At 41.4% G+C, this 70,967-nt stretch overlaps 1 long non-coding RNA gene across 1 annotated transcript; it reads left to right on the top strand.

Moving 5' to 3' along the window:
• The first annotated feature begins 14,701 nt into the window (after positions 1–14,701).
• LOC122541050 lies at positions 14,702–60,135 on the top strand. The gene is made up of 3 exons (XR_006309500.1): positions 14,702–14,876; positions 16,299–16,398; positions 59,854–60,135. It is a non-coding gene; the product is annotated as an uncharacterized LOC122541050 (long non-coding RNA).
• Positions 60,136–70,967: the final 10,832 nt, after the last annotated feature.

Genomic DNA, 70,967 nt, shown 5'->3' with positions numbered 1-70,967 from the left:
GGGGTGCCCTTATAGAGGTTTACAAAATTATGAGGGGCATGGATAGGATAAATAGACAAAGTCTTTTCCCTGGGGTTGGGGAGTCTAGAACTAGAGGGCATAGGTTTAGGGTGAAAGGAGAAAAATATAAAAGAGACCTAAGGGGCAACTTTTTCATGCAGAGGGTGGTACGTGTATGAAATGAGCTGCCAGAGGAAGTGGTGGAGGCTGGTACAATTGTAACATTTAAGAGGCGTTTGGATGGGTATATGAATAGGAAGGGTTTGGAGGGATATGGGCCGGGTGTTGGCAGGTTGGACTAGATTGGGTTGGGATATCTGGTCGACATGGACAGGTTGGACTGGAGGGTCTATTTCCATGCTGTACATCTCTATGACTCTATGACTCTAAATAATTGCATCATCTATTACTACGGGTCAGGTGCCTGATGACTGGGGGAGGGTGGCTAATGTTGTACCTTTGTTTAAGAAAGGTTGTAAGGGGAAACCAGAGACTATAGACCTGAGAGTCTGAGTGTGGGTAAGTTGTTGGAAGTGATTATAAAAGATAGGACTTATGGACATTTAGAAAAGACATTGATTCGGAATAGTCAGCATGGTTTTGTGTGAGGAAACAGTGTCTCACAAACCTAATTGAGTTTTTTGAGGAAGTTACCAAAAAGGTTGATGATGGCAGAGCAGTAGATATTGTTTACTTGGATTTTAGTTTGGAACCTTTGATAAGATTCTGTGTGGTAGACTAATTAGTAAAGTTAGGTCACATGGAATTCAGGGTGAGCTTGCAAATTGGATACATAATTGGCTTAATGGCAGGAGACAGGGAGTAATGGTGGAGGGTTACTTTTCAGACTGGAGGCCTGTCACCAGGGATTAGTTCTGGGTCCTCTTTTGTTTGTCATTTCTATAAATGACTTGGATGAGAATACAGAAGGCATGGTTAGTAAGTTTGCGGATCACACCAAAATTGGTGGCATAATGGACAGTGAAGAAGGTTTTTTAAGGTCACAAACGGATCTTGATCAAATAGGCCAATGGGCTGAAAAATGGCAAATGGACTTCAATCTTATAAATGTGAGGTATTGCATTTTGGTACAACAAACAAGGGTAGGACTTATACAATTAATGGTAGGGCTTTGGGTAGTGCTGTAGAATGGAGGGACCCAAGGGGTTCAGGAACATAATTCTTTAAAGTTTGTGTCACACATTGACTGACGCGTTGAATGCACACTTGCCTTCATTGTTCAGTCCTTTGAGCATTGGAGGTTATGTTGAGGTTATACAGGGCATTGGTGAGGTCTTTTCTGGAGTACTGTATGTAGTTCTGGTCACTCCATTATAGGAAGTGTATTATTCAGCTGGAGAGAGTTCAGAAGAGATTTACCAGGACGTTGCCAAGTATGGAAAATTTGAGTTGTAAAGAAAGGCTAGATAGGCTGGGACATTTTTCACTGGAGTTTAGGAAATTGAGAGGTGACCTGGTCGAAGTTTATAAAATAATGAGAGGTATAAATAGAGTTGATGTTAGTTATCTTTCCCCTAAGATCGGGAATTTCAAAACTAGGGAGCACATTTTTAAGGTGAGAGAAGGGAGATTTAAAAAAGACATGAGAGGCAAATGTTTACACAGAGGATGGTCAAGTGTGGCATGAGCTTCCTGAGGAAGTGATGGGTATGGTTACAATTGCAATGTTTGAAAGACATACCTGAATAGGAAAAGTCTGGAGGGATATGGGCCAGGAGCAGGCAGGTGGGACTAGTTTAGTTTGGGATTATGTTCGGCATGGATTGGTTGGACGAAAGGGTGTGTTTCCGTGCTGTATGACTCCATGACTCTTATCTGTTATAGACTTTACCACATAAAAGCTCATTTAATACATTTTAACCCCTGAAGTACTTAATCACTTAATAAAATAAATATTTGTATTTGTAACTCCACATCAAACAGCTAATCCTTTAATAACCTTTTGGAGTTGTGTGTCAAACTGTGAATTTACAGCTACCCCACTTTTGATAATGACATGCCTTGGAAGCAGTTAAGTAGTAAAAATGCTAGAATTATAGCCCTTTGGGGTTACCTCAACAATCAACTATTGAAACTGTAAGCATTTATCATTTTTAACTCTGAGGCAAAGGTAGGGTTTATATTTTTTTTCATAAAACCTTAAAGGATAGAGGATTTAAATGACTTTTAATTTTTTTTTTCATTTACAGATGAGTGTGTCATTGGCTAGGGCAACATTTATTGACTGTTCCTAATTGTTAAGTGTCAATCACATTGCTGTGTGTCTGGAGTCACATATAGGCCAGACCAGGTAAGGATGGCAGATTTTCTCTCCTAAACGGTATTAGTAAATCAGTTGTTTTTTTCCCCTGACAATTGTCAATGATGGCATTGTCACCATTAGACTCTTAATTCCAGATTTACTTTTCTGAAATTAAATTCCACTATCTGCTGTAGCAAGATTCGAACCCAGGGTCTCTGGATTAATTGTCGAGCAATGATACTACGTGGGTTTCCCCTCCCCTTTAAATACCTTCACAGCTTGACAGTTGCACAGACTTTTTTGTTGAACATTTATGCCTTCTCTAAAATCATAAATCATGCACATCAGGATAAGACTGTTGTTCCACTGGAAGAAAGAGCCTGTCTATATTCAATACTGAGTTCAAAATGGACTTGCTGGGTTTGGGTTTCCCAAGTAAGTTAAATTCTGCTGCCACTATTTCCATATGGTGAAAGTAGGAGCTGTCAGGAAATGGAGGTAGTTCTTTCAGATATGGAGTCCCAGTGCCATTTTCAATATGGCATGGACTACTGAGGACTCCATGAAAATCTAGGCACGACTCCAAAACATTTCCAAGTGCGGGCTTTTTATTATCAAATTTTTGAACTTATGTGTTTCATTTTCATTCACTGCTTCAGCTTGTTGAAGATGGGGTGCAATGGGCACTGAACATGTCTGTAGATTTGGTCTTTGATTTGTCTGAACGCTTTCATTTCTCCAGATCATTGGTTTTCACCTTCACCAGTTATCTTCAAGGCAGAAATATAAGACTTGGATTCCTCCATAGTTAATGCATATTTTTAAATACTGTTCATGAAACAGACCAGTATTTTGTACTCATTGTTAATCACCCACAGAGCAGTTAGGAGTCAACCACATTGCTGAGGGCACTACCCGGTAAGGATATCAGAATACCGTCTCTAAAAGGCATTGATGAATGATTTGGTTGTATGAAACAATTGACAATGGTAACTTGGTTGCTATTAAGCTAGATTTTTATTTCAGATTTTTATCAAATTAAAGTTTCACCATCAGGCTTGGTCGGAGGTGGGCCATAACAGGAAGTTAAACAGGGAAACTCCTAAGTTAGATTAGATTTCCTACACTGTGCGTGGAAACAGGCCCTTCTGCCCAACAAGTCCACACTGACCCACCCCCCTACCCTATATTTATCACTGACTAATGTACCTAACACTACGGGCAATTTAGCGTGGCCAGTTCACCTGACTTGCACATCTTTGGATTGTGGGAGGAAACCAGCACAGACACAGGGAGAATGTGCAAACTCCACACAGGCAGTTGCCCGACGTGGGAATTGAACCTGGGTCCCTGGCGTTGTGAAGCACACCCCCATTTATCTCTCAGCCCCCTTCCCCCCACCACATTCCAGATGAATGACTTATGCCCGAAACGTCGACTCTCCTACTCCTCGGCTGCTACCTAACCTGTTGTGCTTTTCCAGCACCACACTCGCAACTATTGCTTCACTGCTCACAGTCTCTCCATCATCATTTGATTTACTTACATCTATACTGACATAGTTCCGTGTTTATACATTCAAGTGTTTTCCCCTCCAGGTCGGAGAGCTAAATGTACTGGGCCACCTCTTGTTTAGCATAAATCAATGGTCACAGTCAAGTTAGAGATATCTCCTTTACCGTGGAAGAAACAGTGATTCACTTCTTATTGAATATCCATGTTAGTGTCCAGTGTGTCCTTGTCACTCTATGGGACATGGTTGAGCTTATAAACTGAGCTGGCCTTTGTTTCTATGAAATGTAAAGGACATTGCCTGAGATCACACTCAGTCAGAATAACTGGAGTGTTGAAGGTGGACTCAAAGCCCTGTCAGGACCCTACTGACCAACACCTTGAGATGGGTGCACTTTCAGATAGTACTTAGATTGCCCTTTAGGCGCCATCATTCTCTTACCTTGGTGACTGACCCACCCACAGCCAGGATGCCAAGCCCTTTGGAATTTACTCATCCATGCCACCAATCCCTTTTCACCAGCCCCTGACTCTGTCTTACTGATGCTGAGCCTCCATGTCAGATGTCATTCTCCTTCTCCTCTTCCCTGTGCCATCATGATTAATGAGGAAAACACATAGCAGCCAATTTATGCCAGACTATGAACTGGGTGCCACAAGATTCCTGTGCCTTGCTGGCTTTGTGGTGAGGGTAGGAGTTTATGAAAATGCAGTGTTTGAGCCCATGCAGAAGATAAAATACCGTCATTAAAGCTGACCATTGTTATCCATCCACACATGCAAGTTTTAACTCATTATTATGCACTTTCAGACATTATTATGCATTTTCAGACAGTTGCAAACCTCAAGTTGTCTTTGTTGCAGCTCAAAGCCATTGTCTTTGAACAGGTGAAGAGCTATATGCAAGAAGGTGGTAAGGTTGGATACATACAGGATGCAAATAACACCTCCTCAGATGGAGACCAAAGTTGGATAAATGATAGTAAAGTATAAGGATTTTAATTAAAATAGGGAAAAAGAGCTATACAAAATTCCAAACACAGTCAGGACTTTAAGGCTGATCTCAAGGGTTGATTGCAAAGGTACTTTCACTTATATTTCTTGAAAAGACATGGTATATTGCACTGGACGCCAAGTTTATATAAAAACCACAATCCATGTTTGTGTGTGAGTGTGCACTGCTTTCCCGATGGTGACATGGGCCATCAATGATGGCTCTTGAAAGGGTGTTCATGGCATGTAAACATATTGCAACATAATCTATCTAACATGCCATTGACTTCGGGTTGAACATTAAAGTCTTAGAGTCATAGAGTCATACAGCATGGAAATAAACTCTTCAGGCCAACTCATCCAGCTGACCAGATATCCGAAATTAATCTATTTCCATTTGCCAGCACTTGGCTCATATTCCTCTAAACTTTCCTATTCATGTACCCATCCAGAGGCCTTTTAAATGTTGTAATTACACCAGCCTCCATCACTTCCTCTGCCAGCTCATTCCATAAACACACCACTCTCGGCGTGAAAAAGTTGCCCCTGAGGTCCCTTTTGTATCTTTTCCCTCTCACCTTAAACCAGTGCTGTCTAGTTTTGGACTCCCCTACCCTGGAAAAGACCTTGGCTGTTCACCCTATCCATGCCCCTCATGATATTATGAACTTCTATAAGGTCACCCCATAGCCTCTGATTCTCCAGGGCAAACAGTCCCAGATATCAGCCTCTCCCTATAGCTCAAACCTTCCAATCCTGGCAACATTCTTGTAAATCCTTTCTGAACCCTTTCAGGTTTCATAACATTCTCAAGCTGTTTCCGGATCTCATCAGCCACTGGAGAGGTGCTGAAGAGATTCTGCTGTCCCTTTTAGGAAGGTCTGCAGAGCACAAGCATTCAGGCTGTATTCAGGCCACTTTCAAAGAGCTATGAACCTGCACTCCAAGGTCTCTTTGTTCAGCAACACTCCCTAGGACCTTACCATTAAGTGTATATGTCCTGCTAAGATTTGCTTTTCCAAAATGCAGCACCTTGCGTTTATCTGAATTAAACTCCATCTGCCACTTCTCAGCCCATTGGCCTATCTGATCAAGATCCTGTTGTAATCTGAGGTAACCCTCTTCGCTGTCCACTATACCTCAAATTTTGGTGTCATCTGTAAACTTACTAACTATACCTCTTATGATCACATCCAAATCATTTATATAAATGATGAAAAGTAGTGAACCTAGCACCGATCCTTGTGGCACTCCACTGGTCACAGGCCTCCAGTCTGAAAAACAACCCTCCACCACCACCCTCTGTCTTCTGCAGAATACAGTTCTGTATCCAAATGGTAGTTCTCCCTGTATTGCATGAGATCTAACCTTGCTAACCAGTCTCCCATGGGGAACCTTATCGAATGCCTTACTGAAGACCATATAGATCACATCTACCGCTCTGCCCTCATCAATCCTTTTTGTTACTTATTCAAAAAACTCAATCAAGTTTGTGAGACATGATTTCCCATGCACAAAACCATGTTGACTATCCCTAATCAGTCTTTGCCTTTCCAAATATATGCACATCCTTTCCCTCAGGATTCCCTTCAACAACTTGCCCACCACCGACATCAGGCTCACTGGTCTATAGTTCCCTGGCTTGTCCTTACCACCCTTCTTGAACAGTAGCACCACGTTAGCCATCCTCCAGTCTTCCGGAACCTCACCTATGACTATCAATGATACAAATATTTCAGTAAGAGGTCCAACAATCACTTCCGTAGCCTCCCACAGAGCTCGAGGGTCCTGGGGATTGATCCACCTTTATGCGTTTCAAGACATTCAGCGCTTCCTCCTGTGTAATATGGACATTTTTCAAGATGTCACCATCTATTTCCCTACATTCTATATCTTCCATGTCCTTTTCCACAGTAAATACTGATGCAAAATACTCGTTCAGGATCTCCCCATTTTCTGCGGCTCCACACAAAGGCCGCCTTGCTGATCTTTGAGGGACCCAGTTTTCTCCCTAGTTACCCTTTTGTCCTTAATACATTTGTAAAATCCCTTTGGATTCTCTTTACCTCTATTTGCCAAAGCTATCTCATGTCCCATTTGTGCCCTCCTGATTTCCCACATAAGTATACTCCTACTGCCTTTATACTTTTCTTAGGATTCATTCGATCTATCCCGTCTACCTGACATATGTTTCCTTCTTTTTCTTAACCAAATCCTCAATTTCTTTAGTCATCCAGCATTCCCTACACCTACCAGCCTTCCCTTTCACCCAAACAGGAATATACTTTCTCTGGATTCTCGTTATCTCATTTCTGAAGGCTTCCCATTTTCCAGCCGTCCCTTTACCTGCAAACATTTGCCCCAAACAGCTTTTGAAAGTTCTTGCCTCATACCGTCAAAACTGGCCTTTCTCCAATTTAGAACTTCAACTTTTAGATCTGGTCTATCCTTTTCCATCACTATTTTAAAACTAATAGAATCATGGTCCCCCTTGTGAAATTTCCATGTTGTTCAACAATTTTATATTGAGGAGTCTCTGTTTTTGAGCAAAACCAACCACGCAGGAAAATGTCTTGATTGAAGGCTGACGCTTTTCTTGAATTCTTTTCCTTACACAGAAAACTTCCCCTTCCACTGCAAGCCACTAAGAGTCAGTAACGAGGGTTATGCACTTCTGCTTTCTGCCCTGGGTCCTATTCCACTGCATTCCCACCTGTTCTGAAGTAAGTTGGAATTTGGCCTTTAACTCAATCAACATTGTTGCATTCTTTAAAGTTCCTCCTCTGTGAGTTCCCTCTCCTTACAAGTTTGGCCCGAGGCTGCAGGAATAGGCCCTGTCGAAATGTAGTCGGAGCCTTGAAGACTTCACACTGTTTTGGCTCAACCTTGTTTGACAGATTCCATTGTCCTCCTTTAAGACATGTCAGGGAGGCTGTGTCTGTCAAAACACAAAACAGACCAAATTATCCACATTCCCTTCATCCCAGGAAAATGAATGCAGGTAAAAAGCATTGTGCAAATCCTTTGTTGGCCCCGTATGATTAAAAAAAAAGCAATGGTTATCTTGAAACTTCTGTGGCATTCTTATTCTTTCATTGATAATGGGTTTCCAACTGCTTACGACTGCAGATGGTGCCTATTCAGACAGACCCACTGATGGGAGTTGTCATTCATACTGCTTTCTCTCTTTCTCAATTACCCACCAGTTAGTGCATGATAGCCACAACTTTAAAAAAGCATTTGTTTTATACAAACTTTCTGCGCCTTTATATTTTAGTTGGACCTCAGAAATGCATGACAGGCAACCAGCTGGCATTCAAATGTTGTCGAGAAAACTATGACAGGAGTTCAAAACATTTTTAAAAAATGTTCTTCCAGCTGCTGAATTTTGCTTGTAATTTTAAAATCCATACGCAAGCTACAATTCTTTATTTGAAGCCCAACATCGAGCAGGATTTCAGTGAGAGTATGTGCTTTTCTATTAAATTATGGCATATTTCATTTCGCTAAGTGGGAGAATTTTGATCCTGTAATCTTTGACAGGTGTTGTGAAGAAAAAGAGTTTGTAAATAAGCTAAAATTGTACACAGTTTTCTTGCAAGTGAATTTTCAGATGAGAGCACTGATTGTACCTCTGATCATTAACTTTTATCAACCACGTTAAGGAAAAGAAGTTAATAAATGTGCTAAAAAAGCACAAGCAAGAATTTATTTTGTAAAAAGAGATGGACATGTGCTAAAACAAGCCCTGCAGAGGAGATTAAACTCACCTTCACCCATAATAATGATTTTTTTAAAACAAGTGGAGATGAACTTTTTGTTAACGAAGCAGTACACACTGTTTAACTATTATCAGTTCTGAATAAAAGCCATCAAAAAGGAATTTTCTTCATCAATTGAAACTGTTAAACACACAATCAATTAAATTGCTGGATAAGTTTCATAACTTACACACAAATGGAAATGAATGTAATTTGAGAATTTTGATTCTCGCCATTAGACTTGCTGATTTAAGAATCACTTTCAGCACAGAATTTGGCCCATCATACCTAAATTGCTATTCTCAGTTACTAATTAATTGTACCTTCCAGGTTTTTCTAAATATCTTTGCAATGTATTTTTTTATTAAACTATTTATTCAACTACTTTTTGAATCTGTGTGTGCTGCCCTAGCTGCCACCAAATGTTAAAATTCCATCCTACTGCATTATATTGTGTTGGCTGTAGATGGCACTAACGAGCCATGATGGAAGAAACCTGCCACTTGGTACTATGAACTTATTCAAGTGAAGGGCATTTACAAAATCCTGTACTTGATGCTTTTTTTTAAACATAAGATCGACTTCAAAGGTCTGATAATTCAAGCTTTGTCATACTGATTGATTCACACTGGCCACCTATCAAAGTAAGAATGTTTTTGAATATGTATGATGTGCTTTTTGATTTTATTTTACAAAAATGACAAATTAAGCATAAGAGTTGAAGTTTGTGAAGAAACAACATAAAATACGATACTTGTTCATCTCTAATGTTTTCTTTGACAAATCGTCAAAATAGCTGTCATTTAAAAGTGGGAGTGAAGTGAGGTTTGATGTTGAGTTTTTTATTATTAAGAACAGCTGCCACATCTTTAGTTCTGGAGTCTTACAAATGAGGCATTGCATAAAATTTACTGAATCCCATCGACAGGGGAGAGGGATGAACAAGTGGGTGCTCCAGAACTATCCTGAATATCAGAGTAGCATTGAGGATCTGACCCTAAGCAAAAGCTGTTGTCATGATTCTGCAGCACTGCGCCTTGCAATATGTTTAACTCACTCCAGCAGAAGAACCACAATGAAAATGTAATCAGACGAGCACGTTGCTGGCAAGTCTGATTTTAGCAATCCTTTTTTTTGTTTGGAAAGGCATTATTGAAGCTCTTCTTGCAGCATTTAGTATCCTTTCTTTTATTTTTAAAATAAAACAATGACCGGATGATTCCCTCTGTTTGTACTTCGACCCTGGACTTGCACGATGGAGATCACCTTTGGTGTGCTTTTAATGGAATGGTTTCCCTCTTCCCCTTCCCCTCCCCCTCCACCCCCCCCAACACATCGAGTGACTGTAGACTGCTCTGTCAGAGAAGCTTCTTATTAGTCCAAAGTAAAGGAGCTGATCTAGGGTCAAGCGATGCTTCTTAATGTGTATGGCTGCTTTCTGGAAGAGGTATAAAAGGATCAGAATTGAAAGAATACTGTTAATCCACCGCCTAATGAATGTCGATTACACTGTGTGACAAATGGCCTTCTCTGATTTGTAAAGAGCACCTCTCAATTTATGTTTTGTGCAGGGCACAGGATTCTCCAAAGCACATCAGAAGGTCTATATATTTCCCTGCTCCCCCATATCCCAATCTGCTCTGCAATCAGTGACACCTTGCTCACTTACAATTCTGCAGGAGATAGAGTGCTTTTTTCAGATCACGTTCAAGAGGCCACTCTGTTCCCAGCACTTGCAAGGGCTATTATAACAATGGTGGCTTGCTCTGCCTTACCACTCATAAACATAGCAGTGGCCCAAAGTATTTCAGCAAATGGAATAGTGCACCCTGAGTCAAAGAAGAAGATATTAGAAGGAGTGATTGAAAGATTACGCTAAATGGTGGCTTTTAAGAGCAGACTTTAAGAAAGTTGCCAAAGCGCAACCATTAAGCCTTCTCCATCTGGAAGGACAACTGCAGTAGATACAATGGGGCACCACTCCCTTAAACTCCCCTCTAATCCTAACTTGGAACGTAACAGTTGAATTCAGAGCTGGAGTAGACCATTCAGTCCCTTGTGTCTGCTCATCCATTCAATAAGATCATGGCTAATTTGATCCCTCTGCATCCCTGTCTATCTCTGATAACCTTTCACACCCTGCCCCACTCAACAAAAATGTGTCTACCTTGACCTGAAAAATATTCAAAGACTACTCTTCTGCTACCTTTTGAGGAAGTGAGTTCCAAAAACTAGCAACCCAATGTGAGAAACAATCTCCTCACATTGTCTGATATAGGCAAGACCTTCTCATTAAATGTTGACTATTGGTTCTAGATCTTCCCACGAGTGGGAATTTCTTTTTCACATCTGCATCTTATATGTTTCAATCAAGTTGCCTCTAACTCTTCTAAACTCCAGGAGATACATGCCTAGCCTGCACTACATTTAATCATAACACAAATAACCCATTCTAGGTGCTAGTCAGGCACGATGTCTTTTAACTGCTTCCAACATATTTGAATTTTTTCTTAAGTAAATAAAGTGACTAATACTGTACACAATACTATAGATTTAGTCTCACTGGTGTCCTGTATAATTGAAGCATGACCTTCCTACTGTAGTATTCAATCTCCGACAATGAACAATAGCATACTGTTTCTCTCCTGATTACTTGCTGTTTCTGCATACAAACTTTAGTGATTCATGCATTAGGTTATCCAACCTCTTTGTATCCCAGAGCTCTGCAATCTCTCAATGTACAGTTAAATGCTTTCTTAAACATTCATTCCACCAAACTGAACAATTCTACATTTTCCTACATGATATTCCATTTATCAGATATGTTAGCTCATCTATATCTTTTTGTAACTTCCTGGTGACCCTTTTGCAGCTTACATCACCACCTATCTTTGTGTCATGAGCAAGTTTAGAAACAGTGAGTCAAGTTTATCCAGTCATTAATATAAATTATAAAATATTGCAGCCCCAGCACTGATGCTGGCAAATGGGAATAGATCAGTTTAGAATATCTGGTTGGCATGGATGAGTTGGATTGAAGGGACTGTTTCTATGCTGTTTCACTCTATGATTCTCTGATGCCTGTGTGACAGACCACAGATTAAATCATGTCAACCAGAAAATGACTCAATTATGCCGACTCTATTTCTTGTTGGTCAGTCAATCTTTTCTGTCAATGTGCTATCCTTTTCATTAAGAGTCTTTATTTTCCACAATAACTTTTGAAATGAGATATTATCAAGTGCTTTCTCAAAATCTAATTATAATACATCCACTGGCTCCCCTTCATCAACAGCACGTTTAATTCCACAAAGAACTCCCATAAATTGATTAAAAATCATTTTACTCCCACAAAGCCTGTTGAGTCTGCCTGATTAGCTTCAGCCTATCAAAGTGCTTGGATGTTATATCTTTTTAAATAGCTTTTAAAATTTCCTCTATATTTAATTTGAGCCAACTGGGCCACTATTCCCTCAATGTCAATGTTAAAATCCTGGCGCTCTCTTCCTTAATAGTGCTGTGGTTATCCCTACACTAAACAAACTGAAACTGAACAAGAAGGCACCACCATCTCTAGAGCAATTAAGGGGTGAGAAGAAATGCTGGCCTGACATCTATGACCTGTGAAGAGTTAAAAAAAAGTTAGAAACAGAACATCCAACCCAATTTTTACCGTATAAAAATTGAAGGCCCATGTGGCATCCATCTTTCAGAACCTGGACAGTTTGAGAGGCTGCCTGGAACTGGGAAAGTATGAAACAATCAGAATCCCTCCTTACTGGAGGTTTCAGCAGGTCCCCTTGCTCACCCCCTGCTATCCAACACTACAGAGAGAGCAGTTCGTTGATGTCGATGAGAGCACGTCAGGATGTCCCGAAGCCAAAGTTCTTTATAGCCGACAAAATACTTTGGTTGAAGTGCAGTCACTGTTGTCATGTGATTGCCAACTGGCACATGGTTAGATCTTACATATGACACTGAGAGACATGGCCTGGCCATCTGTTTTACAAGTTGGTTGCAGGATAAGTGTTGGCTGTGGTATTTGCTCTTGTTTTTGTAATGCCAAGGGACACTTCATGTTCACCCAGGAAGACAGACAGAGCCTCAATTTAATGCTTCATTCACATGAAAATTCAATATTCCATCAGTACTGTGCTGAGATGTCAATCCAGATTATGTTGGTAAGTTTTTGGACAAGAATAAATCTAGAACCTTCCGATACAAAGATGAGCTGACAGGATAGCTGAAGGATAGCTGACAGCTTCTTAATTTCAGTTTGACGCCTTTCACTGGAAACATATCATTTTTAAGTGTGCCCAGCAGGAAGGATGCAGAGTTAAGGGTTTAAGTTAATTGGAAACATAACCAGAGAGGAGCTGGAATAAAATCTTTTATTTTTACATAATGATTTGCTATGATCTGGAATGCACTGCCTAATGAAGTGATGGAAGTAAATTCAATTGTAAAATGAATTGGAAAATACTTGAAGTGGAAATATTGTGCAACACCATGAAAGAGCAAGAGATTGAAACTAACTAGATAGCAAAGAATTGACCTGATGGGCTGAATGGTCTCTGTCTTTTGATTCCATGATAAAGCATTGTTCAGTGATTGTGCTCTTATCTTCGTTTTGTAATGACTCCCGTTTCCTGAAACCCAAACCATTGGGCATAGCAACTCAACACTTTGCAAAGTGAAATGTCATTTGTTTAAAGGCAGAAGTCTGACAGTCTATCGAAGGTTATTTGTTAACAATTATATGTCTATTAAGCAGCACTTGATCAGTCAATGTGCAAATAGCAAGATCTCTTGGGTTTACTTATTGACAGCTGCCTGCCAATAACCAATCCAGTATGCTTCAGGAAGCACTGCAGCCCAAGGAGAAATTAGGTGGACAGAATAATCATTAGTTTAAAGTGTCTGAAGTCTAACATTATTTTTAGTTTGCATCATTGAATATAAGTTAGCAACTGTTGAAAGCAATGTGCTTTCTGAGAATGAGCTAATTATACTTGATTTCACAGGATGAGGAGAACAGTTTGCCTACAATTTACATTGTGTTCAAATTTATAACAGACAGTGACATGTGTATAATGTATTATTAGAGTCCACTTGTGTTATGGTGCCCCACAGGTTACAAAGCCTTCCTCACTTACAGTGCACAGCTCTCCACAGTTTGGCTCCCTTGTTCTCGTGTCGCCCACACTATCTGCCATATGCTAATAGACTGGTGGGACAAATGGTCATTCTCTATTGATTTATCCCTCATTGCGAAACCAATGAGTAGCTGTACTGTGTGCTTAAAGTGCAACAATGCTAATAAATTTCAAAAAGACCACATCTTCCACATCCTGATCTTAAAGATTGTTGTGAAGCTCAGAGGACTAATGGACTGACATGTATCAGTTATCTTGTATAATTATGAATTACAGCTCATTTTCTTTGTGCTTTGTTGCAAAGATTTAAGTTAAGGCTATTCCATCCGGTTATACCTTTAAGAGAAATTTGTTATAATTTCATCCTCATTTTCAGGCCAAAATTGATCTGATCCATGACGTGACTGAAAGCCAGTGGCATTTGGCACAGATGTTTGAAGAAAAGTGGGGCTCTAAATCTCTTCATTTGATATGAGCAATCTACAAAGGAATTAAAAGGAACTCCCACAATGTGGAGGAGGAACACCTTGATATGACTGGAGCCTCCTCTTCACATTGTCATGAATCTGAATGGGAGCACTGTATGAAACGTGGAAGCAATCAGCCATTTTGAAACACTGCAGATTATTTAGCAGGGCCTTCAAGGACATCATTACCCTTGGTCACTCTTAAAAATGTTAACTATAACTCTAATGAAGGAAAATGTTTCCCAAATGTATGCTTTACTTCAGATTTTAAAATATCCTTTCTTAAATCCTTTGAAGTGAGCAAGACTAAGAGAGTGAGTGCCGACTGTTAGGCATCCCCTTTTACATTGCCTGTGCCAACAATAACATAACGTTCAACATTAAATCTGAGTACAATATTAATGATTCACTAGAGCTTTCTTTTCCAGGATATCAGTAGCAACATCTCATGCTCACAGTGTTATTACTTAAAGTAACATTCTTCCTTTCATTGCCCTAAATGGGTGACTTTTAATTGCTGCCAAATTAGTCATCCATTAGGCACTGAACAAGAATGTGGATCCTATTCGAGTTCCTATATCTCGTTTTGTGTGTATGCATATTTATATATAATATCAGATATAGTAGCTTTGTCTGAAATCCAGCCAAACTCTGCCAAAAGATTGTTGCACCTAAACAAGTGAATGCAGTTCCTCCCTCTCTGGTATCACTAGACAGTCTAACAGTGAGTACAAAACCATTTTCTGTGTAATGATTTGAGCGGCAGTTTTTTTGCTGTCAGTTTATTCGGCAGATGACAGAAACATGTGAAGAAAATACACTGCGTGTAAACACATCTGCGTCAATCACATTTATTTTTCTGTGGGCTTTGTGACAAAGTTAGTGTATGCTAATAATGATTTAGAGTGAGTCTGATGTCTTGCCTTTTAAAAATGGAATCTAAATAGTTCTCTCAGTGTGGTGTGGTATTGTCAGCGTTTACTGAGACAGCTGGACATAAAGAGAGCTAGAACAAAGCTGCCTTCACTGTCATAGACTCAAGTAATACATTGGTATTCAGATAATAAATGAGAAAAAGATGATTAATTTATTTGTAAAACACTTCTGTGCAGGAATAAATCTATTTCTGTCATTTTCAAGTTAAGTGCTATGTATTTGGAATGCACATTAACTAATTTACTCTGCATGCAATATTTTAAAATGGATGCCTCGGCTTTTGTTCTGTCAGGTGCATTGTAGATATTGTATGACAGAAAACTTCGGAATTGTAAAATACAGACAGTGACACATTAAAAAGTTTCGATGTAGCAATTCAAAACAGCCCTCAGCTCAGGCCTACTATTGTCCTTCGTATATTCAATATGGGGCAAAGGGATGTATTCAGGATAGAAATGATAGAAAAGAGTAAATCAAACCCGCTGTGTAACTATTTGAGAATATCCAATCAAACAACGTTAAAAAAAATTCAAAAGCTCCATAATGGTAAACATTGTCTTTTAGAAAATCTTATCGAATACGATCAGGGACACTTTATCATTGCTCAGACTCCGTGCAATCCATCTGCATTCATAAACCGGCAGTATTCATGCCAGCTGTCATGTGTTATCCAAAGCTCTGAAATATTTTACATCCATTAATTCGGAATTACTCCAATTACAAGCTTTCGGTGTGTCAAAGCCCCTGCACAACAGAGACGAGGTGCAGAGCACACTGACGCACCAATCACAGCGCTTCTCTGGCGTCAGGACCAGATGCAAGCAATTTACTTTTATTTCTGCATATTCAGTTCGAGGCAAGCTCAAGCTTCACCTTCGACCCTGAGCCTGCAGGATTCTAACCTCCCCAAATTAAACCTCTTTGCTCACTTATTCCTCTGCGCTCCTTCCCCTGCTAAGCATGCATTTCACTCCATAGCAACCCGAGGCGGGCGTGCTGGTTCATACGACCAACATAATCAGCAATTATTGGAGAAGGGGGAGGGATGGGGGTAGAAATACAGTACTATAATATTATTAGGTGCCGTACAGGAAGTACAATTGAGGTCTTTCCCTCGCCAGTGATTCTCTCACAGCCTGTGCTGTACCATTTTTTACGTGGCAATCTTATCTCGCTGACAACAGCTCAAAATTCCACGTTTATTTTTCAGCCACCAAACATCGAGTACGGTTTGCAACAAAACAGACCTCGTTGAAGATCTTCTCCAAAGCATATTGTTGGCATCATAAACATCTAAAAGGTCATAGCTGGTAGGCACATTTATCCGCACAATCTGCATATCATGACGATTAGACTTGCTTTTTTAATATTAATCTTTATCTGGACAATAACTGGGATTCCAAGTGATGTGTGTTTTATAATACAAAGTGCATTTATTTATTGGATGAGGTGAGATTTCTGTGTATTTTAGCAAGGAGTTAAACTGAAAATTCATTAAGCAATTAAGTCATTCAATTATTTGCCTGTGGCAGATAAAGGTTTTGCCCTGAATTCCATTGGCCTGGATTATGTTTCTTCCTTACAATGGTGCTTTATGCTGCTGATGAATATTAATTGCCAATCTCAGAATTCTGCATCATGGGTAAGAAGGGGAAGGAGTGGGTTAATGTCAGGGGGTTAGTGGAGATAGTGGAATGGGGGGGGGGGGGGGGGGGGTTCATCAGCCTAGCTTCCTTCTTCTTCTGCTCTCTACATCCCACATTCCGAAGCTAATTCCCTCTGTCAAAAGGCTCCTCCTTGCTGTTCTCTTCCATTGCCTCCTCTCCAGCTTTGTCAATTCTTCTCCTCCTCTGCTCCTCATCTCTGCTCAAGGGCCTTAACTATTTACCGGCACAGACTGCGGGGAGGGAAAAATGTCAATAACAGAGGAGGAAATGTAAAATAGGGAGGCGAAGAAGAACATATTTAAATTTCCAATTCCCGTTATGCTGGAATTTGCATTAATAAACATAAGACTATGCAACAACTGAGGAGAAATAGAGACAAGATGAAATGTCTCACTAAAGTGCTTGGCATTTGTTCTGCTTGTCTCCAATGAAGCTCATCAATTGTTGGTCTTTGTTGAATGATCCAAATTTTTCACTGTTCAATCGACCTTTTAGCCTTTCCTTTCCACATCGCCCATGACAATCAGGTTACTGAAAACTGAAGACCTCACTTGAATTTCTTCACAAGATTTAGGTCCATTTGTATCTGGAGCTTCAAGCCAATTTCTGCTTCCTCAACCTTAAAATATGTGCCCATCTTACTTAATGACTTTAACTCACACCTAGGTAATTCCAAAGTTGTATGATATTAAGTTTTATGAAATTGAGGTAAGTTGAATTTTGCTCATTTGATATCACTGTATGTACAGCACTTTTCAAAAAAATACTAGGTTAGGAAAGCTCCAAGCCTCTTTACGCTTCCCCATTCTTTTAATGACACCTTTTGATATACAACTACAATTTGTTTTTGCCTGAACAAGACAGTTCACTGTATGTGAAGCACTTTGGGGTTTCTGAGGAGTATCATAAAGTTTATTTTTTTATTCAGGCGTTTGTGAGCATCATTGCCAAGATTATAATTTTAATTCTGATCCCCAGCTTGCCTTGAGAAGGTGAGATTGGTGAGACACCTTCTTGGACCATGCTGATCACAATGTTGTCTGCCAGTTTCAATGAAGCTACATTGCTTACCTGGTCATTTCTGAGGGCAGTTACCAATCAACCACATTGCTGTGGATCTGGATCACTGATGAGGCCAGACCAGACCAGACCAAACCAGACTAGACCAGACCAGATAAGGTTGGCGGAAATTCTTCCCCAGAGGTCATTCATAAACCAGCTGTTTTTTTTTCCAGCAACAACGTATTTTCACAGATGTAATGACTTCTTATTTCATTCCACAGTCAGACTTTAAATTCCTTAACAGCCCTTGGTGAGATTTGAATTGATTTTTATGGATTGTCCACCCCAATTGGGGAACACAAGCCATAATGGCTAAACTTGCTGTATGAGTGACAAATGAAAAACCACAAATAAGATTCTACTTTTTAGAGCATTTATTTTAACATACATAAGAAACAGTATGAATAAAAATGAATTAACAGGCAAATAAAATGATCAATTTATTTTTAAATAATCTTTACATTTTTGATACCGTTTATGTAACTACAACTATTTCCCCTCAGCGGGTGTGGCATTACATCGCTACACAGTGCCACAAGGTCCTGTAATTTACTCACACAGAGTCGAATAAGAGCACTATCTGAGGACAGCTTTAACTTGCAAATTTCACAGATATAATTACGATAAGCAAGTTACACTTCTCTCAACACTCTTCCTCAGGTCATGATAGTCCTGATGGTGTAAGATTCCAGAGTTCCTTTTCAACTGACTAATTAACAATACCCTACTTCATGGTTTAGCCAATTCTGAGAAAATACTCAGCTTTTTCACAAAGCTAAACTCTTCACATATCATTCCCAGTCTCAAACTGGGTGTGATATCTTGAACCTCCAACAACCCCTGTCTCTTTTTCTGCCAAACAGAATGACAGACTTAAAGAGATCTGCTTCTTCTCCTCCAAAGAATTAGCTGTGTTCTTCTTTCTGTCTGTGTCCTCATCTTGTCTGGAGAAGAGAAGAATAAAAAAAAGGTCTTCAAAACATTATTGGTACACAATTCCGTCCAGCTGACAAACCACAAAGCTGAGTAACAGTTGTGAAGGAAGAAGCTTTGGATAGAAAACATCACTAGAGGCACTGAAGGACAATGTAAGTCACACAAAAAAATTTGCAGACAGCAATAGAGGAATATCACCTTTAAAAAAAGCAGTAAGAGCAGTAAAAGCTCATAGCAGGCAAATCAACTGACCCTGAAACAAGGCTGACTATCAGACACCCAGAGTAGATTTGATCCCTGAAGGGAAGATATGTTTTCACATGAAAAACTAGGCTGAGGAGCATTGTTAAGACTTCTAAACATAATTCCTGAATGATTTAATTGATGATAAACTTATCACCAGCAGGTTAAGACAATTTTTCAGATACAGACTCAAAGAAAATCGATTAACAAAGGAAAAAACAGATAAGAAATTTGCAATATCAGAGACTCAATAGTGGAGTTATCAAAACCTTATTATTTTGACAGAACGACTAAGTACGTTTATTGATCTTATGAATTAAAATACAAAAGATTGGTTAAAGAAAAAGAGCATGAATCTAATTATCTGGTGTTGAAGTTAGTGTAAAACTATCTTGGACACTAACATCAACTCGAATGAATTCATGGCAGCTATATTTAATACTTTAAAAAAACATCATTGAATTTTTGGATAAAGCCATTTTGGAGACATTCTAACCATAGGTCCTTGGGAAGTTCTTCAGCCAACTTGGAAAAGGTTTTTTTTATTGGTTTCTAAGAAGACCCTACAAAATTGGTAAAGGAAATATGAAATTTACATTGAAAACAGCATTTTAAAAAGTAGGAATAGTTTGCAGGTTTAATACATAACAACAAAGACTCAACCGAAACTAGATGATTAATTCCACAAGATGACAAAATTATCAACGACTTCAAGTTCCAGTCTTCAATCAAATACTGCATGACATTTGCTATACCAATCTTTCTACATAAAGAACTGTTAGCCTTCTGGTCCATTTGGTAAATCAATGAATTGGAGGACGTGGAAAACACGATTCTAAAAATTTCCTTTAGCTTCTGGTTTGGATGCCAAGTCAAGTCAATAGGTACATTCATGCCTTAGAACAGAACCTTGAAGAGCAAATCAAAACCATAAGAGATCAACCTTGATGTCAAGAGCAACAGTGCATGGATTGACTTATTCACTTCTTGTGAAACTTCACTTCTTTCGAGGGAATGTCATCTGATGTTAATAATGGAGCACAAGAAGTATAATTGTAAACATAATTCTCATAAACTCTTACAGTTACATCAATGCATGTTGCTTCAGCCTGCTCAATTGAATTTCTGAGCCAGTAGAAAACATTGAAACCACAGCTTTACCTCAAGTATTTTTATAACTTAATGTGGACTTTCCTTATGTATTTATCAGCACAGACAAATCTAGTCAAAGACTTGGAAAAGACTCTCACTGACCACATGGTCTCTACCTTTGTCTTTCTTTCTCCTTTTTAAAGTGTTGTTGTTTCGATCTTCTTTCTTCTAAGTTCCAAAGCAATGCAATAGTTTATAAAACCGTAATTTCTACTCCTTGAATTTGAGGAAATTAGCTCCAAAACTTAAAATACTTCAAAAAAGGAGCAGCTCTTACAGCCACGGTTTTATTTTTCCCATCCTCTATCTTGGATTAGAATGACAGCAGAAAGATTTAAAAGGGCAACTTTTTCACGCAGAGGGTGGTGCGTGTATGGAATGAGCTGCCAGAGGAAGTGGTGGAGGCTTTACAACATTTAGAAGGCACCTGGATGGGTACATGAATTGGAATGGTTTAGAGGGATATGGGCCAACTGCTGGCGAATGGGGCTAAATTAATTTTGGATATCTGTTTGGCATGGACGAGTTGGATTGAAGAGTATGTTTTCATGCTGTACATCTCTATGACTCTATGACCCAGAGAGATAAAGAAAGAAGTGTAAGGTAATTTTTGTCATGCAGTTATAGTCACAGAGGTCTTCAGAACAGAATGTGCTCTCAGCTTATCAAGCCGATGCTGGTCAAGAATAACCACCTAACTATTCTAATCCAATTTATCGGCACTTGGCCCTTGACCTTGTATATCTTGACATTGTAAGTGTATATCTAAATACCTCTTAAATGTTATGAGGGTTTCTGCCTCAACCACCTTTTCAGACAAGGACTTACAGATTCCCACCACCTTCTCGATGAAAAAAACATTTCTCCACATCCCCTCTAAACCTCCTGCCCCTTATGCTAAATCTATACCCTGATTGGTTGATTCCACTACCAAGGGGAAATGTTTCTTCCTGTCTGTCCCCCTCATAACTCTATACATCTAAGTCGTGTTCCCCCTCAGTCTCTTTGGCTCCAAGTGAAACAATGCCGGTCTATCCAATCTCTCTCCATAACTGAAACACTTCAGTCCAGGTGACATCCTGGTAAATCTCTTCTGCACCCTCCCCAGTGCAATGACATTCCCTCCTATAATACAGATTCCAGAACTGCATGCAATACTGTGTCTGTTACATGACCAACGTTTTTATACACTTCCCAGCACAACCTCCCTGTCCTTAAATTATATGCCTCGGCTAATAAAGGGAAGTATTCCATATGCATTGTTAACTATTGTAATGACCTGAAATGCTACTTTAAGGGATCAGTGAACATGCGCACCAAGGTACCACTGATTTTGGTTCTTTTAGGTTCTACTGTTCATCATGTATTTCCTTGCCTTGTTATAAAAAAAGTAATCTAAATCACTCACTTGAGTATATGATATATATGTTAACAAATGTTTACATTAGAAGAAAGCTTCTTGTGGATAGATATTGAGTAAGGGTTTCAGGATCCTGCACATCACTGAGTATAAATAGCACAGTATAGGCTAAGTTAGAATATCCTAGATTGGGAGATTCACGTCAGCACATTGATATGAACATACAAAGATGATGGGTTAGTCCTTACCTAACACAACTACAGGGCAGAGCCTGGTATATCTATGATGACCATATATATCAGTATTTAATATTAATGCGTAATAAATAATGCTACTTTGAAATCCAAGGCTGAAAGCAATTCTTGACTTTGCCTTCTTCTCTACAAAGTCTGTCTTAAACTCAAACTCAATGTCATTAAACCACGTGATAAAAGAGTCTGTGTGCATTTTAAGAAAGCATTTTTCATAAATGGTTAATCAAATTGAGACTCATGGAATAGAAATGACATTGTCAGCTTGGATTAAAAAAAAGATAAAAGCACAGAAACAGTTTTGGCAAATGGCTGTTCTCCAGAATGGAAGACAGTAGAAAGTGGTGCTACTTAAGACTCTGGTCTTCCTGCTATAGGAAAGAAATAAAACTTGAAAGGGTGCAGAAAAGATTTACAAGTGTATTGCCAGGTTGGAGAGTTTGAGCTATAGGGAGAAGCTGAATACATTGGGGCTGTTTTCCCTGGAGTGTCAGAGGCTGAGGGGTGACCTTGTAGAGCTTTATAAAATAATCGGGGCATGGATAGGTTAATAGACAAGGTCTTTTATTTCCCAGGGTAGGGGAGTCTAAAACTGGAGAGTAAGTTTAAGATGAGAGGGGAAAGATCCAAAAGGGTCGAGGGGCAACTTTTTCACGCAGAGGATGGTGCATGAATGGGATGAGCTGCCAGAGGAAGTGGTGGAGGCTGGTACAATTACAACATTTAGAAGGTATTTTTGTATGTGCGTACAGAAGGGTTTAAATGGATATGGGCCATGTGCTGGCAAAAAGGACTAGATTAATTTAGGATATCTGGTCGGCATGGATGAATTGAACTGAAGGGTCTGTTTCCATGCTGCGCGTCTCTATCACTCTTTGACTCTAAGAGTAAAACTTTGAATCACTGCTGCCCTCGATGTATATACATTACTTTAATATAAGAATGAGGTGTGGTGGTTAGAAATATAGAAAATAAGAGCAGGATTATGTCATTTGCCCTATTAAGCTTGTTCTGCCATTCAACACAATCATGGCTGATCCCCTATCTCCATGACATATTCCCATCCTCACCCCATCCATTTTGACAATTTTAGCTTCTAGAAGTCTATTCCTTTCTGAAATATATTAAATGACTTCTCCTCCAACACCTTATATGATAGGAAGTTCCATAGGTTCACCATCCTCTGAGTGAAGTAATTTCTCCTCATCTCTGTCCAAAATGGCCTCCTGTGTATCCTGAGACCATGACCCGTTCTTCTGGACTGCCTGACCAGGGGAAACCTCATTCCTTCATTCAGTCTATACAGACATTTTGTATGTTTAAATGAGATTCCTCACATTGTTCTGACCTCTAATGAGTGCAGGCCTAGTCAATCCAAACCATTCTCACTGGGCAAACCAGCCATCCCAGGAAACAGTCTGGAGATGTAATGTACTCCCACTATGACAAACCAGTGAGTGTGGTCTCACTAAAACCCTGCTCAGCTGAAGTAAAGCTTCTTTGGTCTTACAATAAAACCTTCTTGCAATGAAGGCCAACATGTTATTTATCTTTCTAACTGCTTTCTGCACCTGCATGCTTGCTTCCGGTGGCCAGACTGCAAGGATACTCAGGACCCTTTGTGCATCCATATTTCACAAATTGTCACCATTTAAATAGTACTCAGTCATTCTGTTCTTATCGAAGTGGACAGCTTCACAATTATACTGCATCTGCTGTGCATATGTCCACTCACTCAACTTGTCCAAATTGCCTTTGAAGGCTCTTTATTGTCTTACTCACCACTTACAATCTTACCTAATTCCGTACTATCAGTAAACTTGAAAAAATTGCATTTGATTTCCCCATCCACCTTATATATATTGTGAATAGCTGGGGCTCATGCTTTAAGTCCTGCAATGCCCCATATTTCACTCCAGAAAATACCCACTTATTCAAACTCTGTGATGCTTGTTTGCTAAACAATGACTCAACCCATGACAGTACATTACTACTAATGCCATGTGCTTTGATTTAACACTTTGACCTCTTATGTGGGAAAAAGCTTTCTGAAAATCCAAATATACCACATCTGTGGGTTCTCCCTTATCCATTCCTTCAGATACATGCTCAAAAAAACTCTAGCCAGTTTGTCAAACATTATTTCTTTTCCAGAAATCCATGTTAAGATTTGTGTAATCCAGTTGGTATATTCCAAGTGTCCTATCATCACATCTTTTGCAATAGTGTCCAGCATTTTCCCTGTTACTGATATTTAACAGATTAGATTAGATTACTTACAGTGTGGAAACAGGCCCTTCGGCCCAACAAGCCCACCCCTTGTCCACTGAAGCGCACCCACCTTACACCTAACACTATGGGCAATTTAGCGTGGCCAATTCACCTAACTTGCACATTTTTGGACTGTGGGAGGAAACCAGAGCACCTGGAGGAAACCCACACAGACACGGGGAGAATGTGCAAACTCCACATAGTAAGTCGCCTGAGGCGGGAATTGAACCCGGGTCTCTGGCGCTGTGAGGCAACAGTGCTAACCACTGTGCCACTGTGCCGCCCACATGATGTGCACTTTTCTCTCTCCTTTCTTTTTGAATCATGGTGTTACATTTGCCACCTTCTAATCTACTGGAACTGTTCCAGAATCCACAAAAATTTAGACAACAATGACCAAGGCATCCACTATTCCCATTGTTATCCTGAGATATGGTTTATCAGGCCCTGGGGATTTATCAGATTTCAGTTCCAACAATATTTTTCACAATAATTAATCTCCTTCAATTCCTCTTTCAAAATAGACCCTGGATTCACTCGCTTTATTTTTACAAGTTATTTGTGTCTTCTTCTGTGAAGACAGAACAAAAATAATTGTTGAATCACGCTTCCATTTCAGTGATCTCCATTATTAATTTTCCCATTTAGGTTGGAAGGGCTTACATTTGTCTTTACTATTTTGTACAGACAAAAGAAGCTCTTACACTCCAATATTCTTTTTCCTTGCAATTTTACTCAAACTCAATTTTACCCTCTTTGTTCTATTTGCTGAATTCTAAACTGCTCCCAGTCATCAAGTATGCTCATTTTTTCTAGCAATTTTATCAAACTCCACTTTGGATCTGATAATCTCTTCAATTTCTTTTGTCAATCATGTCTGGGTTATGTCTCTTTTAATGTTCTTTTGCCCAAAGGAATCTTTAACTGCTATAATGCCTGCGGTGTTACTGGCTCAAATGATGTGAAGATTTCAGTTTTGTGTACTTTCCACAGTGACTCCTGATCTGCTCCAGTTTGGGTAAGATGCTAAAAGAGTGCCTCTGCCTTTGGAAGCAAACTTCTGATGGAAATGTAAATAATTGAAAACAGCTCAGTTGTTTAGAAGTAGATATGTTCACAGAGGCTCAATATTGGATGAAAAAATATTAAAATGTTACCTCATTATCCAACCTCAGTTCCAGAAATAGAGAATCAAATCATGGAAAGAGCATGGGAAAGCAATGGGAGAGGGATAGGAGACAGAAAAGAATCCAAAGGCTGACAATAAGTGAAAATGTGAGACACTTTCTGTGTTAAGAATCATCGAGTCATAAAGATGTACATCTTGATCCAACTTGTCCATGCTGACCAGATATTCTACATTAATCTAGTCCTAGTTGCCAACATTTGGCCCATGTCCCTTTAAATCCTTCCTATTCATATAGCCATCCAGATACCTTCTAATTGTTGTAATTGTACCAGCCTTCACCACCACCTCTGGCAGCTCATTCCATACACACAGTACCCTCTGCATGAAAGATATGCCCCTTAAGTTCCATTTAAATCTTTGCCCTCTCACAATAAACCTATGTCCTGTAGTTTTGGACTCCCCTTTCCTGGGGAAAAGACCTTGCCTATTTACCGTATCCATGCCTCTTATGATATTATAAATCCTCTATAAGGTCACCCCTCAGCCTCCGATGCTCCAGGGATAACAGCCCTAGCCTATTCAGCCTCTCCCTATAGCTCAGACCCTCCAACCCTGGCAACATACTAGTAAATATTTTCAGATTCCTTTCAAGTTTCAGAACATCCTTCCTATAGCCGGAAGATCAGAATTGCATGCAATATTCCAAAAACGGCCTAACCAATGTCCAGTACAGCTGCAACATGACATCCCAACTCCCATACTCAATGCACTGACCAATAGAAGTGATGGACACAGCCCTTGTTACACGTTGGCAGATATTTACTAGTGCAACCGAATTATTTCAAATGAAGCATCCAATTCATTCATGAACGCTTGCTTGGAAAATTGATATTATCCCATTTGAACTGTACGGTAGCAATCTGACTGTAATCACAATTTCATAATTACTTAAACATTTCTTTTACATGAGTTTTAACAAACTGAATCAGTTTGGAGGGTTTAATTGCTCATTTAATGAATTCATCATTGGATAAGCATTGATTGTCATTCTAGAAATGAGTTGATGTGGTGAGTTTCAAATAAATTCTTTTAAAAAAGTTACTATTGTCAGAATTAAGCCTCTCTGTGCATCCTGTCTTTCAGATGATCTGATTCCAGATACAGTTTTTACGTTTAAAATGTTAATGTGACACAGACATCAAACATCATATGTCCCAATCCCTTCTAATTCCAACATAATCTGTGGCATTGATTTTCAATTTCTCAATGCATATAGCATCCAGGTAGTTGACCTCAATGTACATATGGCCTCTTCTCACTAGGAAAACCACTACTAGGTTTATACTCATGCAAATGGCCTCTGAAATTGTGATGCTCTGTGCTGGCCACGTAGAAATACTTACATCATAATGTAGTCACCGTCATTACCCTACATGACCACAAGATGGCTAGATCCTTCAAAAAACAAAGGTCCATTGACCCAACTTTTATATTCATGACAAACAAGTTTGAAGTTCATGTGTACTCATGGAAAACTGGGAAAGAGAGGAAAAGAACATTGGAGTAGGTGTAGGCCATTACTTCCCTCGAAATTGCTCTGTCAGAGGTTTGGGGTGGCATGGTGGCTCAGTGGTTAGCACTGCTGCCTCATAGCGCCAGGGACCCAGGTTGGATTCGAGCCTCAGGTAACTGTCTGTGTGGAGATTGCATGTTCTCTGAGTGGATTTCCTCTGGATACTCCAGTTTCTTCCCACAGTCCAAAGGTGTGCAGGTCCGGTGGATTGGCTGTGCTAAATTGCCCATAGCATGCAGGGCTGGCTGGATTAGCTGTGGGAAATGCAGAGGTGCAGGAATAGGGTGGGATGTTCTTTCGAGGGTTGGTTTGGACACGATGGACCAAATGGCCTGCTTCCACAGTGTAGGGGTTCTATGATCAACTACTTTAATTATATTTTTCCACACAATCTTCATTTCTGTTGGTGCAATTGGTGTCTAGGAATCTATTGATTTTGATGTTGAACATTACCAATAACTGACCTACAAGGGGAACAGAAAAAAAAGATAGAGAGGAACTGTTTCAATTCGATAGTGAACCTAGGATTAGGTAGGTAGGTAGGTACAGTAAGAGCCAGGCTTTTCAGGAGTAAAGTTAGGAATGCATAAATTCCAAACTGCAATTGTTGCGAGATAGATGATTAGATTTAAAAGTGAGATTGCTAGATTAGAAGTATTTGCAGGTCACGGCTGTTTGTTAGCTCAGATTGTTTGCAATGCCAATTCAGCAACATTGACTTCCTGTACAGGCTGCTATTACAATGAAAGACTCACCTTCTGAATTTCTCTCCTCCCCTCCCCTGAGGTCAGGTGACTCTCAGATTAAACTACCACCAGTTGTCTCTCTTTCTCTAATGGGAGAGCACCCCTGGGCTGGCTTTACCTTTTACAGGAAAGAGTGTCCTTCAAAAACAATGACTTGCTCTTGTGTAACACCTGTGATATGTCATGGTGTTTCACAGAAGAGTGGACAAAATAACATCAAGCTGAAGTCGGAGATCATAGATCCAGTCCTGATAACAATGAAAGGAATTCTTCCATTTTTAGTACAAGTGTTTTGGGATTCATGGTGCCTGGACCACCATCGGTTGGAGTGACTTTTCTCTCACAATCTTCTGCTCTTCCCCTCAATAAGGTCTCCTAGGCAAATTTCTCAGGGGGTTGTGTGAGCAGAGGGGTGATGCTGGGACCTTCCTACAGCCATGCCATTGGCACCGTATGTAAAATTCATTTGCTCATCACTTCAGACATTGCAAGCCAGGAACTACCCATCATGCTGTGGTGCTTGACCATTTCACTGAGAACATAGATCAGAGGAAAGGAAACCTCACCTTCCACTTCATGGAGAGGAAGTCTTGGTGGGCAGGGTGATGGAGGGAAGGGGGTGGGGGCAATATTTTCTCCAGGGTGCCATACCACCACCAGCCTAAGCAATTCTGGACACAAACTGCAGCTCAGTGCCATGTCCTGGGTGAAGTTGGATGCCCAGCAGTCATTGTTGGTGCTCTGCCAGGGTTACTGGTACCACCTTCTTTGCACTATCACCTCCCACTCTAACTTCGCCATTTCACAGGTCCCTCACCAATTCGGATAGACAGCGAATCTCAATTGTTGCATTATGTCCACTCAACGGTTCTTCCCCAACTCATCCACCTAAACTGTTATCCCTCCTTGCCCTTCACTTTTCCTAACTCTCACTGGGGATACCATGCCACTTCTTCGGGTTGTGCGTCACCACTGGCTGCTCTTCCATTCTGTGCCCCTTACTGCTCCCACCCCAAAACTCTGGGCTGTCGTCTCCACAGCATCCTGACTGACCTACCTGGAATCTCTGAATCTTTGGCAGTTGACCTGAAAGACTGACCATAGCTCAATCTTTGGACTGCAAGGACATGGATCCTTGTATCCATGATACTGTTAGCAGTATTTATTATAAACTGGAACTATTCACTGCACCCTCACCTCTCTGTTAGCATTCCATTTTCCTTCACTTTATCATCATCATATTCATATGATATCCTGTGAAAAGTCATTTGATTGATTTGACATAGATTGTTAGTTCAGGAAATGTTGCCCTTATTTCAGTACTCATTTGCATTAGAATGTTTGATAATCTCCTTCATGGTTTTATAGCTAATCCTAAATTTGTGGAGGTTAACATTTTGTCTGTGTGTGTGTGTGTGACTGCTTATGTTTCACTGTATGTTTGTGTGTGTGCACAGATATATGTGTGTGCTCATGTGTGTTATTTGTATGCGCATGTCACTGTGTGTATGTAGATTTGTATGCGTGCATGTCACTATGTCTGTATGTGTGTGTTGTTTGTCACTGTGTGTGAGCACATGCTTGTGTCTGTGTGTGTGTGTGTCTGCGTGTTTGTGTATGTGTGTCACTATGCATGAGTATATGTGTCTGTGTCTATGTCTGTGTATGTGGTCTGTGTTGCTTGTATATTTGTGTTTGCGTCAGTTTATGTCAATGTGCATGCGTGTCTGTATGTCACTGTGTCTGTATGTCTGTATATGTGCATGCATGTCGTGTGTATGTCTGTGTGTCACTGAATCTGTATGCCTGTGTGTGTATGCATGTTGTGTATATGTCTGTGAGATATGTGTGTGTGCGTGCGTGCGCGTGTGTATGTCTGTGTGTGCGTCTGCATATGTTTTGAAATCCAGAACATCTTTCCTCAGATAAGGAGACCAAAGCAGCCTACACAATACCCCAGGTGTGGTCTCCCCAAGATCCTCTACCACTACAACATGATGTGGGTATCCTTGACAAACTTAGCATGGGGCTTCTGCCCCTCAGCATCCTTCCCTCAAGAGCTGTCAGTCAATCTGACTGGCCAGCAACTAGTCCAACACCAACAGAACTGGAACTCAGCAGAGGGTGCTGATGGGATAGTAAAGGAATCCTGGGAGGAAGTTCATGGTGATTCAGCACGGGTAAGGATTGGGCACCTGGAGGAGGCAGGTAAAGGGTTTTGAGTTTGGATTTGGGAGATGAGAAGAGGAAGCAGAAAATGGGAGGGCTACAATACATTCTAGTATGGGGTGGTGATACAAGCGGGGCACCTTTCAATGGATGTAACCCATGTTTGTGCTTGTGTTTCACCACTTGGTTTAAAAACCAACCTTCTTCCTCCTGTCTGCCTTCAGCTGCCAGTGTATTGTAGCCATTGTGACAGCTGGAGAGCCTTTGCCATTTAATGGCATCGATAGATCTAAAGGTGTGTGGGTTTGTGCATGCTGACATACCCTTTTAATGAACCAGGAGTAAGCAGCAAGTCAGTGGGCTATGCTCTGATCGGTTTTAAGTGACCCTCCCCCCCAAAATGATAGCCAGCCTGGACATTGAGGGGTTGGATTTGTAGGTGGTGGATAATTCTGTCCCATATGTCTGTTGTTTTTGAGAACAGAAATTTCAATGTGCTGGTTCTGATTGAGGTTGGCACCATGTATGTATGGATCACCCACCCCACAGCTGAAAATGTGTTGCTGGAAAAACGCAGCAGGTCAGGCAGCATCCAAGGAGCAGGAGAATCGACGTTTCGGGCATGAGCCCTTCTTCAGGCTCATGCCCGAAATGTCGATTCTCCTGCTCCTTGGATGCTGCCTGACCTGCTGCACTTTTCCAGCAACACATTTTCAGCTCTGATCTCCAGCATCTGCAGTCCTCACTTTCTCCTCACCCACCTCACATACATGCTTGTAGCATCTGGTCATAGACGTCCGACATTACTTCCTCCTTCTGCAGAATGCCCACTTGTCTCTATGCTCAGCAGGCAGAGTTTTTCAGAAACCACATGGTGATTAATACCAGTCTGCTTTTCTTAAAGGCAAGCTGACTACCTGAAAGGGAAGCTGAATAACCTTGGTGGTATTTCAATTATAGAAGTTTGAACATCAAAATAACAAGAGGCCTCCAGGGTGACCAACGTGGGCTTGTAGACATTACTGATGCTATTACAGTAGAGAGGTGATACCATGGTTTTATGGCAATAAGGAGAGGATTTTGGTAAGGCCCACACTCAGAAGGTAATGGGAGCAGTTGGCCTGGGAGGTCAACTCCTGATAATTAGACCTAGAACCCCCAGCAGTGTCATAGAACAGATAATGAGTGATAAGTAAAGGTAATTTAATGTATCTCCAACTGTCATCTCTTACACTCTGCCAACCTTTCACTCTGTTCAGTAGACCATACCTCTATCAGTGAGATCCCACAGCTAATGCTCAATGCTCCTTGGCACTCAGGGCCTATAGCTAACATCCAGTTACGCCTCTTCAACCTCACACACTTACCAATGCTTCCAGTCTCACAACCATCTCTCACTGCATCCACATGCCTCCAGCTATTCTGCTAGAACTGGAGCAACATTCAAACACAATGGAGCTTAACCACTGCTTCTCTGTTCTCTCTATTGCAAAACAGGTAGCACGTGATTGTAAAGAAGCAGATAAAAAGGACACATATATCTCCTAATCCTTATGGAGGTGATGCACTACACCAATATGGGGCTGACAGAGAGAGACCCTGGAAGTTGCAGAGTGACCATTTTATTGGGCTGATGGGCAGGGACTGAACAGACAGAATGATAAGAATGGCCTTTTATTACTTTGAGGAGTGTATTGGAGGAGCAACCCAATGTCCCAGGGCATCATAGTGCAACACAAATAACATCATAACCCAGTCCCTCCATTATATCCTGCCTTCAATGAGTTGCTGCCAAGACATTCTTTTCATGCAACTGACATCTAACCATTTTCTTCAAACACATACGGAGACGTTTACTGCTGTACTCAGAATTGCTTTCACCTCCTGTATTCAGGATCCATCCCATCTCCTGTATTCAGGATCCCTCTCACCTCCTGTCATCTGCTGGTTACCTGGTTCTGGAGTATTCTCCGTCTCTGTAACCTGCTCCTATATTCCATCAGCTCTGCGTGAAGGTTGGTGCTGACCCTATTTATATGTATGTTCATGTGAGAGGGAGAAACAGAGTCTTAATCTGAGTCCAGTCTGCATTAACTGCTCTTTTCTAGTTGTCCATTATTGTAATGTGGGCCCAGAGAGCAGAGCTGATCATTTCACTTCCGTTCCTCATAAGTGACAGCTACCGAGTCAATAAAGTGATAATTGCCTCATTTTGAGGACAAAGATGTTCACACAAATGAAGTACAGGGGAATTTTGCCAGATTGTACTTCGATTGTGTCCATACTTCTGCCCTCAAATAAGGTGAGATACTGTGATATATGCTAAAATAAAGAGTGCATTTATCTAGCACCTTTGACAATCATTGGAGACCTCAGAACCTGTTACAGCTGACAAGGTACATTTGCAGCATAGTCATGATTGCAATGTGGGAAATTTGCACATAGTAAGCTCCCATACACAAAAATGAACAACACTACTTTCTAGTCTTATCAGCACAATGATCATTTCCCCTCTATAATTGGAGTGAGTCCACATCTACTGTCATTTATATCTTTTTGAGTTGTAGGAATTCAGCAATCTCAGTACTTGGATGCTTCTTTATAAAAGTTACATGTCGCATGTATGCGCTGAGATGGGAAAGTTGCTGTAAAATTATATGTTTTGAAGTGTGGGCAAAATGCTGTGCAATAATTGAGTTAATAATTGATCGCTTAAACAAGTACTGTATTTCCCAGTAGTCCTTGGGTTAAATCCCCTGGAGGTTTGGGTACTAACATCTGAAATGTTTAGCTTGAAAATGTGTCAGAGGAGTTGTCACCAGATCAGGCCTGCAAGCAGTTATGGATCCTTCTTTGCTTCCTAACACTCATGCCAGTGACCCCTTTCGCCTCTGGTTGTGCTGAATCCATACCAGCACTAATAGAAACAAAAGCAGCGCTCACACATACTCAGGGAAGGTCACTTAAAACAGCCAACAAGGCAGCCATCGTTATATAGCTGCATCACCTCTGCCCTTTGTCCTCTGCACTTTGCCCCTAATTTACAACAGGTCACTTTGTAACAACCGGTGTTTGCACAGGTCAGCACAAATGTCTACGGTGGAAATGACATTAAAAGAAAGGCAGCGCCATTATGAAACATTTACAAGGCCAGTTACATCTGGTTTGCCTCAAGGAAAAAAACGGCAGAACATTCACCAAAAATACACACCAGTGTTGATGAGAACAGCAGAATAAACCAACAATTTGCAATTAAGCCATCAATGTGATGTTGCTATATATAAGGTTTTTGATGTGTAAATTCCTTACTTGATATATAATACAAAAGGCTTTATTGCAAATACCTAGCAGCACAACCCTGTCTGACATTCCTGTGGACCCCATTTCTTTTCCACTCTACTATTAAATTCTTTCTTAAAGATGACTTGGAGATGCCGGTGTTGGACTAGGGTGGACAAAGTTAAAAATCACACAACACCAGGTTATAGTCCAACTGGTTTATTTGGAAGCACTGGCTTTCGGAGCCCGCTCCTCCATTAGGGGTTGAGATGAAGATGCGTGCCTTCAGCATACTGAAAAAGAACCAAAGGATTTACAAGTGAAATCTCCAGTTTTAAAGCAGCTCATTTGCAGCTCACTCCCACAGTGGGCAAACTAGAATCAGGAACTTGTGGGCCTAGAGAGGGAAGTAAAGGGTGAACAACTTTTTTGGGGAGAGTGAGGCTCTGAGCTGCAGAGATCAGGGAAGAGAAAAATCAATAAACTAGAAAGCAAAGCACCAAACTTGCTGCATGTTCAGAGAGGTCTGTGTTAGGCTTTGAGAGTACAATTCATGAAGTACCATCAATGGCACATTTATTAAAAGGAAAAGGTAGTTTTCTGGGGATAACTAGGGATATGTAAACCAGGCAATTAATGCAGTGGCCATGTTTGCAAATGATGATCACACCTCGCATGTAAGAAATCCATGAATTTCTCTGACAACTGGTTGAGTCTTCCCTTCTGTTGCCTGCTCTATTCCTTTTGCTAGTTCTGAGGAATTCATTGGATTCAAAACATTAGCTCTGCATTCTCTCTACAGATGTTGCCAGACCTACTGAGTTTCTTCACCTATTTTGTGTGTTTCTGATCTCCACCATTGTGTTACATTGTTTTCTTATCAATAACCTTCTCAAGATCCAAATTAGCCAGGCAATCATCATCTGTGTTTCTCCTAATGGGACTGAAATGCTAACTATTGTTTCATGAACCTGTTGCAGAGACAATGCCTTACAGAAGAGCATTGCAGGTTTCTCCCATCCTCTATGAAGCTGTGTCAATGAATTTCCACATAACCTCTGGGATGGGCCATAGACAGTCCTTTCCCTACAGTGACTGCCACAGGCTGAACCATTTTAGCTAAACAATTCTGGAAAAAGCATGTTTTAAGGCTCCTCCCCAATATCAAAACCCCCAACTCTGGGCTACAAAATGGTGAACTAGTCATTATGTTTCAGTAACAATTCCTCTGAAGATCTGCAAAGAGCTATTTTGGGGACAAAAACTGCCTCTAGCTCCTCAACTGCCAGCGAGCTAATCAATCATCCACATAAAGGGATTTCAGATTGCTAACTTATCTTTGGTATTTTTAACTCCATCTTAAGGATATTAAGTTGGAATCCCTCTGTTACTTTCTTCTTACATTGTTGCTAAAAGAATACCTTCTGAATCCTTTTTGATTTAATCTCTCTTCTCGTATGTTAGTGAACATTAGTGGTGAAGCTCTGTATTTAAAGAGTGAACCCTGTTTCTGGTTTTACATTGCAACAAGTGTTGTTGTTGTTCTTACAGAGTTAAAGTCCACAAACAGAGAGAATAGGAGAAATGTTGCTTTCAAAGAGATAAATTAAATCATAATTTGCTTATGGACAGTTAGTGAGAATAGGTAAAGAGTTTAGTTTGAACACTTGCAACCTATCTGTAGCAAACTTGTTATGTCTATGCTGATTTCCTCAGATAGTGTGGAGGTGCCATTGACCCATGGCTAAAGAGGAGGATCTGGACTTCAGCTGAAAAAGGCTGTCCTTAACTTTGTACAATACAATATTGTTTATAACATGATACGTTCCAAAATGAAGGCATCCAGATGGCTAGTTAGGAATTGAGCATTTACTGGCTTAATACACTGCTGATGGTTACAGACATTGAGATTCTAGTGATTGGAACAAGGTCAACCAGGTGGATGTCATACAATATGAGTTCCCTGATTGGAGCTGTTAATTTGATCCAATCAGGGAACCCGGGCTGACAGATATAAACAGGAGTGTCAGAGGTTCTGTTCACTCTGAGAGCTGGCTCTGAGGGAGCTGGATCAGTATCATATCATGGAGTCTCCACATGTAAATAAAGGGTGACTTGGTGACAGGATACCAGCATCTGTGAAGTTATTTCAGAGGTTTTACCAACAATTTGGTGATGGAGAGGAAGATAGAAAGCTGGTAAAATGGGAGGTAGGTGCTGCGTTGGGGGCTCGATGTCTTGATTGCCATTTCTCATCACCAACGATGGGAACCCCAGTTGATCAGCCACCAAATGCATGGCCTAATTTGCCAGGAGAAAGTAAGGACTGTAGATGTTGGAGATCAGAGTCGAGAGTTGGGTGCTAGAAAAGCACAGTAGGTCAGGCAGCATCCGAGGACCAGGAGAATTGACAAGAGCCCTTCATCAGGAATGGCCTATTTTGCCAATTGAATGCTCCTTTATGAGCCACCTTCCCTCTCAGGAACCACATGGGTGTAATGCCAAGTAAATGTCAACAGCAGCCCAGAGGGCTCTAGAAGGAGAAGCCTTCTTTACTTCACCCTATGATGTATGAATAAGCCCCCCATCATGATACAGATTGCCCTTGTGTCTACACACCACCTATTGAAGGTGGCCCTCTCCACTGATTGCTGTTGATACTGTACGTAACACATAACCTCCTGCGGGCTCAACGTTTTCCTTTGCCCTGCATTTGCCATGCCTAATGGTGGCACCTACCAAATCTGCCAGCCTTCTGATTGGATAGGCAACACTTGAAAGTGGGTTGTCATCCTTCATTGGTGACTGTCACTTAATTAGCCACGACTAACAAAACCCCATACCCGGAGTCCTTCATAGCTGACCACGACCAGATACCTTGTTTCAGGTGTAGGTTGGTAGATACGTATCAGTCGGGATTGACTCAATCTCTCTTACTGCCCTTCTTCCAGTGTTGCCATGGGATTTCTTTTACGCCACCTGAAAGGGAAAATAAGGCCTAGATTGAGCATCTCCGATAAAAGATAGTGCCTTATGCAGTGCACTCTTGGTACTGCCTTGGATTTCACCTTAGAATCTGATCTTACAACTCTGGAGTAGAATGTGAAGCTACAACGTCCTGACTCAGAGGTAAGAGTCAATTGAACCACAGCTAACATATACTCATGGTCACTGAACGGATACAGTGCAAACTATATATTGCATCATTATGCATTCATTTGTATGCATCTACTTACAGAGGAATAGATGCTGCCACAACATTTTACAGATGTGACCAGATATTCAGGACAGGATTAAGGGGAAAATGGGTTTAAGTCTGCATTAAAGAGCTCTAGCTTGATTGACCTGATTTACAAGTATAATTCACAAGACAGCAGGCTACCAAGTCTGTTCATTTGTAACTAGAAGTCTGACACAGTAAGTTAGAATAGTAGGCAATGGAAATCCCAGAGAAATTACTGGATTGTAATGGCAAAGACTGTGAGTTACAATAAATAACATAAAGATAAATTCAATCAAAGAAGCATTTGATCAGTGCATATAAGTGTTCTCATAGCTTCTGGTCCTATTTCAAACATTTCATTTATTCAAAACAATTTATTCCAAATCTATGCTACAGGTGATAATTTGAGCAAATTCAGATTTTTGAAATAGAGCACTTCATGCAACATGCAATATTCATGTTCTGAAGAATTCCGAAGAAGCGTCACATCAGACTTGAAACAGACACTCCGTTTCTCTCCAAACCGATGTTGCCAGACCTGCTGAGTTTCTCCAGCATTGTCCGCATTTGTTACAGATTTCCAGCATCTTCAGTATTTCGCTTTTATGGAATATTCATTTGTCCACCACCAGAGGAACCAAAGTATCTACCCCTTGACATACTTTTTGCATTGATTAAGCTTTGGTACTCTAAGAAAATGGCCGAATGAATAATCAATAAGAATGTTTTGATGTCCTGAATAATTCTCCACAACTTGCAACAAAATAATAATCTGCAATATTGCAAATGACTCATCGGAATAATTTCTGCGTCATCTTAACAACTAATAGCTAGCCAGAAATATCAGATGAACTGTTTTCCAGCTCGCTCAATTTGTTCAAGAAGTTCAAATGGCATTGTTAACCAGCCAGGCCTAAACTAATTTCATCCAAGTTTGAGTCTGATAATGGCCCACAGATAACATGATAGCATCTAATGCTGCATTAGCTGGATCTATTTCAGACAATTCACCAAAAATGTATAACCAAATTAGAGTGGACTAAATAGTCATTTCTTTGACCTGCTTCTGAGATCAGGATTAGTTCATTTATGCCTTCATTTAATCCTTTTTTAAAATAAAATCGTAGGAGTGAAAGAAAAAGGAAAATGAAAACACAGCCTTGTTACTCTACCCTTGCTGACTTGTTCCAGGATTGCAAGGATAAAAGGAACAATAGCCGTTTTATGTAGAAAAGGTTTTTTCATGGTCAGTCGTAGAGATCTAACAGATTACACTATGCCTCACCCTCCAAAGTCAGAAGCCAGTGTCAGAAGAATGAACAGGCAAAGTTCTGTTCAAATTGTGGCTGGCCCTTGCTTTCATCCCATATTCTCCCACACATGCCCTTATTTTTCTATGATCACCCACCAATGAGGGCCCATCTGTGGCAGTGACTAGGGCCCACATCAAAGAACTTCTCAGCTAGCAGTTCACAGATAATGCTGGCACTATTGAGTGCAGTAGAGAAGAGAGAATGAAAGGCCCACTCCTTACACAAGGATGCCAAAGAATAGAACAAAACCCTCTATTCTTTCTCCCAGCATAATACCACAAATCAGAATCCTTGTATACAGCACATCTGAGGATTTTCTGCATTAAAACTCTTTCAGTTTACAAACAAGCAGCCTAAATGAGGAGAGAATTGAACCCAAATGAGAAAACAGTCCACCGTGAGCTTCATAGATATTCATTAACTCAGCAAACTTAAAACCTGCTAGACATTCCCCTCCAGTGATATCATTTTGCAGACAATGTGTGGAAGACCATTCCTTTTACAAATGATGGAGCATAAAAGCAGATTGCTTCAAATGAAATCCGATCAATGTAATACCGCAATGCAAAGTGCATCTTGTACAACAGGCTGAAAATTGACAATTCTGCAATGCCAGCTCCCCTCAGTCTTTGCCTTTCTCACAATTCCAGTCAATCATGTGATGCTGTGCTCTCACATGGGCCCAGTCTTTTCCCATGAGACTGACGCCATTTCACACTGCCATCCGACAGTAAGCAGGAAGAGGCATCTTGTGCACTTCCTGGGGAAAGAGGAGCCTGAGGGCTTTGTATTGATAAACAAAAAGGAAAGCACTGACTGTGTCAGTGAGGTGAGGACACATGAATGAGAAAGAGCCAAATAAACATGCTATCGGAGCAAACACAGCAATCAGCTGGTGTGCTGCACAAAGCAAAAGGTGTAAGAGAAGAAAGGACATTTCATTGGAGTCTGTTAGAACCTGGCAAGGTATAATGTGGGTGAAAGCCTCACCATTTACACTGTGAAGCAGAGAGCTCCCGATAATTTTTCTCTTTCCTCTCTTTCCTGTCACAGCTATCCTTGATATAATCATCTGCTCCACAACAAAGGCAATATTTAACCTAACTCTGCTAATGGAACCCGCTAGACACAATTTTGGGCAGACACGAGACACAGGGAATCAACACAATTTTTGTCTCTGTTTGCTGACACCGCCTAGACAGTAGCTCTCACCCAGAACTCTCCAACTCAGAAAGGGGAATGCTGCTGTGGATGAAGCAAAATGCCGCAGATACATAACAACCAAAACTCAGCAGCATCTGTCAGAAAGAAACATAGACAGCGTTTCAAGTCCAATATGATTCTTCACGAGGTAGAGAATAATGTTTTTTCACACTGTTGATGGGGGAGGGGAGATGGTGTTTACTTGTTGGTAGGAGGAGTAAGTGGAACACATTATAATAATGTCCAGAGCAAATGGCAGAGGGAGTGATGAAGGGGGTAAAAGAGGGATAGAAAAATGAAATGGGTGTGTGTGAAACTGATCTGCAGAGAGCAAAGTTGACAACACGTGACTTGGGAGAATGGGGCAAGGAAGAGAAATGGAGGATAGAGGTCATACTCTGAAGTTGTAAAACTCAAGGTTGAGTTCTAGAAGCTGGAAAATGCCAAAGTGGAAAGTGGGGTGCTGTTCCTCTAATTTGAGTTTAGCTTCTTTGGAGAACTGTCGCAGGTCAAAGATGGAAATTTAGTGTGGGAGCAAGGTAGTTATTGCTACTAAGGAGCTGAGGTTCACCTGTGACTTTAAGGCTGTGGCAATGATATTTCTTTAAGTTATTTGATGTTTAGCTATGCATCTTAATTCACATGCAAGTAATGTACCACATGGTCTGAACTCACAACCTTCATTGCAATTCAGACAGTGGAAGATTGAAACAGGAACATATTTCTTCTGGACTTCGAAATAAAGCCAACAGAAAGGGCAAGAGTAGCTCAGTTGTGGACCATTTTAAATTGTCCTTTGGAAGCTCTGCATTTTAATGCTCTACGATACTGTAATTAAAAGCTGCAAATCTGCTGAATTAAATCTTTGCATTCGGGGAAGGAAAAACACCCTGTACAGCAAGATTACATTCAGAAACAGTGAGATGTGCCACCTGCTCATTATAGGCCATTTAACCATAATTAGTTCCGATCCGTGTTCTTCAGTTCAATTATATCTCAGAACTTCATTAGTTTCTCGGCACTGGCTTGCAGAGGTACAATGCTCTTTCAAACAATCACCTTGCTTCGTGTATATCCTAATTAAAGCGGTGATGAAAATCGTCACATCTTTGGAAATGGGAACTCATGGGAAATAGAGAGACCAGATCTTATTTCCCATCCTGAGCACTCCACCTTCCTCATTTTCCAAAGTGGCTACCTGAAACTCGCGACGTACAATGGCACGTAGATCCACAACTGGTACCAGTCCTTTACTGCACCGTTCAAAGGGGTCCTTATTCTGGGTCAATGAGAAAAAAAAACATAGCTGCATAGAGCTGCAAGCACATAGATGCATGGAGCCTCAAGATATACCACAGCACTTTCTAACCAACACAGCACGTGTGGTCATTATTGTCATTTTGGAAACATGGCAAACAATTTGTATAGAGCAAGCAGTAATGGGGTAAGGACCACATCATCTGATTTTCTGATATTGCTTGTGGGATGACTATTGGCCAGCATTCTGAGGAAAGTTCCCTGCTGTTTTTTTCTCAAACAAATGAGGACAAGACCTTTCACTTAAGCAGTTTAGCAGCTCATCCGATGACATGTCCCCTACTATTTCCCTGGTGTATGGGGCTAGATTTTATTGTCCTGGTGTATCAGGCTAGATTGTATTATCCTGGTATATTGGACTAGATTTTATTGCTCTGGTGTATTGGGCTAGATTTATTGTCCTGGTGGATCGGGCTGGATCTTATTGTCCTGGTGTATCGGGCTAGATCTTATTGTCCTGGTGTATCGGGCTAGATTTTATTGTCCTGGTATATTGGGCTAGATTTTATTGCCCTGGTGTATCGGGCTAGATTTTATTGCCCTGGTATATCAGGTTAGATTTTATTGTCCTGGTATATTGGGCTAGATTTTATTGTCCTGATGTATCATGCTAGATTTTATTGTTCTGGTGTATCAGGTTAGATTTTATTGTCCTGGTGTATCAGGCTAGATTTTATTGCCCTGGTGTATCGGGCTAGATTTTATGCTCACTGTCTTTGAAGTGGGACTTAAAAGCACAGAAGTGATGCCAACTGAGCCAAAGCTAACAAATCCAGATGAGGTGACAATGCCTACGTTTGTTTGATCTGCAATATTTTATCTCTGGACATGGATGCATTTATTTTAAACGTGTTGAATTAAGTGATCCAATAAGCCCCTATTTATTCAATGTTAAGTGCTTGCCAGGTTATCTATAATGAGGCTGACTCTATTTTGAGAGCAATATCCTGCCAGATATACTTCCCCGTCACAATAAGGAGGTAAGAATCACACTGTAGTACCCCTTGGAGCACCCCCAACTATAGTACTGGCAATGTTCAGCCAACTCAGACACATCTGGGTTGAGAGAAGCTCCTTCTCTTCAGCTTTATGATTATATTTGAAGAATCCTGCAAATGTCTAGTATTATTTTGACAGCACATGGACTGCAGCAGTTTGAGAAGGTGGCTCACCGCCACCTTCTGAAGGATAATTAGAGATAGCAACAAATACTGGCTTTGAATGAAAAGGGATGGCCAAGTGGACAAAGTGAGATGCGAAGAAATAATATTAAAATAAGTCATCTTTAAATGCAAGTGCAAAGACAGCTTTTGTGATTGATTGAATTGAACACGATAACAATTTTTAGTTGAAATAATCTACCTGTTTGCCTACCTCAGTTCATCATTTACTGGACAAGTGATCCATACTTATAGGTTTGATGAAGTGATTTTTGGCAATCATAAATCTACCCCAAATTTGACATATTCACATGTGAATATCACTTTTCAGAGAAGTTTGCAGAACAGATATGTCAGAAAGTGATCTCAGGTGAAAGTTAGGACATGTTGAACTTACTCAAGGTTTAACTTACACCCTGCAAAATGTCATGTCTACTTGGAGGATTTTGCATATTATAATCAAATATTAATCTGTTATTTTTTAAACAGATACATTTTCACATTATCTTAGTCTAAATTAACTTAATAAAATATAAATTATGAATATTTTTAAGTTCACATGAGGAGATATTGATTTAATAAACAGGATTCCAAGGGTGCTGGTTGCAATTGCTTGCACACAGTTCTGTCAGGAAGCATTGGATAGATTTTACACAGTATCACTGTGAGATAAACCATTCTGGAAAATAAGTTTTAACTTTGAGGCTTCCTTGACTCTCTGGGAGAGTCAGAGGAGAACATTCTGAGGTACATTTTTCCACATCTCCTGGGAAATGGGGCTGAGGGAGGGCTGCTATGTGATGATTAATCAGACAGAGAAAACGTTATCATGTCCATGGGGTCTAACTCTAATTAATAAATCAAATACAAGTTCTTAAATCCATGGCATTTCTGACAAGAGCTCTTTATAAGCCGCCAGTGAGTGAGAGAGGGGTGGAGGTCACAAGCTAGTGATCGCAGGAAGTACGATGGATGTTGATAACAAGGGAAGTGGAGTAGCTGACACTGGGTCATCAGTCAGAACCTAAATGTCTACTTGAACAAGGGACCCCCTCTCAGGCAGATCACAGTCCAACATGATTGAAAATTGGATGTCGAATCTCATTTGACAATATTGAGGCAAATAGTCAAAAGCCTGGTCAAAGAGATCAACTTTAAGGATTTCTTGAAAGGACAAAAGAGAGATCGGGAGACTGAGGCTGAGAATTACAAAATTACAAAATTACAAGTTGATGCCATGGCTTCCAAGATGAAGCAATTAAAATCAAAGATACATGTGAAGTCTGAACAGGCAGCGTGGAAGGTATTGGAGCTGGAGTAGGATACAGAGATAGAAAGGGCATGAAGCCATTGAGGAATTTCAGGCTTATTGGCCCGGATATTCCGAAGGTCAAACAATGATCAGCATGTACTGGAGTTGTTCATCAGGATCATGCAGGTCCTGGATCTCCGACACAGCTAATGTTGAGACAACTGCCCAGTAGACCTGACACCCCTTGCCATGAGCCAGATGCCCATCAAACCGACATTCCATCCCCCTCTCAATCTGACCTCTCGAACTGTCCTAAACACTCATAAACCTTTCTCACACCCCCCACTCTTCACCTACCTAGTAGCCTACCCTCTCAACTCCTTGGCACCCCAACAACCTTCACCCACCTGGCACTCTACCTCCCTCACCCACCTGGCACCTCACCCTCCTAACTCCTGCTGTTCACCTGCCACCCTCCCTGTGAACATATCTTTCACAGGAGATGTCCAAGAGAAGGGCTATGAAGCAGGACATTTCAAAGAAGGAACACAGCTCCCGGATTGCTGCATAAGAAGGGACAGTTTGGGATGACAATCCTTTCCCCTTTTGGCTACTGGAGCCTCTGGACAGATCTATCCCTGTTTCGTAATAGGAAGTGCCCTTCCAGAAATGTCCACAAATCATGTCAATGTTTCTGTGTTTGTTTTTGTCTGTTTGGAATCAGAAATAGAGTTTCTGACTCTGATCAGAATTTCTGGACCACTTAATCCAGCTTACGTAGAGTTGTGGGAGGCAAGTCTGACATACGTAATAATGTTCTTAGAGGTAATAATGTAATCTGAAGAAGTACAGTGGAAGTTCTGTATATGGGTATTTGGATGATGCTGCCTAGAAAGTTTGTTGATTAAATGAAGGTGTATTCTGTCAAAAGAAATGAACATGATGAAGAGGTTGGATAACATGGAGAACAATGCCAACAGATGCTTCGCAGAGCAGGGAGATGTGAATAGTAATATCTCCAGCGGCCAAAGTTGAGATCATTTTTCTTTTTGATTGATGTATGTGATCTGGATTTAGATATTGGGGCACAATTTCAAAATTAGCAAATGGCAGAAACATCAGGACTAACTGTGAGGAGGGGTCCAAATGACTTCAGAAGGATGTAAATTAAAATACAAAACCCAAGACTTTTCAGTTTTTGGATTAAATTTGAAAGCTGGAGAGTTGACCAGCAGCGAACACATCGTTCACCTTTGTCAGAAAACCCACTGGGTTGGCTGCCAGTGGGATTTCCTCTGAAAATATAAATCTGGACTAAATTTAGTTTAAGAATGCATGCCAGGAGTTGAGCATGTGCTCGTCTTTTCTCCGCAGTACATCAAAGCAAACTTGTGACAAGGTTGAAAAAAATTCTTTTTCACATTTCATTTGAGAACTTAAGTACTGAAGAACATCACACTTTTAGGAACCTCCTGCAAGTGATTTTGTGGAGTTTGAGCAGTTGTTCCACATGCATGTAAACAGTTTAGTGAGTTAGCGCAGTAGATATTTGAAGAAAGTCACTTTGAAAGCATGCTTGGGGACAATGAGTCAATTCAAAGCAAACAAAGAGCACTCATAATTGCAAACAAAGTGAACCGTTTTGACTGAAAGTGAATAATACAGGAGATGAGAACACTGTCAAAGATTCCATCACCAGGATAGGACCAGGTGACTTTGGGGTGGTGGGATTGCCAGTTTGATGGACAGTGCTGAAATTGATGAGATCCTGGACTCATATCGATTCCACAGTTGGAGTATTGTGTGCAGTTTTGGTTGTCCTACTTTGGAAAGGATATGATTAAACTCGAACGAATGCAGAAAAGATTTACTCAAGTGCTATCCGGAGTGGAGGTTTGAGTTATAAGAAGAGGCTGGGACATTTTTTCCATGGAGTGTCGGAGACTGAGGAGTGACCTTTTAGAGGTTTATAAACTCATAGAGGTATAGAAAAAGTTGATAGCTATTAACAGTTCCCCATGGTTAGAGAGTCTAAAACTAGAGGGCATAGGTTTAAGTTGAGAGGGGAGAAATACAAAAGAGTCCAGAGGAACAATCTTTGCATACAGAAGGTGGTGAGTGTCTGGAATGGGTTGCCAGAGGTAGTGGTGGAAGCGGTTCTTAAAACATTTGAACAGGTGGATAGGTCTGGAGGGATATGGACCAAACACCAGTAAATGGGACTAGTTCTATTATGAAGATTGGATGGCATGGGCAAGTTGGGCCGAAGGGTCCATTTCCATGCTGTAAACCTTTATGACTCTGAAGGAGAAAGTGAGGACTGCAGATGCTGGAGATCAGAGCTGAAAAATGTGTTGCTGGAAAAGCGCAGCAGGTCAGGCAGCATCCAAGGAGCAGGAGGTTCCTGAAGAAGGGCTTATGCCCGAAACGTCAATTCTCCTGCTCCTTGGATGCTGCCTGACCTGCTGCGCTTTTCCAGCAACACATTTTTCGACTCTATGACTCTACCTTGGAGCGCAACTTGGAGGAGAGGCGACAACAAAGTTTGTTCAATCAGAACCGAGTGCATTTCAGCATGTCCTCATCATTCCTCAGTGCAGTGTATAGTAAAGACAGTGCCATTGACTTCTGCAGAGAGCCATGCGTGCTCCTGCCTATTAGGATTTCCGAGCAGATGAGGTACCAACACTGCCAACTACTCGCTTGGCAGGAAGGAATGCCAGTTCAATAGAAATAATGAACTCCGATTCCGTAACTAGATTGCAATTTTCCTGACAACACAGCTCCCTCACCAGTTCCTGACAGGAGCCCAGATATTTTGCCGAGGCAAATTCCCAGCAGGTGATCCGAGCTGTGAGACCATGTGAGCCCTTTGGCTAAATTAAACTGGCATCCTCAGGTCAGTAGGTATGCCATTGCAGCCCCCTTTCCATGGAAACTGATTTCTTTGCCAAGGCAGCTCTTGCTTCCATGGCACTTACTAACTCCTAACTGTAGGAACCCTCATGGCATGGCACCTGCTGACACTCCTGTCACTGTGATGGCACTGTGAGTGTATCTGGTGGCCCTACCCATAGGCTATGCCCAATGGTCTTCCCAGTTCTGGAACACAGATTGGGAATTGGCTGTTAGTGACCATCCTGTCGCAACTGCTTCCTAGTACCTGAGCTGGAATAGAGGAGGGCGTAGGGTTTGTGACACATCCATGTGGATTCTGTCTAACGCTTCCAGGCAATAACTGTCCACCAGAAAAAAAAAGACATTTTTGCTGAAGGATTAGGCAGACAAGTGAACTCTAATATGAAGGAATACGAGATGATATATTTTGAGAGCAGGAAAGTGGAGAGGAGATCTATATTGAATGGTAAAACATTGACAGGGGTTACGGGAAAGAATGACTTCAGGGCTCAGATCCCGAACAGCCAAAATGCAAACCACTGAAGCTGTTACAAGTCTTATGATTCTGGAATTCATGTCTAGTGTTCAGAGTACACAGCGATGGCTGTGCTTTTCCAACCCATCCCCCCCCCACCTCCACTTCAGCTCCTCTTTCTTCCAATTCATCTTGCCAGGATTCTTTACCATTTATCCCTTACTATCCACTGCTCTGTAGAATGCTCATGAATTTAATAAGGAAGCTATGAAGAATAATTATTCTCAGTGGCACAAAAACATTCCCACAGAGGCGTTGAATTGTTACAATAACCCAATGCATACCAAGTGCCCTCTAGACATGGAGCAATGTAACTTGGCAGGATTACTCTTCACTTAGGGCAATACTTGTTATCCGCACAATCTTGGATACCTCGTGGGTTGTCAATATTTTTACACTGCTCTAGCTCAATCCCTTAGTTATTAAAAAATGACAAATTAATCTAAATCAACTATTGTACATGGGAGCATGGCAGTGAGAAAGCTGTAACAATGTCCTCATCATGTTTCTGAAAAGGTCAAACTCCGGGGAGACCCCTGGCTTGCAGTCAAATAAAGCAGGCTCATTCAAAGGCTTCAAATGCATCATGGGATTTCATTGGGAATATGCAGAGGGGAAGTCAAGGCTTCAGAGAGAGCACACCAAACTTCCAAAGAGCCCCATCTCCCATCCCTTCAAGTACAACCCCATCCAAATAATGCAGAATCTCTACATCGTCTATCAGACCCCCATTGAACTGGAGTAGAAGCAGGTCCAAGGACTGCCTAATAAGGCAAGATTATTTTAATTATTGTCCAGAAATTATTTACATTTTGTTACAGAAGAAGTCTTCAAGAAGAAGAGCTTAAGTATCTTGAATCAAAACGATGCTTCTTGCATTTTGTCCAACACCGGAGATGATTGTCTGTCAAAGGGTAGCCTGATATGAATTTTGGAAGATGACCTCCTGTAAAATTGGAAATATGTCAGAACCTGATATCTAATGGCCAAGTGACAGCACCCCGGTATCGGTATAGGTCTTAGTTCTGACCTTGGAAGAATGGTCCCTTTACTATTTCAATCTGATGTCACTTTTTATCTATTTCTCACACCAGTCACTCCTTGGCCTTCCTGTGTAGCATTGGCCATTCACACTGAACTAGGGTCAGGCTTGAGCTGTAGGGTCCATTGGAACTGGGCAGACGTGTCCCAAAAGCAGATTGTGCAGTGGATAGAAGGCACTTCTTTCTTGTCATCGTAAGCTGGTCTTCATTTCAGTTCAGGGTTATATTTGAACATAGATCCCAGGTCTATGGCAAACACCACTGAGTAGCCCACAGCTAGGCTTCTATTGAATCATAAAAAGTATCACTCAACAAAACTTTACCACAGGCTTTAGACCCCTGATGTTGGAACCACATTAAGATCCCAAGCCTGTATTTCCTAGGAGCAAGATGGGCAGCATATTCTTCCCAGATGGGTGTTTCCTGATGGACAGTCTCCCTATTTGCCATCCTATTGACAATGGGTGTAGAGACCATGCCTTATCAGGAGTGAGACCCATTGGATGAGGTAGGCACTTTTAAGGCTGATCAGGGGCCCTGAGGACATCTTCACATGAGGCACCCCAAAACTGGGCATTCTAAATTGGCCCACAGCCGAGAATTCAGGCTTGACAGGAAATTGACCCACCTAAATTAAACAGCAGCCAGCAGATATCAGCTACATTGGTTGGAAACCAAGCTCAAGGAGGTCACAAAGGTTCAGATGGAACCAGTTCCAACTAGCCTGAGGGTTGTGTATTTGAGGAGTATTGATCAGACTTTCTGGCACCTTGACTTCCAACAGTGCTAGAGGCTGTGCACTTTACAGCTCTCCGGCATGGCGACAATGAGGGGTACTGGCATGACCCTATTGGATGCGTTGGACGCTGCTGACACCAAAGGCCACAGAAGGTCCAGGGCAAAGGAAGATAAAAGCACACGCACAAACCACCCCATCAATGAATATTCACAGCAAGACTCATGGCAGAAGATTGTGCAGCAATCCAAGAAGACCCAGGAGAGGATTCACCTTAACCTGCGGGATCCATCTTCATGGAATAGAGCCAGCCCCCTGTTGGAAAGGAAGGAGATTCCAAATGCTCAACTCAATTGCATTGAGAGTAATGTCCTTTTTCAGGTGGATAGACTGAGGTAAAGAGTAAATATGGTTGGAAGTTAGGAAACACTCACATGATGGTATTAATAAGGAATATTTTGTAAATACAATCAAGTTGAACCACAAACTAAATTCTGTGTTCCCTTATCTGCCTCACAGACAAGGGCACTTGGGTAAAGTGTTTTTAGCATGTAAACTGGTCAATGTGGCCAACAGCACATAGCTTTAAAGGTAATGTTTTTAGGGGTGAAATGCCTCATCCTGCAGAATGGGTTGGAACCACACAGGATTGATTGGCTTGCTCCATTAAACTGGTAATCTTCACACATGTAGGGAGCTTCGCTGCTGGTGACCACAAAAACACCTTTCGCATGTGCCCTTAATTGACTGCACACCTTGATTGACAGACAATCCTATTCTTCGTTCAGACATGGGAGGGTTTGCAGGAGGCAGGGGTATGTTGGGGACCAACCCTTGTTATTTGTTGCACGGAGATTGAAAGTATTTCAGAAATTATGAGGTAAAATATTACCATGGATGCTGAAGTTTCGTCTTTTGAGGTGGCTGGGATCTAGGATTACTCACCTTTGCTGGTCCTGCAACATATTGTTGAAAGTGTGGTGCTGGAAATGCACAGCAGGTCAGGCAGCATCCTACGAGCAGGAAAATCAATGTTTTGGGCAAAAGCCCTTCCATCAAAAATGAGGCTGGGAGCACTCTCAGCTACCTTCCACCCCAGCCTCACCCCCTTCCCATTTATCTCTCCACCCCTGAGGCTGCCAGCCTCATTCCTGATGAAGGGCATTTGCCCAAAACATCGATTCTCCTGCTCCTCAGATGCTGCTTGACCTGCTGTGCTTTTCCAGCAACACACTCTCGACTCTAATCTCCAGCATCTGCAGTCCTCACTTTCACCGACAACGTATTGTGGGGAGCTTTTGAAATTGAATTGAATTGAATTGCCAACTAAAAAGTATATTCTTCTCCATGTATAAAGTTCCTTTGCTAAACTGTGATGGGTGAAGTAAAGAATTTTACACACACACACACACACACACACACACACAATTCCCCAGTTCCCAGAAAGGGCTCATACACCGAAGAACTAGTGATTGACTTCTGGCTATAAACCCAAAGTGCACTCATCAGTGGTCCAAAGGGTACAGGTCATTGCCCTGTGGAAATGAGTTGAGAGAAAGTCACCCCTTCCAACAGACAAACTTGTGATATAAGAATAAAGTGTTATTGACTGCTAACCTTCCTGCAACCTCTTATCGATTGACTCCATTGACAGAACCTATTCTATTTACACAGGAATTACAAAGAAGAATGATAGGATTTAATCATGTCCTAGCGTTGCAGTAAATAATGCCTGTCTGAAAAACAAATTGATGAATTATTATCTTGTTTTCATTTAGCAGTATAGTAAATGTTAAAGTTCTAAGGTGCGTTTGTATCCTCTTGTTTCCTGTTTACTGCTGTCAGCTCACTTGTTTGGTGTCTACAGATGTTATTATTTCCATCTCTAGTGGTTTCATAGATTTACATCTGTATTAAATCATTTCTGATATGATCGCACCTCTGTTACCCAAAAAAAACTTAATGCTAAAAAAAATAATCTCGCGTATAGTAAAGTTTTTAAAAGTTGAAAGATAGGACCAAGGCTGAGATCAGTAGATTTATACAAATGACGAACATAAAGGATGACAGAGATGGCACAGTGGCTCAGTGGTTGGCACTGCTGCCTCACAGCACCATGGACCTGGGTTTGATTCTACCTTTGGGTGACTGTCTAAATGGAGTTTGCACAATTTCTCCATGTCTGTGTGGGTTGCCTCTGGGTGTTCTGGTTCCCTCCCAAAGTGCAAAGATGGGTAGGTTAGGGTGGATTAGCTGTGCTAGGGGAGGGGAGGGTGTGTGTTTGGATGGAATGCTCTTCAAGCATTGGTGTGGACTTGCTGGGCATGATTGCCTGCTTTCACACTGTTGGGACTCTATGCAGTAGAATGGGCAAATTCTTTTGAAGTAGGTCAGTTTTGATCTCTTTAAAGGGTGGAACAAGTTTGAAGGGCTGAAAGGCCTTCTTTTGCTTCTATTTCTTATGTTCTTAGAGAAAATAAGTTTGAAATATTTTTCGAGCCACTGGTTGCTTGAAAATAGGAATAATTTATGTGGTAAATCCAAAGACGTTTTCCTTTCATGTCAACATTTTCATGATCATGTCTGTACACTGGGGGCTTTGGGAGATTTTGTAACTTGGTCAAATATTTGGGATTTTCGATTTGTTCCATACAATAAAATTCCCAGCATGAGTTAGCAGAGTGGTAATACTCTAAAGCACAACTACGTGAGGTCTATAGTGATCTCCCCTTATTACCATTTCATGTCAGATTCCCTGTGGAAATAAATGCAATAATTCAACCAGGCTGAATGGAACCGACGCTCTAAATACGATTACCTACAAAAGAAACTGGTATGATTCTAAAATGACACAGGTCTGTCCAGCAATTTGCTTTACTTACTATTGAAATCCTGAAACATGGAAATGGATTAGAAACAAATGTTATGCTCTAGTGGTTCAAAATTGATTTGCACCAAGTAGAGTTTTGCAATATGCAATGTGATATCAGTAATTTCTAACCATGAAGCAAAAGGAGTCTTCCTAATACTTGCCAATGAACATTAAGTAACCTTCCTTCTCAAGATTCATAGTCTGATGGCTTGGTGTTTGTGATAGCATTCCGCAACTTTACTTTGTGAAACTGTCAGCAACCTCTGGCATTCCCTTGTGAAATCACCAATTGCATTCAGTAATTCCCTGCTCTTCCACATGGAGTACTCTTGAAGTCACAACAGAGCAAAACTTTGAAAATTTCTCAATTTAATGTAAGCTTCTACTTTTGACACTCTTAAACTTGGTGGAATGGCATTTGAAAAAGTTATGCCTTGTTGGTTAAGATAGAAATAAGTTTTTAAAGGTGTTCTGTAAAATAATTATTGTTGAACAACTTCTCCATCCCCGATAATCTAACTTCATATTTGTGAAATGTCAGATTTCTCAGTTGTGATTAAAAATTGATTTTTTTAATGCTATTGCGGCCTGTTTATTCAGCTCCGTCTTTAATTTATATACTTATTTATATTTACTTTGATTTTTGATAAAAAGTGAAGGATCATTCATGTGTTTCATTTCTGTCTTTTTACTTTTGTGCTTTTTAAAACTGTAGGTGAAATGAAAAAGAACCATTTTAAATCTAATGTTTTGAAAGGCCGACTGCATGTTTTGAAAAGCAAGCAGGCTGACACTTATGGCAAACATGTTTTGAAGAGCTGCTTGACTAAGCAATAATTGAAATTTAGTTTGCAGATGAGTTGGAGCTGAAAGGTTTTGTATTCAGACGGAGCTTTGGTTGTCTACAAGAAGCTAATTGGTCTATGGTCTTGTGACCAGTTTTCAAGTACAAAGGTTCTTTGCCAATATCTGTGGGATTGGTTCTCTGATAACTGAACAGTTTGGGGCTGAGAAAAGATTAGATAGAAAAGTGATTAGTTCTCCTCCAGTTCAGAAGCTCCCTCTCTCTGTTCTCTGCAGTAAAAATCTGCTATAAACCTAAAGAAAACCAGTTTATTGTCCCTTCAGTGGTTGCGATATGCTGTGACCTTGAATTGTTAAGCAGAGACCTTTTATAAATTAACTTATCACCCTGTAACTCTTGCAAACCAGTGAACGTATTCAGAAAAGGAGAGTTCAGAAGAAAACTTTGGATAAGCAAGAACCAACTGAGTAGATCTCGTCAATACAGGCTATTGAATTGCCTTTCTAGTCCATGTTACTTTTTCCCTGCTAAAATCTGTTTGCCAGTATGTGTGTTAGAGGGGATATACAAACCTTTATATCTTCTACCTAATGGAAAACGGTAGCAGAGAGCATAACCAAAGTGGGAGGGCCTTTTGATTATGTTGGTTACTTTTCCAGGGTATTAGAGAGAGGGATAACCAGTATTGATTTAACCTGAGGGTCACCACACTTCAGGCAATGGATGAAGTTGAGAAGATGGAACTTTCCTGGTCGCCTCAACTTGCATGGGAACTGAACCAAAACTGCACCATAACCAGCCATCCAGCCAGCTGAGCTAATACTCTATGACAAGGCTAGCCTGTGACATATAAAACTTGAGTACAGTTTCTCACCTTTTATAGTCAATGTCTCTATTTACAAATTCCTTATAAAAGCAAAATGCTGGAAATCTGAACAGAACGCAGAAACCATGCAGATCTGGTAGCATCTATGGAGAGAGAAACAGTGTTAATAGTTTGAGTCTAATATGATTCTTCTTCAGAACTGATATTAGATTACAGATTAGATTACATTACAGTGTGGAAACAGGCCCTTCGGCCCAACAAGTCCACACCGACCCGCCGAAGCGTAACCCACCCATACCCCTACATTTACCCCTTACCTAACACTACGGGCAATTTAGCTTGGCCAATTCACCTGACCTGCACATCTTTGGACTGTGGGAGGAAACCGGAGCACCCGGAGGAAACCCACGCAGACACGGGGAGAACGTGCAAACTCCACACAGGTCAGTCGCCTGAGGCGGGAATTGAACCTGGGTCTCTGGCGCTGTGAGGCAGCAGTGCTAACCACTGTGCCACCGTGCCACCCACTCTGTTAAGGACTCTCAACCCATAGGCAATTCTCCATCCTGAGTCTCAGTGTGCAACAGTGAGTGCAGCATTTTCCCCTTGATAAGGTTGTCCTCACTGAAATCTACCAGTTGCTAAACAATTACCTCAAATGAGAATAAGGATAGAATTGAAAGTGCAGTCGCTTCCTGATTTATGAATGCTCATTCATACCTATGATTGTGATCCTATACCAAGAATGTAATTTTAAAGATCCAACGTGTGAACATTTCCTGTACCTATGAATGGCGACCTTTGAATGGACTGAAGACTAGAACCCATTTGCCTGTAACTGTGACAAACTTTAAAATATCTGGTCCCCTTCCAATTTTTTAGCTGATGATATTATGACACTTTTGTGGTTTTCCTCTCCACTGTTTTGTAAGAGAGGTTACAGAGATTCTGAATTGCAAGAGAATTAAACACATTTCCTTCGATCTTCCCAGAGAGAAGGTAAAGTGAGTTTCCCATGGTACAGAATGGCATTGACAGCACACATGTGGCTTTGATCAATTCCCGTGGGGCACCACGACTGGAAAGAAAAATCCACTCCGTCAACATCTAGTTTCTGTGTAGTCGGACACACAAATTGTACAAATATCCAGAGACCATGACTAGAGAGCATTAAACCAGAGAGGCTCCAGGATGGCACGTTGCCTCAGTGGTTAGCACCACTGCGTCACAGCACCACGGATCTGGCTTTGATTCCAGCCTCTGGTGACTGTCTGTGTGGAGTTTGCACATTCTCCCCTTGTATGCATACGTTTCCTCCAGGTGCTCTGGTTTCCTCCCATAATCCAGGTTAGGTGAATTGGTCATGCTAAATTGCCGATAGTGTTCAGGGATGTGTAGCTTAAATGCATTAGTCAGGGGTAAATGTAGCGTAATTGGGCCACTTTTCGGAGGGTCAGTGTGGACTTGTTGGGCCAGGTGGCCTGTTTCCAATGATTCTATGAAATACACCAAACCGGGTGCCATTATCAGACTCTTTCATGCTCCTTGATGGTGTTTGCAGTCTTTTTTGCCAGGCCTACAATGCACCATGCACCTGGGTGTGCCTACCCATCAGTCTTCTTCTGTGGGCTGCCCACTGATGTTTTCCTCTGTTTGCATGTGACCTTGCCCTCTGCCAAACTAGCACCAGTGCTCCTGTAGTCTCTTGCCCCAGCTTTAAGCCATTCATGCGCACTCCCTGAAACATGCAGCTTCTGCCACAAAAGTACACACAGTGTCAGAATCTGAACTCTTTGCTCCATATGTGAAAGTGTTTCGTTAAAGGTATGAGTTGAGCACCATCTCTAGCTGGCACTCAGAACAAATCATGGATTGAGGAGAAAGTAGAGAATAAGAGGGGAAGTTCAGTATAAGCAGTATTATCCTCACAAGTTCCAGCCTTGTCGCTGACTGAATCATCAGTGCCCCAATGGTGGTGAGCTCAACCCCGATCCTGGAGGTGATCCCAGGCAGCCATATCTGACCCCACATGACAGCTGTTAGTCCCTCTAATTATGCACAATGTTCTCCTGCAAGAGAGGGGAGTTACGTGTAGTGCACTGTGTTTGGCTGATATGGCTCTCATGGTTGAATAGTTTGTGTGCAAGCTGTGGCATCTGGGTGTGAGACTTGTAGACATGATCGGTATGTGAACTATAAAATATCTGGTCCCTTCCAGTTTAAAGTTGAAGATATTGCAACATTTTGTGGTTTTCCTCTCCATTGTTTTGTAAGAGAACCATGAAGGCGAGGTCTGAGTTCTGATTGGTAGAGGTTTAGGCTGTTGAGTAATGAGGGTGAGTGCATGGAGCAGTATTGATGACATTGACCAGACACTTAACTGGATCAGCCACATAAATACTGTAGCAACAAGAGTGGGTGAGAGGGTAGTTATTGTCAAATACTAGACTTCCTAGAACCTGTCCGCCATCTACATGACACAAACAAGGAGTGTGACAAAAACACTCCGCACTTGTCTGGCTGAGTGTATCGCTGGAGATTAGAGTCAAGACTAGAGTGGTGCTGAAAAAGCACAGCAGGTCAGGCAGGATGCGAAGAGCAGGAAAATCGACCGTTTCGGGCAAAATCATCACTATTCCTGATAAAGGGCTTTTGCATGAAACGTCAATTTTCCTGCTCCTGGGATGCTGCCTGACCTGCTGTGCGATTCCAGCACCACTCTAATCCTGTATTTTACACCATCCTGGACAAAGCAGTCCATTTGATTGACATCTGATCCACTACCTAAAACATTTACTCCCTTCAACACTAGAACACAATGCCAGTAGTGTACTATCTAAAGAGTCACTGCAGTAACTTACAAGGATTTTCATCAACAGCACCCCCCCAAACCTTCCACTTTGACCATGCAGGAGAATAATAGAAACAGACACTTTCAAACATCAGCACCTGCAAGCTCCCCGCCAAGTCACACACTACCCTGATTTGGACAAATATGACAATCACTTATCATCATTGCTGAATTAAGTCCAGTAGCTCTCTCTCTGAACTGAAGGGAGTCCCTTCACCACAGAGATAGCAGCAGTTCAAGAAAAGGACCTGTGGTCACCTTCTCAGGGATTTCTATGGATGGATAATAAATGATGGTATTCTAGGAGCACACATATCCCATAAACAAATAACCAGTGTGTGTAGCTCCTGGTGTAATTGCCAGACATGGCACTTGGAGATGCATTTACTGCCTTGACTATTGACATGAGCTTCTTGAACTTCCAAGGTATAGAGGTATTTCTGCCAATACCCTTCACTGCTGTTTGCTTCTGTAACCCCTTAGGGTTCATCTGATGGGAACCTTCACCCCTTGTGGATAGATTGCGTTATTCCTGCGCTGAAACCTCTCAACCAAGGCTTTCCGTTTGGAAATTTTGGAGTCTTCTCTCTGCAATGTTTAGTAATGTTTATATCTTTCTAAGATCAAACTCAGTATTGCCATGACATTGAGCACCTGTTCGAGCCAAAATTCCCATCCACTTTAAGTGGAGCAGGTTGGTTTTAAGGGATATTTTTAGATTAGATTAGATTCCCTACAGTGTGGAAACAGGCCTGTCGGCCCAACAGTTCCACACTGACCCTCCGAAGAGTAACCCACCCAGACCAATTTCTCTCAGACTAATGCACCTAACACTACAGGCAATTTAGCATGGCCAATTCACCTGACCTGCACATCTTTGGACTGTGGGAGGAAACCGGAGCACCTGGAGGAAACCCATGCAGACACAGGGAAACCCACGCAGACACGGGGAAACCCACGCAGACATGGGGAAACCCACACAGACATCTTGAATGAGCCCAGCCCCTCACAATTGTGTATGCCTCCTGCTCATGTCCTCGACAGTGAACTTAGCACGAGGTTTGTATGCTTCCTGCATTACAAGTAATGGGTGTGGTTAGTTGTGCATTGTCATCCTTGTGACTGTTTTCAGGTTGAAATGAATTTTATTATCCAAGTCTCAGCTGGTGACACCTTACAAAATATCATCAATATTTCTTTACATGTTGGTGTTAATTTGTGTGTCCACTGTCCCTGTATGTGAATGCTGGCAGAATTCTGACATCTCTTCCTCTGTCTGAACCGTTCGTGTGGTGCTGAACCACTGATAGTAACATTAAACAGCAAAGTTAGAACAAATTGCATTCATATAGCATCATCAAACAACATCTGGCACTGAGCCACACAAGTTGCTTTTAGGACAGTGTCCATAAGATTGCTTGTGGGGATAGGTTTGAAGGATATCCTATAGAAGAATGAGATAGAGAGGGAAAGAGATTTAACTGGGGAATTCAATAGCTTAAGAGCCTAAACAACAGAAAACATGTGTACCAATTGTGCTACAATGAAAACTGGAGATCAACAAAAAAAAACACATTTGGAAGGACACTGCGTTTTCACAGGATGTCTGAATGGAAACAAATCCAGAGTTTATGAGGGATGAGATCATGGAGGGAATTGTAAACTATGAGAATTTTAATCTGTGACTCAATGCTCCATCCCTGGCATTGAAGGAGCTCAAAGACTCACAGGAATCTTAACAGAGTCATTGGAACTAGGCAGCAATGGGAAAACTGCTGACAGATTTGGGGCAGGAGGAGTTTACAGACAGAAGGAGAGTTTTGGTCATGGTCAGATTTAAAACTAATACTAAGGATTTGAAATTTGAGGTGTTGCTTATTGCAGGTCATTAACACACGGGTGAATGGAACTTGGTGTGAAATAAAATACTTTATTTTCAGTAATGACAGGGGCCACAACACCCAGATCATGCCCGAGTCCTGACACTGCAGCTCACATGATGCAGTCTTCAAATTTATATGCCTGACTGGGCTGGCAGTGAGATAGGCACCCAAGTAGTGGCAGTAAGCTCTTACAGGAGAGAGGAAATGCCTGCAAAGTGTGAATGTCAAAGCCATGATAGTGCTTGTGGCTGCCTTACAGAAGAGAGAATTTATAAATCATGAGGGGCATGGATAGGTAAATAGATAAGGTCTTTTCTTTGGGGTGGGGGAGTCCAGAGCTAGAGGGAATAGGTTTAGGGTGAGAGGGGAAAGACATAAAAGAGACCTAAAGGGCAACCTTTTTCACGCAGAGGGTGATGTGTGTGTGGAATGGGCTGCCAGAGGATGTGGTGGAGGCTGGTACAATTGTAACATTTAAAAGGCATTTGAATAGGAAGGTTTTGGAGGGACCTGGGTGCTGGCAGGTGGGACTAGATTGGGTTGGGATATCTGGTCTGCATGGACGGGTTGGACCGAAGGGTCTGTTTCCATGCTGTACATCTCTATGATTCTATATCTGAAGGGGAGCAATTTCACTGTGCACAAAGTAACTAAACAATCAGTCGAAAGCTTATGCACCCATTCAGCACAAAATCCCAAATGCCAAATCATTTTCATGATAAAGCAATTAGATTAGATTCCCTACAGTATGGAAACAGGCCCTTCGGCCCAACAAGTCCATATCGACCCTCCAAAGAGTAACCCATCCACCTACTCCGTACTGATGCACCTAACACTATGGGCAATTTAGCATGGCCAATTCACCTGGCCCACACATCTTTGGACTTTGGGAAGAAACCAGAGCACCCAGAGGAAACCCACACAGACACAGGGAAAATGTACAAATTCCACTCAGACAGTCATCCAAGATAGGAATTGAACCTGGGTCCCTGGCACTGCAAGGCAGCAGTGCTAACCACTGAGCCACTGTGCCATCCCAACTTGGTTGCTTCCCAACTTCAACCCAACAGCTATGCACTACTGTGCACCCTTCTCACCTGTCCTTGCTTTGAATATATCAGAGACATTGGGCCATTGCTATGCCGGCTGAGTGCAATACTCTTAAAATACAATCCCTCCTCTTCTTTCCCCCAGCAGTGGCTAGAAATTCCAGGATGGGGTCATTAGAGTTTTGAAGGAGCTCAGGTTTATAGAGGATGCAAGGCTGTGCCCAAAATCTTTAAAACGCAACTATTCCATCTATGTACTTGTGATAGATTTATGATCGATTCCATTTCAGTTCCTAAAGAAACCCAAGGTCGGTGATTATGTGATCCAGCCCTTGCAGAAGATACCCACTACTACCGGATATGTGTAAAGTTGAAAAGTTCAATTGTACTCTTACGCTTTCCAGAATTCTTTTAAGAAGAACACTGTTTATTTATAAAATATGGAGAGTAGCAGCGTGTTTAATTTTACTCCCATGGGCCATGCAATCTTCATCATCTGTGCTCAAAGCATATTTAGCTGTTTCCCACTATGTCCTGAGTACATCCCAGTGATAAATGTCAACACTGAGTAACAGAAGTCAGCATTAGATTCTGCACTTTCCCACAATATAGTGAGAGAGATATACAGTCATGTAATGAGTGTTGGGGAGGGAACTGAAGACAGTCACTGTGTGATTTTAATGAGACAGCAAGTATTAAGTAGATTGCAGAGCTCAGATAGCGAGAAGTTAATGTTGCCTTTTCACTCCTCCCCCCCACACCCCTCGAACATGGAAGTTAACAACCAGGAGAAACAGGATTCCTACAGTGTGAAAGCAGGCCATTCAGCCCATCACGTCCACACTGACCCTATGAAGAGCATCCCATCCTACCCCTGCATTTCCCATGGCCAATCCACCAAACCTACACACCTTTGGACTGTGGGAGGAAACCCATGCAGACACAGGGAGAATGTGCAACCTCCACACAGACAGTCACCCAGGCTTGAGGTAGCAGCTCTAACCACTGAGCCACAGAAGATTTAAAGTAATTGGTCAAGAGATTAATGGAGGCTTGAGGAGAATTGTTTTCACTCAGAGGGTCGTGAATGTTTAGAAAGGATAGTTTAAACAGAAATCCATAATCCTGGGATATGTTCCTGATGCAACTGTGATGCAACGGGACTGAATTAATTATGATGACGTACATGACAATGCAATTCTGACATCAATAGTCATGTACTATCAGGACTCATAAATAGAGAAATGAATGAATTGTACTTGAGAACTGTAATTGACATTCTGTATATCCAAATGTCAATAATGAATTTCCAGGACTTTTACAGGGAGTCAGACAGCAGTTTCTCCAAGTAAATGCAAAGACAAAGATGCAGCAGATCAGAGTCTAGCTAAATAGAACTGCCTCAATAGTTCTGTAGAAGCATCTAACACCCAGACTTCATGATAGGCAGAATCAATGAGGGTAAAATAATGCAGGTTTGAGACTACATGATTAGCAATCTCTGATAACAGCAACATTCGAACAGATCAGCAACCTACAGTGCCCCGGATCCAGGTCAGGAAAATGGGCTGAGGTTGAGTCACTCTGTCTTTTCTGGCAAATATATGATGAGCCTGGACCAACTCTCCAAAGGACATCCCACCCAGACCCATTCCCTCCGCTCTCCGTAACCCCTAACCTACACACCCCTAGATGCTACAGACAATTTAGCTTGGCCAAATGGCCTCTTTCTCTGCTGTAAATTCCTTATTTTGCTGAGCATCTTATTTTACTGTGCAATGCCACCACATGCAAAGCTGAATTCAGGCAGTTTGTATTCTGACAAGTGATAGCAATTCTCCTTATATCAGAGCACTCCGAGGACTGTGTAAGGTGTGGGTTCCAGAGGAAGGTTTTTCCAAGAGATTGTACGATACTGATTTCAAAGTAATTAAGTTGAACCTTTATTGTACTTTTCACAGCTGAGATGGAGCTATGTGAGGAGAATGTTAATGACTACGGGAAACAGTGAAGACCTGACGTTCCAGAAACTGCATCAACAACTGGCTGTGATGCTCATAATGCAGAACAACAACATCAATTCACACGGAGGTGCAACATGGCTCTTGATGCTTTACATTGCTGTAATGATGTATTTAGTATACACTAATGCTTCTTTAGTGAAAGACTGTTGAGAATATGGCATTCCCTAAGGCGTTGCAAGTAAATAGCATTGATGCATTTAGGGGGAAACTAGACAAACACACAAGGGAGAAAGAAATAGATGGGTATATTGATAGAGGTAGATGTGGGAGGAAGTTAGTGTACAGCTGACATAACCTGTTTGGGTGAACAGGCTGTTACTGTGGATTGTACACAATTCTATCTCACTAAATGATATCCTATGCCTCTTTCTACAAGCGATTCTTTCTAAAGTATATTTATTGTATAATATATATTACACAATAAGATATATTCAAAACATTGGCACAAAACTTGACTTTCTGCTTACATAATTCTTGTCTGTCAACATTTTGAGTGACCGTTTAAACTGGAAATTCCTGGTCATGTGCCCTAACAGTGGGAGTCCATCCCACTGAGTGTGCCACACTCTTTAGTCCATGTAGCTTCAATGAAACAGCCTCTTCATGTTAAACGGCTCTGTGCACAATTTTTTTTTGTCATGAACTGTGTCATCTTCATTCTGAGGAGCAACTACACACAATATTCTAGGTATATTTGACTTTACTGATTGCTCTGATCATGACTCAAGTTCAGCTTAACCTACCTCATGGTCAATTTCCCTGAAGATATATCAGTACATCTCAAAGAGTTCCTGATTTTGGTTACCTGCCAGGGGTGTGCTTCTTTACTGTGCTCAAAATCTTGCAACTGCAGCAACTCCTCACAATAAAAATTGCCTTCCTGATTTCATTCTTGCAGCACAATCTTGTGCTTCAGAAGTCCTCGCTTGAAGTGAAAACTATGTAAACTTGCCTGTGACTGTCCACTGCAATTGTATCACCTTACCAATGCAAATGCTGCAGTGTCTTCAGCTTAGTCTCAGCCTCCTAATTCTCCTGCGCTGTGAGAAAGCTATTTTTCTCTGGGTCAAATCATGATGTACGTTGTGCTAATTAGCTATTGATGATGATGTAAAACCTAAGTCATGTACAATAATAGACATGAAACACACGATGGAGACTGAATTATTTCTGTGCATCCCACTCAACTGTCATGTCATTACACCTGAAGCCAGCATTGCATCAATTGCCTATGTACAGGCTCAGATCTCATGGTCTTAGATTTATTCATTAATTTTCTCAGATATAATCATTAAATATCAAAACATTTCCTCCCACTTTCCGTTCTAACTGTAATATTACTAATACAGCAACTTTGAAAATCATAAGAACAGAGAAAACAGGAGCTGGAGTCGGCCATTTGGGCTTTTGAGTCCACTATTCAGCAAGATCATGGTTGATTTTCTATCTCAAAGCTATTTTCCTGGACTATCCTTTGATATCTTCACTATCTGGAAATCTCTGTCCGAAACATACCCAATGACTAAGTATCTACAGCCCTTTGGGGTAGAGAATTCTAAAGATTCACACCCTCTAAGTCCCTCAATCCCAAGGTCCTTGGTTCAATTGACATGTTTCTTTCCAGGGGCGAGGGATTCCAAAACTTGGGGGCATGGTTTTAAGGTGAGATGGGAAAAGTTTAAAAGAGACCTAAAGGGGCAACAGTTTCATGCAGAGCGTGGTGCATGTGTGGAATGAGCTACCAGAGGAAGTGGTGGAGGCTGGTACAATTGGATGGGTGCATGAAAAGGTAGGGTTTAGAGGGATATGGACCAAATTCTGGCAAGTGGGAACTAGATTAATTTAGGATATTTGGTCGGCATGGATGAGTTGGACTGAAGGGTCTGTTTCCATGCTGTACAATTCTGTGAGTCTATGACTGTTTTGCATTATATCATTCTTCTGATGTCATTCTTTGCTGCCATGATAAGATTACAACAGACCGATAGATTTTTCAGTCAAATTGCTAAAAAAAATCAAGTAATAGTGGTTGCTATCATGGTTGTTAAGGGTCAACACACCACTTTTGTAAATGTTGCAGCCCCCTCTCCCGCCCCATTGAACCCCCACCCCTTTCATCTAGTCTCAATTGGCAATGGCTTAAAGCCTTTTCAAAACCACAATGCCATGACCAAAGCAATCACACGTTTCCAGACAATCAATGAGATTGCTGCAGACTATTGTTAATGGTTGAAAGGTCACAGAAACATTACTGCCCAATGAAATTGCATAAAGCTTCACTGACAGTTGAAAGCTCGTCCAAGTAGACAATTACTCAGAAGGCATTTGACCATCATGCTGGAAACAAGCAGTTGGAAAGGTTATCCAGTTAGTCTCACTTGCTGCTTTCTATTGATAGCTTTACAATCTGCTCCCTCTACAAGTTATTATCAAAATTCCTTTTGCGAGTTTTTGCATTTGCTTCGAGAACCTTTTCAGGTCGTGCTTTCCAGAACCTAGCAATTTGCTACTTAACAGGCTTCCTCACAACTTACCTCCAGGTTCTTTTTTGCGCCAAGCACCTTAACACTGTGTCCTCTGGGCTACTCACCCTTTTACCACTCGGAACTTTGCCTCTCCTTACTTGTTCAAAACCCCTCATAATTTTGAACAGCGTGACTAAATTTCCCCTTGATCTTTTCAGTCCAAAGGAGAACAATTACAATTTCTCTAATTTCTCCATGATATTGAAATCATCATACCATCTCCTCTGCATTCTTTCCTAGGCTTTGATATTACAATCATTTACTTTTACTGGCCAAAGACCGCAAACATTAAATATGTTAAACATTTGTCTGTGGTAAGGCAATTGTTGGAGGAATTTCAAATACATTAAGCAGCCACATATAACTTGGCATAAACTCATTGAGATACCCTGAGATTAAATCTGACTTTGGAAATGCCATATTATTTATACATTTTATATACATTGTAGTAATTTGCATGTAGTGTTTTTCTTCCTTGTTCATGGGATATTGCTGACAAGACCAGTATTTGGTGTACAATTTCCCCTGAGAAAGTGGTGTTCAGCTTTCTTAAACCAATGCCATCCATCCAGGTGCTGTTTTGTAGAAAGTTCTAAGATTTTGATGGAGAAACAATGATGGAATAACAAGATAGTTTCCAAGTTAGGATGGGGTAACTTTTTGTCTTTCTGCTTTTGCTACTGCCGTTCTTCTATCCAATGGTGGGTACGAGTTTGAAGGCTACTATTGAATAAATCTCAGTGAGTTGCTGTAGAGTATCTTATGGATGCTGTGGACATTGTGCATCATTGATGGAGGGAGTGGATATTTAAGGTAGTGAAGGGGGGTTTGATTTGTCCTGAATAGTATTAAGCTTCTTGAGTGTTGTTGGAGCAGCACTCATGTAGGCAAGAGCTAGGACCTTTCTCATTTGAGCAAAGAAGGGTGAGAGGTGACTAGATCAAGATGTACAAGATGATGAGAGGCATAGATAGAGTGGATAGCTAGAGACTTTTTCCCAGGGTGGAAATGGCTATCACAAGGGGACATAATTTTAAGGCGTTTGGAGGAAGGTTTAGGAGAGATGTCAGAGGTTGGTTCTTTACACAGAGAGTGGTGGGTGCATGGAATGCACTGCCAGCAGTGGTCATAGAGTCAGATACATTAGGGACATTTAAGTGACTCTTGGATATGCACATGGAAGACAGTGGAGAAAGTGAGGACTGTAGATGCTGGAGATCAGAGTCGAGAGTGTGGTGCTGGAAAAGCACAGCCGGTCAGGCAGCATCCGAGGAGCAGGAGAATTGACGTTTTGGGCATTCCTGATGAAAGGCTTGTGCCCAAAATATTGATTCTCCTGCTCCTTGGATGCTGTCTGACCAGCTGTGCTTTTCCTGCACCATACCCTTGACATAGAAGACAGTATGGTGTAGGGCATGTATGTTAGTTTGATCTTAGAGTAGGGTAAAAAGTTGTCCGAAAGTCAAGGGCCAAAGGGCCTGCACTGTGCTATACTGTTCCTTGTTCTATGTAAGTAGGGAGTATTCCATCACACTCCTGACTTCTGCCTTGCAGCTGATAGACAGTAAATGGGCAGTGATGATGTCGAATTCATCACAAAATACTCAGTCTCTAACCTGCTATTGTAGCCACAGTACTTGCGAATCTGGCCTACTCAAGTCTCTGGTGATCTCCAGGATGTTGATAATGAGGGATTCATTGATGGTACTGCTGTTAAATGCTAAGAGAAAACAATTAGATTGCCTTGTTAGAATGGTCATTGCCTGGCAGTGGAGTGATATAAATACTGTAGTATCTGCCACTTTGCAAGCTTAAATTCTATCCAGGTTTTGATGCATATTGGTACTGACTGTCTCAATATCCAAGGGGCTGCAAGTGGAACTGATTAGTGTGTGATCATCAGCCAACAGTGTTCTGACCCCAGACCAGCTTGCCAAATTTAAGTTGCAAACAAACATAGAGGATGCAGGAGATACTCAATATGTCTGGCACTGCCTGCAGAGAGAGAAAAACAGAGTTAACATTTTGTGTCTGGTATGACCCTTTCCCAGAACTGATTTAAGTTTAATTTAAATTGCAGTCTAGGCTAGGGATCAGTAACATTTTTCTTTAAAGAAAATAAAGTGTGAGAACAAGTGGATTTCCTAAAAGGACAAAGTCAGAAGATGCTATGTTTTTAAACAAACGATAGGAACAGTACTATAGTCTACCAGACATGTACAACTTATTTACAGCACCCTAATTTAACATGTGGTAAATTTCTAATAGATGTTGATTGAACATTCCACTGTGCTAATCAAATAGTTACTGCAACCAAACCAGATTCCATCAGTTTCTCAACAATACCTGATGATAATAACACAGAGGATCATCAAATTTCATGAAACTTCAAAAGGGACCACAATTCTTCACTTTGCTAATCTGGCCTTGAAACTCCTTCTAGAAAGCTATTTTATTATAGACTGCCTCAATGATTGTTCCCTTTTTGGTTGAACACCCTCCTTTCGTTGTAGCTCAAAACTGCACTCCAATGTCCTTCAAGAAGAGAGATTAAAAAGCTGGAGGCGTTTTCTAGAGTTTAGGTGGAAGAGGGGTTAGATGGATAGCTGAGTGCATGGTCATCTAATAGCACTGTGTCTATCCATTTCCTGAAGAAGGGCTTATGCCCGAAACGTCGATTCTCCTGTTCCCTGGATGCTGCCTGACCTGCTGCGCTTTTCCAGCAACACATTTCCAGCTCTGTGTCTGTCCCGCCCTTACATAGACTACAGCACTTTAAAAGGGCAGATCTTCTCCACGTCTAAGGAAATTAGGGATGGGCAATAATTGTGGCCTTGTGGTAAACACCCACATCTTATGGGAGAATAAGTTGAAAAGCAAATCACGATTGAACAGTGAAAGATGGGATGTGCAAGAGACTAGCATTGGAGAGCACAGAGATCTCATTTTTGTAAGGCTGGAGGAGGTAAGAGATAACAATTGTAGAAACTATGGAGTATTTGAACACATAGACAAAAGTGTTAACATTGAAGCGTTGACAGATCATAAATCAGTCATTGATTTCATCTTCTTGGGATCTCACCTCACAGGCAGGTCTGACGTCATAATCTCCACCATGTAAAAGAATAAGATACAGGTCAAAGATGCAGGCTTCATTTCTGATTAAACTCTGCATTATTTGTGACAATCTGATGACATCATCAACTGTACTCCTTAACCACAATCCCTCCACCCTTCAAAGGAATCTGAGATACTATGGAAATGTGCATTCCAGCATGTTCCAGAGCCATGGATAGTGATGGGAAAGACTCTGATTTTCTTCCCATTGCATGACTGTTGACACATGTTGGAAGGATTTGCAAGTTGGCCTTTCAGCTGCCTGGCTATATTACAAACACACCTTCCTTGGCAAATGCCACTGCAATCTGAAATCTGCAGGCGAGATAGGTCAGCCATGGGAAATGCAGGGTTACAGGGATACGGTAGAGGGGTGGGTCTGGGTGGGATGTTGTTCGGAGGTGGGTGTGGACTCGATGGGCCAAATGGTCTGCTTCCACACTGTAGGGATTCTATGATTTTCAGAGACAAGGATGCTACACTGTGCCACAAATCTTCCTATTGATTTTGCAGTGCTATAAATACTATTTGAGTGAATATGTAATGTAGAACAGATTGACAATGACAGATAAAAGTACATGGAAACATATATGTACAAGTTTGGCAAAATGAAGTGTTCTGTGCTGTCACTTTATAGAACTCAAAATAGCTTCTCATTATCAAGTCCTCTTAAACATTTTAAATAGTTCGCACATTCCTAAAATAGCTCTTGATGCAAACTTTATTGTGTAACTTCTGAAGTTTGTTTTTGTTGTTACTTATTGTCAAAAGTATTTCACCTCCATATTATTCCAAAGTGAATAGCAGCTGGGCATGAGTTAAATGCAGGAAAATGTGTAACAAAAGACCATGTTTTATATTCCGACCTGCAGCAATCTTCAATCCTGAGTTCTCAAAGTTAATGTTTCATTCAGGAACTCAGTAAACTAACTGTAGCAGAAATACTCAGTGACTGAAGTTGGTGAAAATAGATACAGCTCAGAACTTCCAGTTGAGTTGAAAGGTAATGTTATATGCTGTAAGTTCTGAGTGACTCTCTGAACTGGGTTTAATGCTCGGGATGTGGTGTAAAGGCCAGGGGTCACTCTACCCCTCTTTCTTGACTCTGCCTGCTGTCAGTTAATGCCTGATGGACTTGGGTAGGGCCTACCAATCCCATCTCTAGTCCCAGGAACACCAGCAGGAATAGGGACTACTGTTGAGTCGACAGACTTCTCTCAATGTTGAAAGGGAAGATAAATCAAGTATGAAGGTAATTGAGGTATAGAAGTGACTCTTGCGCTGTGGGACAGAAAGGACAACTATGGGGGTGAAGATAAAAGGTGGACAGGACAGGTGAATAAAGGATTGGGAGAATTTGGACATAGTTCCCTGCAATGGGCATGGGAACCCAGGAAAGGAGCACTCTATCCCTCTTCCCTTCCTGGCACCAGCCTGACCTCTGGAAAGTTCCAAGCTGCATAATTGTCACCAACCTCCCCCCTGTCAGGTTTTCTGCCGATCATATAGATTGTAGTTTTAGAATAAGGGGTAGCTGATTTAAAACAGAAATGAGGAGAAGTGACTTCTCTCAATGCGTGGTGTACCTGTGGAATTCACCACCCCAGGGTGCAGTTGGTACTGGAGCACTGAATAAAGTTAAGGAGGATATAGATTATTATTAGTAATGGGTCAAGGGTCATGGAAAGCAGGTAGGAAAGTGGAGTTGAGGCTGAGATGAGATCAGCCACAATCGTATCAAATGAGGTAGCAAGGGGCTGAATTACTCACTCCTAGTCCTTAAGTTCATTTGTTCCTGCAAAAGTTACACTGGAGAAATCTCCAGCATGAAGTACTAATGCTGATGTAGAGCCCAGTGGAAATGACTGTACGAGTCTCACAGCATCCGATAGATTTTCTGACCAGTAATTTACCTGAACAGAGGATTCACCAGGTCCCATTGCAAGTGTGAGATCGTTAAGGCCTAGTGTCCATCAGTGTGCTTTCTCTCAGATATTCTTTATGTTCCAAGCGCCAAAAAAAGAGTAACCTCTGACCCACACAATGCTGGCTGCATTCCTTGCTGCAATACAAGTGTTCATAGTTCATGACTGTAATCCTGAGAGCAATGTGAACTTCAGGAGTGGCAGGTATTGTCAAAGAGAACAGTGATCCTGAAAACAGAAGGTGCTGAAAATTCTCCTCCAGTGAACACCTGAAAACATCAGCCTCGCTTTATTAAACGAGTGTTGGCAAGAAAAGGAATTAAATGTTTGATTACAAATATCCATTGTGGATTAATGGAAATTCAAATGTGTTAGCAAAAGTTTCAGCGCATTTTGGGATGGAAAACTTTAACTCCAGGCAAAGAGTATTGTTCTGAGATTGCAAACCAATTAAACCAACAAAATTTGCCTAAACTCTTCAACTAGGTGTCTATTACAGGTCTATAATAGGCTTATTTATCATACGCAGTCCATTTGATGACAGTTAATAATAATAAACTAGTTTTCAACATTTCCAAATGACAGGCTCCCCTCACATAAGCGCTCTCAACACCTCTCAAAATTTCAGTCTGGCTTCATACAAGGTCACTGAAGCGCAGAGCAACTCCCACTAAATCCAGCTGGAAGATCGAAAATGGACAAAGCTTGTTCAAACTATGAAAATGCCAGAAAAGGGCAAAGTCTGTTTCAGGCTGTAAACAATGAATGTTGGCCCTGCCTATTATTCAGCACCCTAAGGGGAAGGGTTACTTGCACAGCTAAAAGAAAAACAAATAGTTACTTAGAGGAAACAAAATTACAGTATCAACTTGTCAAAAAAAACTTTTTCCTCAGTGGCGTCCAGGAATGTTCTTTGTTTAAGAAACATAGTGATGAACTTCAAAGTGCTGTATGTTTGATCCCACAATGGAATAACTTGAGCTTGGAATTCTTCTCTTTTATTCACTCACGAGACATGACTGTCGTTGGATGGGCCAGCATTTGTTGCTTGCCACCAGTTGCCCTTGAGAAAATCGTGGCGAGCTGCCTTCTTGAACCATTGCAGTCTCCATGATGTAGGTTGACCCACAATACCAATTGGAAGGAAATTCCAGAATTTTGACCCAGTGACAATAGAGAACGGTGGTACATTTCCAAGATAGGGTGGTGAGTGACTTGGAGGGGAACTTACAGGAGGTGGTGTTCCATTGTATCTACAGCCCTTGTCCTTCCAGATGGAAGTGGTCTTGTGTTTGGAAGGTGCTCTGGAAAGGTTTTTGGTGTATTTCTGCAGGGTATCTTGTAGATAGTACACACTGCTCTACTGAGCGTCGGTGGTGGAGGGAATGGATTCTTGTGATGGTAATGCCAAACAAGTTGGCTGCTCGGTCCAGGATGGTCTAAAGCTTCTTGTTAGTGCTGCACTCATCGAAGCAAAAGGGAAGTATTCCATCACGCTTCTCATTTTTGCCTTGTAGATAGTGGACAGGCTTTGAGGAGTCAGGAGGTGAGTTACTGCTGCAGTATTCCTATTCTCTAAACTGTTCTTTTATGGCAAGTTCAGTTAAGTTTCTAGTCAATATTAATCTCCTGGATGTTGATAGAGGGGGAATTCAGAGATGGCAACCCCATTGAGTGTCAAGGCGTGGTGTTGGATTATTTCTTATGGGAGATGCTATAAGAAACTGCCTGGTATGTGTGCCACAATTGCTACTTGCCATTTGTCAGCCAAGCCCGAATATTGTATAGATCTTGTTACGTTCGAACATGGACTGTTTCAATACCCAAGGAATTGTGAATAATGCTTAGCATTGAGCAATCATTGATGAACATCCTGCTTGTAACTTTATGATGAAGGGAGGGCATTGATGAAGCAAATGAAGTTGAGCCTAGGACACTACTCTGAGGAGCTCCTGCAGAGATATCCTGGAGCTGAGATGATTGACATCTAACAACAATAACCTATGTGCTAGGCGTGACTCCAATCAGCAGAGAGTTTGCCCCATTGATTCCAGTTTTGCTAGGGCTTCTTGATGCCAAACTCAAATGTGACCTTGATGTCAAAGGCTGTCATTCTCACCTCACCTCTGAAATTTAGTTATTTTGTTCATATTTGAACCAAGGCTGTAATAAGATGAGGAGTTGGGTGGCCCTGGTGGCACCCAAACTGGGTGTCACTGAGCAGGTTATTGCTGAGCAGGTGCTGCTTGATAGTGCTGTTGATGACGCCATCCATCATTTTACTGATGATTGAGAGTAGACTGATGGGTCGGTAATTGGCTCGGTTGGATTTGTCCTGTTTTTATACACATAACATATTCGGGCAATTTTTCACATTATCTGGTGGATGTCAATGTTGTAACTATACTGGAGTATTGGCTAGGAAAGCAGCAAGTCCTGGGGCACATGTCTTCAGTTTTACTGCTGTCAGTGCCCATAGGTTTTGTAATATCCAGTACCTCCAACCTTTTCTTGGAGTGAATCAAATTGGCTGAAAAATGGTATCTGTGACACTGGGGACCACTGGCGAAGACCAAGATGGATCATCCACTTGACACTTCTGGCTGAAGATTAGGGCGAGTGCTTCAACTGTATCTTTTGCACAGGAGTTCTGGACACGTCCATCATTGATGATGGGGATATTGGTGGAACCTCTTCCTCCAGTGAGTTGTTTAATCATCCACCATCATTCTAGATTGGATGTGGCAGGACTACAGAGGTTAGATCTGATTGATTGGTTGTTGGATTGCTTAAGTCTGTGTATCACTAGCTGCTTGGCTGTTTGGCATTGCAAGGTGATCTGTTTGGTAGCTTCACCAGGTTGAGACCTCATTTTTAGATGTGCCTCGTGTTCTTTCTGGTATGCCTTCCTGAACTCTCCATCAAACCATGAGAAAAGACTGACAAGCAGGAGTTCTACTCTCAAGAGATTCCTGCGAGGTGACCTCATTAGTGGCTCTTAAAATAACGAAGGGATTTGATAGGGTAGATATACAACATCCCCCTCCATTTTGTGCAGTGTCCAAAACTGGCAGCCATGAATATAGAGTGGATACTAAACAATTCAGTCAGGAAGTCATGAGAAACTACCTGAGAAAACATAGACTGTGGAACTCAGTATTGGAGGGAGCGATGGGTCCAAAAATTATGGATGCTTCTAAGGGGAAGTTAGATAAAGACATGAGGGAGAAAGCAACAATAAAGTCTGTTGATTGGGTGAGGTGATTAGATTAGATTACTTACAGCGTGGAAACAGGCCCTTCGGCCCAACAAGTCCACACCGACCCGCTGAAGCGCAACCCACCCATTCCCCTACATTTACCCCTTTACCTAACACTACGGGCAATTTAGCATGGCCAATTCACCTGACCTGCACATCTTTGGACTGTGGGAGGAAACCGGAGCACCCGGAGGAAACCCACGCAGACACAGGGAGAATGTGCAA

Source organism: Chiloscyllium plagiosum, chromosome 36, assembly GCF_004010195.1.
Source record: "Chiloscyllium plagiosum isolate BGI_BamShark_2017 chromosome 36, ASM401019v2, whole genome shotgun sequence".
NCBI lineage: Eukaryota > Metazoa > Chordata > Chondrichthyes > Orectolobiformes > Hemiscylliidae > Chiloscyllium > Chiloscyllium plagiosum.
Note: the sequence above shows the minus strand (reverse complement) of the source record. Positions and strands in the feature narration are given on the sequence as shown.